This window comes from Polyodon spathula, chromosome 1 (genome assembly GCF_017654505.1).
Source record: "Polyodon spathula isolate WHYD16114869_AA chromosome 1, ASM1765450v1, whole genome shotgun sequence".
NCBI lineage: Eukaryota > Metazoa > Chordata > Actinopteri > Acipenseriformes > Polyodontidae > Polyodon > Polyodon spathula.
In genome coordinates, this window is record NC_054534.1 from 20,885,869 (window position 1) to 20,947,736 (window position 61,868).

General features: G+C 36.9%; 1 protein-coding gene across 3 annotated transcripts; it reads left to right on the top strand.

Annotated features, from left to right (window-relative positions):
• Nucleotides 1-9,317: 9,317 nt before the first annotated feature.
• Nucleotides 9,318-56,215, top strand: LOC121315476 (putative histone-lysine N-methyltransferase PRDM6). Of its 3 annotated transcripts, none has more exons than XM_041249592.1 (9): nt 9,318-9,473; nt 10,089-10,578; nt 14,959-15,266; nt 37,364-37,491; nt 40,803-40,927; nt 41,743-42,085; nt 45,607-45,690; nt 50,102-50,278; nt 54,986-56,215. In XM_041249592.1, the coding sequence occupies exons 2-9, from the start codon at nt 10,101-10,103 to the stop codon at nt 55,098-55,100; spliced, it is 1,758 nt and encodes a 585-aa protein (XP_041105526.1). In that variant the 5' UTR covers nt 9,318-9,473; nt 10,089-10,100; the 3' UTR covers nt 55,101-56,215. The 3 variants fall into 3 exon arrangements, with proteins under 3 accessions (XP_041105526.1, XP_041105544.1, XP_041105535.1); XM_041249610.1 differs by having other exon boundaries at nt 50,102-50,288; nt 54,986-55,069; XM_041249601.1 differs by lacking the exon at nt 45,607-45,690.
• Nucleotides 56,216-61,868: the final 5,653 nt, after the last annotated feature.

A 61,868-nucleotide genomic window follows, 5' to 3' on the forward strand; every position in this document is an offset into this window, starting at 1 on the left:
CTGGCCAAGGCCCATAAATAAGAAGCAGGTTTGGGCATTCCTGGGAATCGTAGGGTATTATCTGAGGTTTTTTCCATATTTTGCTACAATTGTGGCACCATTAACAGAAATGACAAAGGGTAAAACTCCAAATATGGTTAAGTGGACAGGAGAGGCTGAAAAAGCCTTGACGCTGTTGAGAAACATACTGCGTAGTGGCCCTGTATTAATAGTGTCAAATTTTAAAAAGTGTTTGTAGTGTTTTGGTTTAAATCTTTATTTTGTTCCTAAGGAGCTGGACTGTAATATTGTCTGTGGGGGTTTGTTGTTTCTGCCGCTGGCCAGCCTTGACCGTCTGTCATGTTACCACATAACTAATATGTTTGTATACTACCAAAATAGTGGGGGTGGCCTAGGATACTGACGTATTAATGTTAAATATTATATCTTCATAAATATGCACTACAATAGTAACCAGCTTCAAGAGTCTGATAAGTGTCTTTCCATGTACTGTTTAGCATGTTATGTGTTACTGTAGGATAGAACTGTGCAGCTAGAGAGCTTTTCTGAACCTGAATCTGTATCAGGGAAGCTGTACCTCTGTTAAAAACCTGAACTGATGATGTGTAGATCCAATCATTCGGCTAAGTCGAGGTGGTTCCTTCGACTGGAATCAAGTACCCATGGCCTGGAACCGCAAAAGAGGACGGGGCACAGACCAGGATCAGTCCAGTCCCGACCTGACTTCTGTTGTTGCAGACTGCTACAACTCCTGATTTAGTTACCCAGCCTTTTAACCACGTAATAATTACTAGATTCCAGATTCCTTTTCTATGTCACTGAAGATATAACTTGTAATCTTAACTTATTGCATCCTATTTCATATTGTATTTAGTGGCATTATTTGCATTTAAATATTATTTGCACTTAAATATTAACTACAGTACAGGATAAAGGTGTTTGCCAAATAATACAAAAATGTACATCAGTAGTACATGCAGGGCAGGAGTGCTTAAAGCCATTCATTTATTCCTTTGTCACATTCAAATGAAATATGTTTTAGTTCAACCATAAGAAATAACTTTTAAATTCAAATGTATTGAATATTTTCCAGACTACATAATGCTCTGTTCCATCAGTATGGTCAAAGCAGTTTTGAAAAATGATAGGTTTATAATATTCTATGTACTGTGAGAGTCAGTATAGTTTTTTTTTTTTTTTTTTTTTTTTAATTTTTTATGGGCAATCATGCTGAGACCCACAAGAAATGTAATTTCCCCACCACAGGAGTGGACAGGTTAAAAAATATTTTATATATCATAACCACAGACAGAGGACCAACATCCATCATCCCCTTCAAAGAAATTTGCTCAACATAAAATAGATCATACTGTTCTTAATTCAAAAAATGCTTTGAAGTACAATTACATATTACAAATTCAAGTAACATTTACATATGAAATATGACTCTGGACAGATGAGTCAAAGGTAGAACTTTTTGGCCTCAATGAGAAACGTTATGTTTGGCGAAAACCAAACACTGCGATCGAACAGAAGAACCTCATCCCAACCGTCAAGCATGGTGTGGGAGCGTGATGGTTTGGGGCTGCTTTGCTGCCTCAGGACCTGGATGGCTTGCCGTCATTTACACAACCATGAATTCTACATTGTATCAAAAGATTCTAGAGGAGAAAGTCAGGCCATCCGTCCGTGAGCTGAAGCTGAACCGAAAGTGTGTCATGCAGCAAGACAATGATCCTAAACATATAAATAGATCTACAATAATGGCTGCAGAAGAAGAAATTCTGCGTTTTAGAATGGCCTAGTCAAACTGGACCTAAACCCCATTGAAGTGTTGTAGCAGGACCTGAAGCGAACTTGAAGCAGTTCTGTAAGGAGGAATGGGCCAAAATTTCTCAAAACCGATGTGAGAGACTGACCAGCAGTTACAGGAAACATTTAGTTGAAGTCATTGCTGCTCAAGGTGCCACAAGTTACTGAATCTAAAAGTTCACTTACTTTTTCACACATGGATATTGAACATTGAATCATTTGTGGATAAATAAATGTTGAAAAAGCTAGTACAAAAAAATCATGTTTTTTGTAAACAAAAAAAAAAAAAAAAAAATATATATATATATATATATATATATATATATATATATATATATATATATATATATATATATATATATAAAGAAAACACAAAGAAAGTGAGTTCTATCATTTCTAATTGTTCTATTGAAAAATATAAGTTAAAGTAGAGATTCTGCTTTATAATAAAACAACAACTAAACATGTAGCATAAATAAAATGAAACACAAAATTTAAAAACAAATTTCATACTTTGACAAAATGATTTGTGCACCCTTACATTAGTATTTTGTGTGCCCACCTTTGCTTCTTTTACTTCTTTAACTTGCAGTTTTTTTGTATTTTGAAACCAGTTCCTGACATCTTTCCAGAGATATTTTTGCCCATCATTCAACACATACAGCTTTGAGTTCTGCAGTTGACTTTGGTTTAAGTTTTGCAACAGCAGCCTTCAGTCAATCCACAACATCTCGATAGGATTATCTGGACTGAGATGGCCAATTCATAACTGTAATCTTCCTTTTTTTCAGAAATTCCTTTGTAGACTTTGCAGAATGCTTAGGGTTATTATCCTGCTGGAATACAAACACCCGTCCAACAAGCTTTCTAACACTGGGTAACAAATGAGAGTGAAAGTGTCTTAATATTTTGCATCATTCATTGATCCTATAATGCAAAGTGTCAAAATGTTTGAGGATGAAAAACAAGCCCATGCCATCACACAACCTCCACTATGTGTAACACTGGGCATGATGAACTTTTCTTTAAATTCTTCTCTTCCTCCAAACATATTGTTGCTTTCTTGGTGAAAAAAGTTATATTTTGGATTTGTCTGACCGTAAAATTTGGTTGAAGATATCATCAGGCTTCTTCAAGTAATCAATGGAAAACTCAACTCGCTTTCTTTTGTGTATTATTTTTAACAAAGGTTTGCATCTTGGTTTTCGCCCATGGGCATTCATCTTGTTAAGGTTTCGTTGAATTGTTCACTCATGTATTTCTTTACTATCTTCTCTCAATTCTTGTGTCAAATCTTTTGCAGTAATCAAAGGATTTTGCCAGGCTGCTTGAACAATTCTTGTTCCAGATTTTGCATTAATCTTTCTTGGTCTTCCACACCTGGAGCTAGTTGCAGTAGTTCCTGTTCTCCCGTGTCTGTCAATAATAGCCCACACCGTGCTTTATTTTTAAGCATTTTGTTCCAATTTATTTTTCAGCACTAGATAATTATGTATGTATTTATTGTATAATTATTGTTTTTCATTCATGATATTGTCAATAATTAGCAACAAATGGGTTTTGTACAAAACATGTTGATTGCCCAAATACTTTTGTCAAAGTATGAAATTAGTTTTTGCATGTTATTTTTCATTGTATGCATGTTATGTAATACTTTATATGGTTTTAATATAAAGCTGAATCTCTAATTTACATATTTCAATAGAACCATTAGAAATTGTATAAATATTAAAATTATTGAATTACAAATAATGTATGCACAGTTTTTCAAATGAACTTTTTTTATTCAAAGCTGTAGTGGTTAAACTGAATACTGTTCTATGAGGAAGAGGTTAAATGTCAGCAAAACTTGCAAAGAAAATGTAAAAATGAAATTTTCTGGTTGCATAAGTATTCATTCAGTCAGTATTTGGTAGAAGCACCTTTTGCAGCAGTTTTGGATAGGTCTCTACTAGCTTTGCACGGTAGGATGGTGACATTTTTTACCATTTTTCCTAGGAAAATTGCTCCAGTTCTCATAAATTTGTTGGGGATCGTCGATAGACTGCAATCTTCAAGTCTCGCCAAAATTTTCCGATTGGATTCAAGCCCAGTGACTGGGCCACTCAAGAACATTAATTATCTTCTTGTTCAACTGATCCAGTGTTGTTTTGGCTTTGTGCTTTGGGTCATTGTACTGCTGAAATGTAAATTTCCTCCCCAGTCTCAGAGTCTTGGCTGACTCAAACAGGTTTTCCTCAAGGATTCGCCTGTACTTTTGCACCATCCATTCTCCCCTCTATCTTGACAAGCTTCCCAATCCCTGCTGAAGAGAAGCATCCCCATAACATGATGCTGCCACCACCATGCTTGACAGTTGGGATGGGTTGACTGGGTGATGTGCAGTGTTGGGTTTGTGCCAGATGTAACACTTGGAATTTAGACCGAAAAGTAAAATTTGTGTCTCGTCTGACCACAAAACTTTTTTCCACATGTCTGCAGAATCATCTACATGCTTTTTTGAGATGTGGTTTTTTGAGTAATGACTTCTTTCTTGTCACCCGTTCATACAGACCAGCTTTGTGCAGGGACCGGCTTATTGTTGATGTGTGAACACTGACTCCCATCTCAGACACAGGACTTTTCAGATCTCTGAAGGTCATTGTTGGCTTCAGAGTGACATCCCGAACCAGTTTCCTGCTTGCCTGGCTGCTCAGTTAGTGAGGGCGGCCTGATCTGGGTAGTGTCTGGGTGGTATGATGCATCTTCCATCTCTTAATGATGGACTTCACTGTACTGAGAAGGATAATCAGCACATTTGAAATGATCTTGTACCCTTCTCCTGCTTTGTGCCTCTCTACCACATTATCCCTGACTTGTTTCGAAAGCTCCTTAGTCTTCATGGTTGCTTTGTTGGATCACTATGTGAGCTGCAGCTTGAAAGTCTTTATATACCTGACGGAAATTATCTGCAAGTTAAACCACTTTGAGGACACACAGGCAGGAACCATTTCACTAAGCTGATTTAGGGCTGCAGTAGCAAAGGGGTTGAATACTTATGCAACTGAGATTAATCTGTTTTTCTTTGTAAATCTTACTTCTCTATATTCTATATGCATTTTTTAAAGTTATCAATGTAGAGTTGTTTGTGTAGATTCTACATGTAGAGTCTAATTTGAAAGTGTCGTGGAGTATGCTCAGATGCCAACAAAATGTGAAAACTTTGCAGGGGAGTGAATACTTCTGGAAACTTATGCTCTCTCTCTCTCTCCATATAAATATATACTTTTAAGATAGCTCGAAATCACAATTAGTACTGTTGATGTTGCTTTTGCTAATAATAATAATAATAATAATAATAATAATAATAATAATAATAATAATAATAATAATAATAATATGTTAATTGTCACATACATACAATTTTTCATGTAAGCCTGATAATTAAAGTTTAGGTCCCTGTTTCAATTTTATCTTGACTATATTATTTTATTTTTTTAAATTTAATTCACTTTATAATTTCATATTCATATTTTAGAATTGATGACATTGAGAAGAATGTTAATTACAGGCTAAATGGGAATACAATCAAGCTATCAATCAATCAATGTATTTTATTTAACGGCTCTCAAAATCAACGTGTGTGTTGCATGTAGAAGTGTGGAAAGGGTGTCAATGCTATTGGGTACCACTATACGAGAGAGAGAGAGAGAGAGAGAGAGAGAGAGAGAGCGAGAGAGAGAGAGAGAGAGCATTAATATACCATTGTTCTGCAATAAATCTGTATAATATTAATACAAAAATGTCAAACCCGAAAAGAAAATCAACATGTGTGTAAGTTAACAGACTATGCATTGCATTTTGCCATGTCAAGTGAGGATTAGTCATATCACTGTTCTTAAATTGCCATGCAGGGTTCCAAAGAAAATAACTTTTCATTTGGCAGCAGAACGTGAGTCTCTAAAATGAATCCCTTTTAAACAATTTTACATTACTTGTATTTTGATCTCGATTTATTTGAATAATTCTATAAATACAGTAAACCACATCTATAGAAACTATATAAACGTGGGAGAGCGCTGTAGTTTTTGAATTAATATTTATTATGCACCTCATCTAAGAATGCATAGGCCTACTTGAAAAATACGAGTTGATATTAAAAGTTAATGTTGCGTACATTCTGTTACCAATGAAGAACACAAGTTCTCTCTCCACATCATTTTGGGTAGTGTTGTATTTATTTTTATGAAACCTAGGACTGGTTAAATATAAATTAATAACCGCTTTATTAGAGCTAAAACCTCTATATTAAGCTAAATAAATATGGTACTCTGCAAGCAGAGATTAAATCATGATGCTAGAGAAAATGTGGATCACCGAGTCCCATCTGAATAAATGTCTATATTAATGAATTATAAACCCAGCAACCCGTGACCTTAAAACTATAATCAGGAGACACCCAGGACATGGAGAAAAGCTTTTGAATTCTTTATCGGACTCCTGTCAAAGAGAACCGTCCATTTGTCTTCCGTGGATCAGGCGAATTAATTAACAAGAAATGTAAACTTTTTAATTGGATGTCAAGCAGAATCAGATACATACAGAATGCAGATCGGGGCTAATCCTGTACTAGCATTTTGAGTTCTACGTCAACAACGTCTTGCCACTATAATAAGATTATTTTTGTCAAATAAATGATGAATTTCGGCAGTTAATTTATCGATCCAAGCTCCCATTCCGTTTTATTTTAGAAGTCATTAATCAATGAAGAAAAACACCACTGCGCTTCCCTTTTGCGTTTAATACACTCTCGCGCCTTATTTATTTCACTTCAGAAAATTCGTAGCAATATTCCAAATCGATTTGCAGGGTAAAGATTAAAAAACACGTCTGATCGCTTCCACATTAAATATTAAACGTGATCATTTTTATAACTGGAAGTCCCAAGTTGCTTAAATCACTACACAGAAAAAAGTGTAGTTTTCCTTTGATTGGATATTTTCTTGTCTTATAAACTAAATACACTAAATAAACATTTTAAAGTTTACCAATAGCAGAACCAAAACCTAAACTACATACACTGCCTGGAATCCAGGTCCATTTATTACACAATTGGATTTTTGTTTAACTATTTATACATAAAGTTTATATAGCAAGGTAAAAGTAAAGCGCCAGTATACATATATTAGTACAAAAGTACGGTTTTCACTTTTTTGTGAAATAATAAGACTTGCAACTGCTAATATTATATTTCCCTCTACTCATAAAATTACCTGTTATTTAGCTCCAGAAATTTAATTTTTTAAACATCATTGAACAGCTTGTTTTTAAAGGCATCTGGTCTATAGATGTCTTATATTTATTATTATTATTATTATTATTATTATTATTATTATTATTATTATTATTATTATTATTATAATAATAATAATAATAATAATAATAATAATAATAATAATAATAATAATAATAATAATAATAATAATAATAATACGTACACTTGCATATACACAATGTATCCGAAAAGATATGGAAGGCTTTTTTGGCTTTATTGAAGTAAATGAAAAACTATACCAAGGTTGTGGTTAATACATTACTTGTCTATAGATAGGCCTCAATAGGTCACGATTCAGAGAAAAAAAAAACCTGTTTAGTTTTAATTTCCAATTTTAAGCAGGACCCTGTTCATTTAGTAAAGTAGTGATCCTCTGTTAGGCGCTTGATGGACAAGCACCGCGTTAAGTGTGCTTGCAATCCCTCCCAGAGGACCCATGTTAATCAGACAGCTACAGAGATCTTTTATTGCTCTTTGGTTCCCAAGTTTGAAAAGTCCCTGGTGGTAGTTTTGTTTTAAATCCCTCACTTTTTACCGATTATACTCTGTAATTGAAATCGCATTTGTGAATGTGACTTAACACAATTCGTTACAAGCAGAAGTAGAAGTTATAGGACAACATTACCAAGCTGAAATGGAGCATGCTGTCCTCAGTAGGTGTTTATGTGGTGATGTGTGATGATTGAGGCCGCAGTCAGCATTATTTTACTGTTTATGTACATTGATGCAAAAAATAAAGAAAGAAACGATGCTGTATACCGGCACCTTAATCTGTAAGTATATGTTTGTCGTCAAAAAGTTCATTTCTGTTTCTTAATATGCACAGCTACGGTATAGGTGAATAAAAAGTGAATAAAAATACTCTTAGTGGTTATTTAAATGTACATTAAATATATGTTTAACTTAATGTAAAGCGCCATTAAATCGCCCTACCTGCGTGAAAGTCAGAAATAGCTGATGTCTGTATTGATGTTTAATTACAATTTGATATAGAGTATACAGGCATATTGTTTTTGAAATTCGACAATAAAAATAACAGAAACATACTGGCTACAACAATTAAGCTTTTAAAAAATCCTCCCGGCTACACACTCATAGAATTGTCGCAGAACAATCCGGGAGATCAATGTACTCTACGACCTACATTCTTTTCAAGTGAGCTAGACTTTCATAGTCAACTCAACCAAATTCTTTTTCTGGCGATTATGTGTGTCTTTTAGTTTGTGTTATCAATCTGTTGTGCAGATGACGGATGACCTTGTCAAAACGACGCCAGTCAAAACATTTTTTAGCTCTGCTCTGTTCAAAACTGTGTAAAAATGCCCTGCATTTAGATACAGACACAATCCAAACAGCAGTAACTTTCTCAGTCTGAAAGAATGGGTGGGAAACATTGGAGATTGGATAAGAAACTAAAATAACAATACCATGAAGTCAGTTACAGCCTAATATAAATTCATTTTTAAATAGTTTTAATGTTATACCTGTACTTACTTGTAAAAAAATAGATAAATGAAAGGACTGAATCAATAATAATAATAATAATAATAATAATAATAATAATAATAATAATAAAAAATAATAATAATAATAATAATAATAATAGAGTGCCGGTCTACGGAAATCTTGTTCGCCAAGTTATTACAAAAAAAAAAATTTTAAGACCGCGATTTATTGACTCCAGTAAAATTACTCGTTTCCCTTTATGATAAAATCCAACGTTCAGAGTAATAAAGTGTTTCAAGTTCATTTTGATTAAAAATTTTGATTAAAACAGTGGAAACAGAGACGTCTTGTTAATGTACGGTTATGTAACTCGCAGTCATTTTTGCATTTTTTATATATATATATATATATATATATATATATATATATATATATATATATATATATATATATATATATATATATATATATATATATATATATATATATATATATATATATATATATATATAAGACAAAAATAAATACTTCTGTATGTGTCATTAGGTCATGACAGTGATCTGAATCCTCGATCTCAAAGTGCCATGAGCTCTTTTTAATAACCCAAACACTATCGCAATGGCAGAGACAGATGTTAGGTTGTATTTTTGATCCAGTGTTAACTCCCCCATCCCTTGTGTTGTGTGCTGCCGTAAAGCCCACGTGCCCCCTCTCAAGCCTACTAGTGATCAGAGAGCAAGCGAGAAGGGGGGAAGCTCTGATATTGTACTCTCGCACTTGGAGCTGGGCTAGAGAACACCTCATATCCCATAAACAAAGGGATTATGATTTAAGGATCTGGAATATACACTCCGGAGCCATTGTGAGTGACGAGGAAAAGACAGATCTTTGAATAAACTGGGTAAGTCTATTTATATACAGAATGCTAGCATGTTACCTAAAATAGGAGAAACTATCGCACTCATCCTCACTGTAAGCAATAGCACAGCAAAACAGATGTAGCGTTTTTGCCATTCTAAAGCATAGGAAGTATTAAACTGAAATAAATCTTCTATCAGAATGATATGCTTGACTCACAAAGTAAAGTAACCAATGTTATTCCAAAAATATTTTTCTTAGATTGAGAGCATTTTGATACTATTGTATCATTTTAGGATCGCTTCAATAAAAGTAAGTTATACACTCTTACATTGTGGAAGCAATATTTTCATATACTTTCCACCCAAGCAAAGAATTACGGACATATGTTCACAAACTTTTTGCAGTGCTATTAATAAACTTTCATACACTTGTTTATTTAATACTATGCCAAGTATAGGTGAAGATGTGTCTCCCCAAACATACAACACCACAACTTCATGGTATTGCAATTATACAGGATATGTTTGGCATGCAGAACTATAGTCATAGTTAACCTAATAAGTGTGTATGCTTTCTTGTTATAATTTTTGTTTCTTCTTCAGCAACATTCCTGAAAATAAATGAATAAACGCGTACCTTGTTCTGTGCTCTTTAGACAAAGTTTGAAATGCTGAAGCCCGGTGACCCCAGCGGATCTGCTTTCTTGAAGGTAGATCCAGTCTACATTCAGCACTGGCAGCAGCTTTTCCCGCAAAGCCAACTAAAGACCGGAGCTCTGAGTCAGCTGCAGCCACACGAGAGAGCAGATCTCCCGGTAGAAAGTCTCCGCCAGCGCCAGACCTCCATCTCCTCCGCCTCCTCCTCTGCTTCAATCCCATCATCGGCGTCCTGCACATCCACCTCGTTAGCAGGGTTAACCCAGCTGTCTGTGCCCCAGATTGCACTTTTTGGACACTCGCAGTGCCCCGAAATCCCCACATCAGTACTCAGTGGTCAAAGCAAAGAGCTGTATTCATTTTCCCAGTGTAAAAACGACAGAGGACCAAGAATTAAATTCACCCCCGAGGAGTTAGACTACTACCTCTATGGACAGCAGAGAATGGAAATTATTCCTTTGAACAATCACACCAGCGACCCAAATAACCGTACGTACAGGCTATATATTTTGAAGTCACCAATGGGGGACAATATGTTTGTGTCTTTACAGCTGGGTACCGGTTTTAGATTTTTTAATACTCTTTCCTTATCGTTGATGTGTTTGATGGTGCACATCTGTTACGTGTAGAGGTAAAGTTGAAAATGTCTGTCATTACGCAATTTCATTAGCGCTTAACAATTACAGAAGTAGGCCCTGCTAAAGCGACATGGCACGATAGTACACTGTACACTTCGCCTTGTTGATGTTTAATCTATGTGTTATAAACATTTTATTAAACTTACTAACTAAGAAGATGTTAGACTACAATACAACACTTGGTGGTTTAACAAAAAGAAAACACAAAGTTTTTGTTTGTCATTTCTAGTAAAAACTATACATTTGCCTTTTTTAATCACACAGATCACCTTTCAGTGCTCAAACTTTAAACTGCCTAACGAGAAAAGATCTTGTTATGTCAAAGTTTACTGTGTCAAAATATGTCAGTCTTAAAGTTATTACTTTCACTTAAAATCTGATGCTTTGATATAGGCTGTGGGGTTTTAATGTTGAGTACATGAGATACCGAACTAATATATAAGCTATATATAGATCTGTAAATGACAATGCACAATGAATTGTCGTAGCTTATTAATCAATATAAACTCACTGTTAAATCCCATAACATAACATACATGGAGCAATACTCTTTTTACTGTATACGTCAGCAATAGAGATTTTGCATGGCAAATTTACTAACAATTACTGAAAAAGTAAAAAGTAAAAAAAAAAAAAAAAAAAAAAAAAAAAAAAACTTTATTAGCAAAACCAAGAAAAAGAACACAATTATGAGCAAAGCTGGATATAGATGAGATATGTAGCTATGTAAGGACATTTATCAAAAGGAGACACATTGGCTTGTAATGTAGTCCTTATTAAATGTATGATTATTAATCAAAAGAACGCTTTTTACTAGCATTTTAAATGTGGAAACTTAACTGTCCCAACAAGTTACGTAATTAACAAAAATGTGGTATCTCATATTACCTCGTCATATTACGTAACAATGCAGATTTGGATATGATGCAAATGTTACGAATTGGTAAAAATCTTCATACAAACATCCTTAAAATAAATTACATTCATCTGCATCCTGCACGGACATTTCGGTATACCCCGCCCTAAAAATGGAGGCTTTAAATTGAACCAGTTTGTGATATATTACTGTGGATACGGTCCAAGAACATGTAAAACAGTTTAGAATACTTTTAGATATGCTATTGACTATTAAAAAAATAGCTAACGAAACCAATACCTGTCACAATTAAGAATCCATCATGTTTTAATCATTTAGTATTTGAAAAGCTCATATGATTAAACGTTGAAATAATAATAATAATAATAATAATAATAATAATAATAATAATAATAATAATAATAATAATAATAATAATAGCATTTATTTGTATTTTGCCAAATTTACTGAGGAGGAAAGGGGCTTGTTTGTAGAATGGGAACTCCTTGGGCTACGTAGAATAATATTATATTACCTTAAGCAATATTTGTCCATGTCGAATAATCTATTCCTGCAGTCGGTTTGTAGCCTAAACATAAGGATATGATTTATTCCTGAACACTAAATTAAATTTCTCGAAGAATGTTAAAGATAAGATGAAGTTATTTTATATGGCTGTATATATATATATATCTATATCTATATATATATTATATATATATATATATATATATATATATATATAATAGGGTATATGGTGACATATAATTTGACTCAAATTTTTCCACCACTGACAAATAAATTCCAGAAGGTGATAAAATGGTCCATCAGCAGTAATCTCCATCGATATATGCCACAAGGAGATGAAGGATGAGGGGACAAGCCACAATTAATTGCCGTATAGTTTTGTAGAAGAGAGTGGAGTGAGTGTGGCTCAGGAATCGATCTTCTTCACCGGCCCCTATTCATCACCTCTACATGGTATACGAAGGTCTCTGGGGGACAAGGGACTGCTTTATCTACACACAGTATTCTCTTACTCATATTTCAAACAAATCTGAGTCATTTACAATACAACCACAGTGTCTGAAGAAGACATAATAATACTATCACCTATAAGACACGGAATCGCGTCGAGTTTATTGGAATGGCGTTTTGTAGTCTATGGTGATTAACATGCAGTGATCTACACTGATGTTGGCTGGCATACAGAGCAAAGTGGATAATGAAGCAAGTACATAGTGACCAACATTCTTACTGTATAACATGGAGATAGAAATGCTGTTCAAGTAACCACACCCCCTGTGTGATGACCATCACGGTTTAATGAGTTCATATACTTAAAATTATTATTTTAAAAAAGAAATTAGAATGCATGTAAAATTTTTCAGCTTCCCCCATACTAAACCAAAACTTTAATGACAGAAGTTGTATTGTGCTATTTTACTTACTCGAAGCAAAGCAGATGTTCCGCAATTAAATTGGAGTTGGACCTCATGCTTATTGTATGAAAAAAAAAAAGATACAAAAATGAAATACAAGAAACATTGAAAATGTGAAAAGGACATTTTATGATTTTGGCAGAACTGTTCACTTGGGTTGACAAATAGAGACAAAACAGCCTCGCAATTGTCACCCTTGTCTGTATTTGCTTCTGGCAGTGGCACTTCGTTAGCAACATGTATTATTATTATTATTATTATTATTATTATTATTATTATTATTATTATTATTATTATTATTATTTTAAATTCACAGTAGCTTTGTCCTACAATTGGAACGTTTTTTCTTTTTATTTTCAATTCTAAAGGCTGATGAGATGACAATGTACTGATTGGCTTAAGTTGCATTGTAAGTTAAGCTTTCTTTCTTGGTACATTTTGAAATTCTACTCTGAATTTTGTAAAACTAAGTCTCCTAACTAGTTTGGTTACCTAAAGAGATGCCCCTTTACATAAACGAACACCTAATTTTGTCTAGCGAATCTTTTAGGTTAGTGCAGAACACAATTTTAAAGCTAAGCAATTGCGCGTCGTCTATTAATTTGTAGATACATAAGCCTTTTCAAGTGTGCTATTATTATTATTATTATTATTATTATTATTATTATTATTATATTATTATTATTATTGTTTTTTTTTTTTTTTTTTAAGTGAAAAAATAAATTAATCGGTTCCAAATGTTTTTGCATATGCGCAATACTATATTTTTTCGGAATTTAGGTTAAACAAAACGTAAAATGTAGAAACAAAAGCTTAAAAACATTTACACCTTTAAGAGTGAGACGACGTTCTCCTTTCTCCACATTCATTAACTTTTTCAAGAAACGGTTTATGAATTCCTCGAGCAAATTTACATTAGGCACAGCCCACAGAGGTTGCAGCGCGTTTGTGCAACAACCCGTAGGCCTGTAAAGTTCTCATGAGTTCAATAATTTTGTGTTTTATTTTCAATAATGTCCTTCACAAATCCACAGTTTCACTGTAAATGAAACGTTGGTTTGCGGTGTTCATTGAAAATATGGTTTGCTTCTGTCTTATCTTAGTAATTTCACAACATTTAATTTGTACAGGCTGCAGATACAGTTCAGTCTCATTATACAAAACGAAGTGAGTACAATTATTATTGTATAAATTAAAGCCGTATTGAAGTTTAAAAACCAGTGCACATCTTTGCAAGAGGCTGTCTCTTATCAACCGTACATTTCGGGCAGTACAGTACATTTTCAAAACTTATTTATTATTACCTTGGCTCAAAAAGATGTATGTACCTCCCCTAATTTTTTGAAAAATATACATTATGTATTGTTTTAAAGTCTGTATTTCAGATGATAATTGTTTCTTTTTGGACCTACAAAAGTGGCTTCTTTGAATGATCGCATATCTAAATTAAAAACGTAATTATCTAAAGGTTAATGATTATTTAATATCATGAGTTAATACTGCCATTCAATTTATATAATAATAATAATATAATAATAATAATAATAATAATAATAATAATAATAATAATAATAATAATAATAATAATAATAATAATATAGTTTTGGAAGTTAGTAGTCTGGTTCAGATTTTTTTCTGTAGAAAGTATATCTAAGAACAAGCCACAGTATGTTAAATGAAAACTCCTGAATCAATTTTAAAAGTTTCTAATGGGTGTTGGGCTTTAACAAACAAGCCCAGCAAACAAGTTGTCCGCCAGACCTCTTCTGGGATTGTATACTTGGAATTAAAAAAAAAATCTTGAACACAACAAGGACTGTAGTGACATAAGGTTTAAATTATGGTTAATTGTTTCTATTGATTGACTGATTTATTTTTACAATCCCAGGATCAGTTTAGGGGGGCCTGATCTCTTCCTATGTTTCCACCGCAGGTTGTGACATGTGTGTTGATAACCGGAATGGTGAGTGCCCCATGCACGGCCCCCTGCACTCGCTGCGGAGACTGGTGGGAACAAGCAGCTCAGCTGCCTCCGTCCCCCCACCAGAGATCCCCGAGTGGCTGCGGGATCTTCCCAGGGAAGTGTGCCTTTGCACCAGCACCGTGCCAGGACTGGGATATGGAATCTGTGCGGCACAGAGGATCCCGCAGGGCACATGGATTGGTCCCTTTCAGGGAGTTCCACAGCTGCTGGACAAACCCCAACCTGGAGTTGGGAGGAACTCACGACACATGTGGGAGGTAGGTCTCTGAGATCTATAGCAAAGGATGAAGTATTCCAACTGTATCAGTGCATGACATCACTAATAACTCTGTGCCTTAGCAACACACTCTGCTGGCTAAAGGGATGCTGCTTGAAACCCCCCCTTGAAGCTGAGATTTGAGAGAATGTCAATTAAAATCACTTCAGATATACAACAATTTGTTCAAGGACTGTTTTAAAAATGTGAAGAGCATCCATCGCTCATATAAGGTCCCTAATTGAAATAGTTGTACCCCTCTTTTTTCATGCAGTTTCACTTTAGAGAATCTGTTTGTGAATTAATATTCAGAGTTGCTCACAACAGCCATTATTGTATATGCAAAAGTTTACTTTTTTTTGCCTAATATCCTTCCCCAGAATATATACAAATAGAAAAGAAAGAATGGTGTCAAATCTATGTACTTGTAAGAATAAATGGGCAGTTCATTCTTTTCTTTTAGCTTGAGTTGTTGACCACTTTGTTTTGCTGCTGTGGGGGAAAAAACACAACCAAAGAACAATGAAACTTGGCAAATGGAAGAATCAAATACTGAAAAAAAACAAGCTTCTATAGCTGACACCTTTAAGAGTTACTGCATTAGCTACTTAATCTGGGCAGCATTTGTCTCAAAGAATGGTTAATTTCTGAGAAAACAGCGGAATGCTACATTTTCACAGGGACACACAGTGATGACCTTCCAATTCTTTTTTCCACAACTGTGATGCAAAGCGACTGACTTGCATTATAACAATCCAGTAAATAACGTGGATATAACATGTTTGAAGAGGTGATTTTCATATTTTTATGGAGAGTTTTAGAACAGTTCTGTAACACATTCTATTATCTTAAACTAAGTACTGTACGAACACAAATCCATAAATAAAGTCTTTATAGGTTTAAATTTTTTTTCCAATGTTTATAACTCTTTTAATTAAAATTTGAACCCACAGTAAGATGGACAATCACATTTTGTTCTGCAGGAGAGCTTCTTGCTTGCTGTTTGCTTTGGATATAATCTGCGCACTTCACTTTACATCAGCTTCAAGTGTATCAGATGCTATTCCATAACCTCACATCATGTCTTGACACCTGTGGGCATTCATGGGAAATGATAAACTGTCCAAGCCAGAGGCCATGATAATTCTTTTTATTTGGCATGAGCGAGTGTGGAGGTGACATGTTTAACATTGGTTCACTGATTCAGAAAGCCACGCAATTAGTCATTTAAGTTATTTCATGTCCCATTTCATCTGGGTTTGTTGTGTAAGAAAGCATGTACAAGACAGCAACAATTTTACTTTTGAAAAGGAGCATACCAAGTATGATCAGCTAAACATATTCTTTTTGGCAGCATGAACATTTTTCTTCCAACAATAGCAAAAACTTTGAAAGATTTCTGGTATTTTTCAAATTGAAGTAATGGCCGCAATCATCCTGTAATGGCTCTTTAAAGAAAACAGAAACTTTCTCAGCAATTAAGTACTTTTGGTATCACAGAGATAGAGATCATTTATCCATTAATATGCCTGCTAATAAAGGTTCACAAAAAAAGCCTGCATGAGCATAACATAAATGAAAATATTATCTTTGTTATTAATTAACTCTTTCCCTCAGGGATAAATTAATATGGCTGCTCAAGGTTTTCCCCGTTTTCTGTTTAACATCAGATCATAATAAGACTAGACTGGAGGAATGTACACAGTGTACATGAAAATTCAGTGGGAATATTAGAGATCTGAGAAATTGCACAGGACTGGTTATAACAGTTTACCAGTTTAAAAACATACATATACTTATTTTATGTACAACAGATATCAGAAAATGTAACCATGTAGCTAATATTATCTAGCTTATAATGCTGAGCTAATTGTTGCCTTCTTATTAAACCCCTAAATGCTCAATTATCCATTTTAGAATTCTGCTCTACAGACAAGTGTACCATTTCAAAGAAGCTGTGAACAACTATACTTTGCCCTTTGAATTCTCTTCTGAAAATGCAACAAGCGTACATGTCCTTTGAGCTCTCTGAGAAACTGCCAACAAATGAAGCTGCCCTTAAAGTTCAGCTGTGAGGAACTGCTGACAGAGCCTTAGAATTCTCTTCTGAATGTTATTTTTCACCTTAAATTTCAGCACGGAGAAACTGTTAAAAAATATACCTGTCCTTTGAATTCTCCACTGATAAACCGTTGAGAGTATACCTACGCTAACATGAGCAATCACTGACAATTACACATGTACTTAAAATTCTGCCTTGAGAAATGACTTTTCTTTGGTCTCCTCTTGTGTTTCTTCCATTCACAGAATGTTAGTTCTTGGCATATGCACATGGATAAAACAATGTTACAGTAAAGGTAACAGGAAAACAAAATCAGGCATTTTTCATAGTTTGTTTTTGGAAATGACTGAAAAACAATACTTGCAGTCTGATCAATGTAATAAAACATGCAGGTGCCAGGTTTTAAGAGTGCTGTTCTACTTGTTAATTTATTACCTAAATGCCAAATACGTAAGCTGTTGTGATTTTATAGAGATAATAATGTGTTAAACTATTGATATGCTCCAAACTAACATCCAGTCCTGGCCCACTAAAACAGCTTTAGTCAGGTCTAAGAAACGCTATTAATGAGAGATTTATTTGTATTATACATGAAAATAATTGGCAATGAAGAAATGTGTTTTGTATTTAAATTTAAGTTATCCAATATAATGGTGACAAAAAAACCAGGGAATGCCTAAATATATAAGTAGGCTGCCATTACCAACAAACACTTATCAAACATTGAAAGGGTCACTGGAGTCGCGATCCCCATGATAACATGCAGCTCAAGGGGATACAATTATGCTCATGCCATGGTTCGATTAAAGTTAAATTAAAGTTTCTCAGACCATCCATCATCTACTTTTTCTAGACTATTTGGCAGCGATTTTAAAGCATGTCGTGCATTTGAAATGCATGCCATGCTTATTACCCTTGGAATAAACCCGGGCTCTGTGGCATGTGTAGTCAGCTGTAAAACAAAATAGTTGTGCTTATGTTTCCTGTTTCTTTAAGTTTGGGTTTTTTCCCCCCCGTCTGACCTGGAATGAATTATTGTGTTTCTTTGTTGAGAACGGTTGTTTTTACCCCGACCTGAACATTTTATTACGGAGCTGCCTTATAAACTGTAAAAACTTTAACCATTTCCACATTAAAACTGCTAGCAAAAATCTTTTAATCTGACTCAGGTGGACAGATGCCCCTCTCCCTCATTTGTACAGCCCCTGTACACAGTGTAATGTGCAAAGAAATTCACATCACTTACTTTCTCTGTCAGCTGGCAAAACAATGGGAATGTAAAGACGCATTTCATTGTCATAATAAACCAGATTGGTTTCTTTAACTATATATTATAACTTTAGATGGCTGGCTTTCTGTAATTCACTCTTTTGAGAGAAGACAATTTGCTCTTAAACTGTAATTCTCTGCAGATTATTATTTCTTTTAATTCTGAAGGAAAGTAGTTCTCAGAATCCCTTATTAACTAGTTCATTTTTTCATTTTGTTTTTGCTTTCTATGGAAATCATTCATCCACGAACCACTACAGCGATACATTTATATAGGAGGGCCCAACACCTTGTTTACAATGGAGTGTTTCTCACATAAAGTTGAGCTCCTGGTGAGAAATAATTAAGGGATGAAGTAACTTGGCTCAAAAGGATAACTGTGGCTTTAAGCTTAGCTCAGGCTATACCAACAAGTTTTATTTTATCAATATGTGTATTTTTTAGATAAGGCATAGTCTGGAATGTTTAGTAATAATATTACATTCAATAGTAATTTATCTTTTTGAATACCTTACTCGTAATTCTATCAGTGTTTTTTTTTTTCCCCCCTGCTTGAATCGCCTGTATAGGTGCAGTGGTTTATCCTGTATGAGCCATGGTGTAGCTGACACAGCAGTAGATATTTAGCATATCTTTGTTCTATAGCAGTCTATGCCAGCATAATTTGTACATCGCTTTTAAGTGTTTTGTTAGATAAGTTACAGAATTCCATTATCCAAATTTTTGCACATGTGTGACAGAGGTTAACCTTTAGTCATGTCAATCCTTTTGGCGTAGTCCTCAGGCTCCAGTCCAACGGCTCAAAGTCTGATTTACTCATTGTAATAAGGGCAGAGGGTCAAGCAATTGTCAGGCAGCCTGTACATACTCTCCTCAGAGGCTGGCTGTTAACACAAAGCTTTTCTAAGTGAATTTACAACCACCATCTCTGACAGGGGCCAATCAGTACACCATAAATGTCAGGTTAGTGAGATTGAGCAGTAAGTGAAGCACTGACAAGACACTATTGGCTGGAATCAATTGCTGAAGGTTTGACTAAGAGTTGCAATCTTGCGGTGCCAGTAATAGGAAAAGCAAACATGAAGGCAAGAAACTCCCTTGTTGTAATTTACATTTACTTGCACTGGTGTCAAAATGCGGGTTCACTTCAGCTTTACCTGTCATTGAAAAGCATTGTAAATCCAACTCCCACATACCACCAAATGGTTTACTTTCATTGTGTAACGAATGACTTCACAAAGGACAAACACACACACACACACACACACACACACACACACACACACACACACACACACACACACACACACACACACATACGAGTTTGCGTTATTTATCTGCTGTTTGCTAAAAGCTAATCCCCATGTATAACATATATTGAAAATTACAACACGAGAAACTGAGCAAATACTTTTTTTTTTTTTTTTTGTAAAACATGGTTGTCCACTTGGTCAAACTTTACATTTTCAAGTAACAAAGAAAATTCACTCTGAAGACTGTAGAATATTTTGTATGCTATTTTCCACCAACTTGTTTCATAAAAAAAAAAAAAAATAATGTTGCGAAGTACACAAGAGTCACCTGAACACATGCTTTACATTGAAATAAATAAAAAAAAAATACATTGATAGGGCTTGTCAGCTTCTGGTAGCAGAAAAATGTGCTATCAGAAATGAGATAGAAGGAGAATCTCAGGAATGAAAGATGGTTATTTGTACAGGCTTCTGATATACAGCATTTGGTTCTCCACCCCAGGGTGGTCATCTTGTCATGGCTGTTCAGGGTTTTCTAATCAGCTGGACTCACAGTCTGGCATTCTTTGGTTTTGTCTACAGAAGTAAGAAATACATGTGCATGTTTTCGTCCTTGATAAAGGATATGTAATCTGTCAGAGAAGTGCTTCCTCAACACAGTAAACTAGGTGTACTATTCGAAGTTGCTGCCAGACAGGCAGTATGATTTCTGCTTGGAATCCATCATTTTGCCTTTTGCACTGATTTTAAATGGCTGCTTTTGACCGTTAAACAGAGCGTTTCATTGACTGCTGGTGCAGTCTCATCAACAGGGGGAATTAGCTCCACTCTTTAAGGTTTACTCTTTTTTTGCCTCGATTAAAAACGATAGGTTGCGGATGCAACCCCAGTTCCCTGAAAGAGAAAATAACCATTACGTATGGGACATTGCCATCAGGTAGTAGGGATTGGCTGAGCTTTATAACAAAGCTGCCGATAGGCCTCTGCGTGAGCTGCCGTGTGAGCCCGCCCCCCTGGGAGCTTACTATACGCAGCGCGCAGAGACTCTCTTCCTCTTTTGCTCTTTGGGCCGAGAAGGCTTCCAGAGCGACCTCGCGGGTTAATGGTTATTTTCTCTTTCAGGGAACTGGGGTTGCATCCGCAACCTATCGTTCCCTTTCAATTCGAAAATAACCATTAACGTATGGGAACAGTGTACCCAAGCTGTCACGAGGGAGGATTCTCGACAGTAGGACAGACTTACGTCATAACGCAATTGCGTAGGCAATACATCTAGGCATATGCGGAGCTGCGCCTCAGTGTCTATGCTCGCAATGACACCTGTCCTAAGGTGGGGTATCAGACACTACATTGGCATCCTGAGGTGCCTAGAGTGTAGTACAGATGCTCCAAATAATGGAGCAGAGGAATCCAGAAAGTTTAATCTGTAAAACCTCATAAAGGTATGCGGTGTAGCCCAACTGGGGCACCTCTCTAAAGAGGGCCCAGGACGTTGCCATACCCCTAGTGGAATGCGCCTTCAACTGCCCTGGCTGTGGAAGGCCTGCAGACTCATAGGCTAATTTAATAGCATCCACTATCCAGTGGGAAAGGCGTTGTTTTGACAATGGCTGACCCAACGTCTTAGAACCATGGCATATGAACAGTTGTTCTGTTTGCCTCACGGTCTTTGTACGGTCAATATAACACCTCAATGCCCGCACAGGGCAGAGCATGTGTAACCGCTGTTCCTCTGGAGAGGAAAAGGGAGGAGGATGGAACGCCATCAACTCGACCGGCTGGTTCATATGGAACGGGGATATAACCTTTGGCAGAAAGGCTGGATTTGTATGCATGGAGACCTTAGAACCGTCTCCTGCGAAGCAGATACATGAAGGGTGCACTGACAGTGCATGTAATTCACTGACGCGTTTTGCTGACACTACCGACAGCAAAAACGCGGTTTTTATAGACATGAGCTTCATAACCACTGAGTGGAGAGGCTCGAACGGTGCCTTGGTAAGGGCTTCTAGCACCACGTCAAGGCTCTATGACGGTAAGTTGGTCACTCTCGGAGGTCGCAAGCGTCTTGCGCCTTTAAGGAACTGAGATGCCAAAAAATGGCAACCTGGTGATAATCCGTCAATGCGTACATGGCAGGCTGATATGGTGGCTAAATACACTTTAAGTGTAGAGGGAGACTTCCCTTCATCTAACAGTTTCTGTAAAAACTGTAATATCACTGCCATAGGACAAGATATTGGGTCATGGCCCCCCGCCAGACACCAATCTTGGAACAACTGCCATTTGTACGTGCACTGCGACCTGGTAGAGGGCTCTCTGGAGCTCTGAATGGTCGAGATCACCGCTGTCAAAAGCCCTACGGCTGACAGGCACTCCCGCTCAGGGACCAAGCCCATAGCTGCATGAGCTTGGGGTTCGGGTTCCAAAGCCGACCTTCGGCCTGGGACAATAGGTCTGTTTGCAGGGGAAGCTCCCGCGGTTAACCATACAGCAACTGCACCACGCTCGGGAACCATACTCTCCGAGGCCACTGAGGAGTGATCAGAATCACTGTCGCTCGCTCGACCCTAACCTTCTCTAAGAGGGCAGGGAGCATCGGAGTCGGTGGAAATGCATATAGGAGGACTGGCGGCCAATCGTGAGCCAGTGCGTCGACTCCTAGGGGGCTGTCGGGATCCCTTACCGAGAACCACAGGGGGCAGTGCGTGGTCTCTCGCGAAGCGAAGAGATCTACCTGCGCTCTGCCGAACCATTCCCAGATGCGCTCTACCACCTAAGGGTGGAGACGCCATTCTCCTGCAAGAGGGCCTCCTCTGGATAGGAGGTCCGCTGCGTAATTGACTCTGCCCGGTAGGTGAAACGCGCGCAGAGAGGTCAAGCGCGGCTGTGCCCATAGCAACAGCAGTTCTACCATTCGGTGAAGGCGGGGGGATCATAGGCCACCCTGGCGGTTGATATACGCCACAACCGTGGTGTTGTCCAACTGCACCAACACGTGCTTGTCCAGAAGCACTGGCAAGAAGTGCCAGAGGGCGAGGTCCACTGCTCTGAGTTCTAGAGCGTTGATGTGGGCTGACCTCCAGGGTCCTGACCAGACTCCGCGGGCCCCTGAGCCATTCCAGACTGCTCCCCAACCTTGGTTGGAAGCGTCGGTTGTAACCACTTCCCTCCGGAAGATGGGACCCAGGCGAACGCCCTGGCGGATGTTTGCCAGAACTTTCCACCAGCGCAGTGCTTCCCAGCAGGTCCGGGATACCGTCAACCTGCGATGTTTGTCTCTCTGCGGATGTAATGCTAAGGCATTGAACCAGGCCTTTAAAGGTCTCTGGTGTAATAAGCCCAAGGGAAGGGCTTGTGAGGCGGCAGCCATCAGCCCCAGCATGCGCTGACACAGCTCCATGCTGATTGTTTCTCTCAACCTGAACAGGGAGAGACACCGTTTCAGCGAGGCAACTCTTTCTGTCGACAGGGTTGCTTCCATGGACACTGAGTCCAGATGCAACTGCACGAACTCAATCTGTTGGCTTGGCACAAGACGGCTCTTCTCTGAATTGACCTTCAGACTCAGCCGCTGAAGATGGTTCATAACCATCATTTGTGCTGTACCAGCTGCTCCTTGGACTGCGCGCAGACGAGCCAGTCGTCCAGATAGTTCAGCAGGCGGACGTCTTGAGCCCGCAAGGGAGCTAGAATGGCGTCCACACACTTTGAAAAGGTTCGAGGAGCTAGTGACAGACCGAATGGAAGGACACAAAACTCGTACACCCTGCTCTGGAATGCGAAACGCAGATACTTCCTGGACCCAGACAGATGGGAACGTGAAAGTACGCATCTGTCAGGTCCACGGTGGTAAACCAGTCGCCGTGTCGGACTGACTGGATGATGTGCCTGTGCGTAAGCATCCTGAACGGTAACCGCCGTAGGTATCTGTTCAGTGCTCACAGATCTAAAATAGGGTGGAACCCGACGTCCTTTTTGGGCACTAGGAAGTACTTGGACTAGAACCCGTGGTCGATCAGAGCAGGGTCTACTTGTTGAATGGCACGCTTCCTGAGCAGTGCCTGTATCTCCGCATTCAGAGCTGAGGACTGAACCGAGTCCTTCACTGAAGGGGGGAGGCTTTAACCGGAACTGAAGGGTGTACCCGTTGGAGATGGTCTTGTGCACCCAGATGTCATTTGCGCACTGTTGCCAGAACTGGATCTGTGGAACGGTGTAGGGGTGAGCTAATAGCTGCCTGGATGTCTCAGGGCTGGTTGGGCTCGCTCACGGGGGGTCTGGCTAGCACCATGAGGATGCGACTTGCCACCACCTCTAGGGTGCCATTCCATGCGCCGTGGTCTTGGAAAACCAGGCTGGCTGCGTGCTGATGGGCCTGCGGGGGAAGTCCTGCTACCCCGAGGTTGCGCCTGTTGCTGTGGCGATGTCTTATGCCAAGGCTGTTCCTGAGGCTGCTTTAGCTGGAACTGCTTACTTGGCCACATTTTGGCCATTTGCTGTGATGCCTCCCATGCCTTGGTGGAGCATTGTAGCATCTCTTCCACTGCCGGACCAAACGTGTGTCCGGGAGTGATTGGAGCGTCCAGCAAGGGGGCCTTATCAGCTTTCTGCACTACTCAGAGCTGTCTTCTGGCCACCACCAGGGAAGCAATGCTCCTGCCTTGCGCCCGCGCGTTTAACTGGGCCAGCCTTACCAGCAGCTGGCTGACAGTACCCAGTTCGCCTCTTAGGGCCGCAGAAGGGCACTCAGGTAATTCCCTTATCAGTGCCGCCTGGTACACCGTCAGTAGACTGGCTGTATTAGACAGTCTGATCGCCGGGGAAGCTCTGTCTGGGGCCAATCGATGCCCAAGTGGCGGGTTGCTCAGACATCCTGGTCTGAGTGGTGGGAGGCTACCTCAGCCTCTACACTGTCCCATTCCAGGATGTCAGAAGCATCTCTGGAGACGGCGTCAATATCCCAGTCCTTCTGTGACTGCATTGGGAGGGAACTAGCCAATGGAGGTTGTGGGGGGGCCGCTGGTTGGCTGGAGACAGGCCCGGCAGGCTGCTCTGGGGCTCGAGGTCCTGATGTAGCCAGGGACATAAGCAGAGACTGCTGTCCCATCATGACCTCCATAAATTGGGACATTTTGGAGGTTAGCTTCGCCACCTCAGATCTATCCCTGTGTCGCCTGTCTCGCCGAGGGAAACAAGAGCGTCCCCTACGCTGAGGCGATCTAGAGCACAATCTAGACTCCCGACGAGGGCGTGCCCTAGAAGGGGAGGGGCTGTTAGCCCGAGCTCGTCTGGTGAGGGACCTCTGACCAGCTGTAATCTGGGAGGCTGGGCTCGTGGAGAGCTGCAGTCGCCCTGGCGGCGTCGCCGTGGATGATGGCGGGGCTGAGATGGTGTGGGAAGAGCCCGATGAAGGGGAGTGCCCACCCACTGACTTCTTGGCCCTTTGCCTAAGGGCGCAAGACTGTCAAAAAGCCCTATCCGCCAGCGCAGATGCGGCGTGCTCCAGCCGGAGGCATGCCACGCACTCGTCATGTGGGTCACTGGCAGGCAGCTTTGCCTGACCAAACGTGCAGTAGTGAAAAAGCGTTGAAGCGCCGAGCACTGAGCGTTGAAGCGCCGAGCACCGAGCGTCGGAACACCGAGCATTGAGGTGCGTGCGTCGACGTCGAGCACCGAGCCCCAAGCGCAAAGCGCTGCACAAAGCGCGGAAGCGCTACACCAAGCGCCGCAGAGCGAGTACCGAGCGTGGAGACGCTAGCACAAGACGCCTAAGCATCAGCTGACCCGCAGAGCGGAGACACTAGTGCTGGTACGGTGTCTATATGGTGTTTATATACCTACCTTGGTGCTGGGAAAAATGTGCTTGGTGGTCGTCTTCTTCTGGTGAAAGGGATTTTTTATTTATTTATTTTTTTTTATTATTCTGGAACGCTGCAGCAAGTGCTTGGTGTACTGTAGATGGGCTGTAGGGCAAACCGTACAGCTACCACGTGGTGGGGAACACACAGCAGTGGAAGATAAAAGCGGGCTGCAAAGCAGACTCCACACACACAGACATGGTCTAGCCACTCAAGACCGAGGCTGCAATATGCGCGTGGCCAAGGCCAACGACGCGCGTCCTAAACAATGTATATATATCTGAAAAATAATATATACAACCCAAAAACACACAGTATATAATTAATATTTAATAATTATAAATAATTATAATAACAGGAGAAGACGGAGACCACAAGGTTACACAAAAACGTGATGCCGAAGCAAAGTGTGAAGGATATATAAAGTAATATATAAAAAATATATATAACACAATTATATAATCCAGTAACCAATAATAAACGTAACTGAAATAAACTCGGAGAAGGGGCAAAAACCAGCTTCTCAAGCCTAAGCTTTGTGAGTACAAACAGTCACGGGCTCTAGTACCTACCGCTGCCAATGCTGAAGACAAAAGAGGAAGAGAGTCTCTGCGTGCTGCGTATAGTAAGCTCCCAGGGGGGCGGGCTTACACGGCAGCTCGCGCAGAGGCCTATCGGCAGTTTTGCTATAAAGGCCAGCCAATCCCATCTACCTGATGGCAATGTCCCATACGTTAATGCTTATTTTCGAATTGAAAGGGAACTGTTTACTATAACACAGGTCCTGTAAACTGTATCTGGCATCTCAGTTCATCTGGAGTTCACCATGCCAGCACTCTCAAACATCGACTAAGGCACCAGTGATGACTTTTTAATTGAACACATTGTTTTAATTCATTATGAAGGATCCTTTGTCTTTTAAACAAAATATAAACTAAGTAGATACAGTTTACCAATGTGCTTTAACAGTTTGCATCACTGCTGCAACCTCCAGGATTCTACTGGAATGTAAATATGTGCGTGATATATCCTGATTTGAATTGAATAAATAAATATCTTGGTCTTTATGTAAAAGACCAGTGTGCCAGTCAGGCTCGCCACCCTTAAATCCATAAACTTTTTACTAGGGCAGATATACACAACTTTAACTGGTGCTTCATTCAAAGGGTTTTAAGCTGCTGTTGATTATTCAATAAGGTTTGGTATTCATGAGCGCACAAACCCTCCTCAATATAAAACAAAAAGAACAAACTCAAAAAGCATTTCCGGTGTTCATTGTTTCATTATGTGTTGTTTTATCAGTGTTTAGTAGAAAATCAAAAAGTATGTTTTTACGCTATTTTCTATGTGTTCCTAATTTTAGGGAGTTTTTACAACTTTTTTTTTGTATCTGTTTGCAACCAGGCACTGTATATTAGAAGACTTCACAAGCTTTATGGTACCCTTTATATTTTAAATGTTGAAACAATACACTGTCATAGGAAAAAAAATACATTGGCATGACCCTGCAATTTTGAAAAGGAATTTCCTGGATGTTCAGATGCGCCGATATCCATGACCTTTAGTTTCATTTAAGGTTGACCACCCATATCATTCTGTACAGTGACAGCCAGGACAACAACTCATTTAGCTTTTAGAACATCAGCAGTAAGTAAAGGGATCCATTAAAATGCTGTATGCAAAGATTTACAAATTAGGCAATTTCCTTGATTATTGCAATCATTTACAAAATTGATCGTTTCAGTGTGGTATAGACAGATTTTAGCGATGGAAATTGCAGGGTTCACCTCCCATATACAACGTCCCTCCATGATAAAGCAGGACGCCGTTATACAAAAGGTTGCTTAGCTTTTGTAGACATCTCAAGGTCAGACATGCTTAGAAATTAATAATGAAAAGGCAGGTTATTGATATGACAGCTGGGACTCATGAGAGGCAAACCGCTCTGCATAGTCAGTTTGAAAAGATTTTTTCAGCCACGCTATAATTTGTTTCCTGATGACTGGAAGATTTGTTTTAGCCGGCACTTTATCTTCTCATTGTGATTAATATTGAAAGGTAAATAATTTCAGCAAATCACAGTGGTAAATATTTATTTGATTAGAGATGCAAAGTCAATAATATGCTTTTAAAGTCCTAACTTACAAACTGACAGCTGGTAACTTGCATTTGTTAATTATTTAGCAAAATAGATAAAAGGGGCATTGTATGCACATCATTTAATTAGGAGCAGCGAGTGTCGATTGTTTTAACCATAGCATAGCTTAGAACCAGTGGTATTGCGTTAACGGTATAAATCCTGTTTGAAGGTAAACTATCGTGCTGTACATAACTCCGCTCTGTGTTCCACTATTAAAAGACTGTAGCAAATGTGTATGTTGTGGTAATAAAGATGGCACTTTACCATTTAATTTTTGTATTATTCATGAAATAAGAGGCTTTACTTCAGTGACTCACCATGGGTACAGTGCTGCCATGTAGGGTTAGGGTTATGTTTTTTATTTATTTATTTATTTATTATTTATTTATTTATTTTTTAAATATGTGCTGTATATAGGATGTGTGTGTGTGTTTGTTGTGTGTGTGTGTGTGTGTGTGTTATATTGAGAGGAACAGTAGTTCCTCATACAAGGTAGAAAAACTTGTTTAAAACTAGTCTCTGTACAGCTCCACTCAAGGAACTACACCGCTCTGCTCATCCACACCACATACAATTGACTCGCTACGCTATGCTCACACTCTGGGTGTTCCTGCATGTGAGACTGACAGCTGAAACCTCAGTCAAAACTGTTGTGCGAGCAGGGGGGGCGTGGCCAAGACTCCAACACCCCAGCCCTGGATCTGCAATGCCTGCCCCATCAACTGTCACTTCCCATACACTTACCTTGCATTCTCATTATCCCTTGCACTCCTTGCCATTATTGGTCTTGTTCATCATCTTCATTGTTGGAAATATATTGCTTCATGCTCTTTCACATATTCTTGTATGTATGGGCTAAATGTCTGTCCATGTGTGCCCTGATCTACTTGTGCCTTACCTGCATGTTGTCCGTGTGTCTTCTCAAAGCATACTTGTCTGTGATGACGGTACTCCCATTCCCTGTCTGTCTTTCTCTCTGTAGTAGTGCTTGTAATGATAACCAGGAACACTCCAGTCTGTGTTGAGCACTTTCTTTGGCACATGTGTCTTAGCATCTTTATTCTGGTTAAACCCAGTTGATAAGGGAATGAGCATTTCAATGTAAAGTGGAGCGATCAAAAAAAGAAGCCAAGTTAGAAGCAACAATTGTGTGAATGTTGGGCCCCAGCACCTTTCCAGTTGTGCCTATTTGTTTGTTGCTTGACAAGGCTGCCCCAATTGCTTCTCCTAACTTGGGCTTTTGTGTCTGATATCACCACTTTAAACGGCTGTTGCGTTTTTCTAACTTGTTTTTTTACATTGACAGTGTTTATGTTATAGATAATATTATGCATAAAAGCATTTCATATTAAGACTTTCAAGCAATTACTTAAATAAATTGTGGCATACTATATTGTAAACTATTCATTATTAGGTAAATTCAGGTTTATAATAATATCTATATGAAAGTATATATGTGAAAACATCTAATGTGTGAATGTGTGTGTGTGTGTGTGCGTGTGTGTGCGTGTGTGTGCGTGTGTGTGTGTGTGTGTATAGATATGTTTGTGCATATAATTCTTACTTAATTTAGGTTTGAAAACATCATTATCATTTGATTTGTGTTTAGTCATAATGTGTTACTTACATTTGTACATTAACTCAACATTTTTACTGGAAAATCTGAATAAAAAGAAATAGAAACTTAAAGATAGGAGTTTAGCACGCTAACAGCCATTTTAGTTTTATTCAGTTTTTTTGCAGTCTTTTAAAATAAAGAAAAATACTGTCCACATCTCCTCCTGTCACTATGGTTAACTCGAGTGATAAATTACATCTGATATTTACAGAATCTGTAAAAATAATACAAGCCATTATGCGTTTGTTTACACATTGACAGGATGATGTACAGTTCTGGAGTCAAGGGTGGTATGATCTGTTATGGTTTTCCTGTCAGAGAAAGTAAAAAAAAAAAACTATTTAAATGTCTTTTATAGAGCATTAACACTGGGACTTGCTTAGACTGAAGCAGTCCTGTTGTCTAAATTGCCTTGATGGTGTTTCTTGGGTGTTTTGCAATATATTACATCTTCAAGGCCAGGGAAAGAGAGCCAATACGGTTACTGGAGACGATAGTCAAATTGGCTGCTTCAGTAGTTCACTGAATGCATGAGTAACCTTCTGACCTGCCACTCTGATAAGTGTACAGTTATAATTAAATTAGTGCTGTTTTCTTTCTGGGTAGTTTCTACTGCAATAATATGTGGAGAACCATGTCTTGTAAGAATGTTTAATTGAATGGATTTGTGTTTTCATAAGTCCTTTCTTTGACATTAAGTAGGATATGTGGTTACTTTTTCTACACTTGAGGGTAATTCGACCCCTCTAGGGTTTTACATTATCATTCAAATCTGAATCAAATGAAAAAAAAAAACATTATGTTTTTTGTGGTTACATAAAAATAAAAAATAGGCTCCACAAAGCATTATCATGCCAGTAAACATATGGTTTTTATGCTTGAGATTGTGTGTAGAATTCCCAGCTTGACTTGCTGTGTGAAATCCAGTGTATCCTGAAGACCTGATCCACACACTTTATGCTTCAAATGCTGGGGGGTGGGCCAGTGACTGCTTGCAAGACCTGAGTGCCACACAGAACCTGGAAGATACTGTAGAGGTGGCTCTTTATATCTGCTTTGTATCAAACTGCAGCATTGGACAAATGATCCTTGGCAAAGTTGTATTAAAGACTATCAGGGCCAGGGCTGGGTGACGCCCTTAGAGAACCTTGCAAGCATAGTACTGGCTAGCTGTGTCATAGCAATCATGATCTACTGGAACTGTAAAGGTGGGAAGGCCAGGGCAATACAATCGTGACTATAAAAACACAATACCAGCATTGTGTGTGTGTCAAATAGAGCCATGCAGAGTTATTTATCAAGTCTTGTATTTTATAGGATTTTTTTTTTTTAACTAGGTCAGTAAATCCCAACTTAGGAGAAACTCCAGCAAGGTTAATATTGAGTTAAAGAACTACGTTTTTTAGATTTGCAACTATTTGGATCATTAAAATAGACAAATACCACAAATAGACATTATCACAAATACCCCTTTCTTGTGTTGAATATATTTTGTTTATATGTTGAATTCGGGATTATTTATTTTCTGTTAATATTATTGTTTTAATAGGAAACGAAAGTATGATATGTGTTTTTTTTTTTTGATTGTATAAAATTCGAGTCCATGGACTTGATGCTTGCTTGAATGAATAGTTAATTAATAGCATTGATTAGGAATGTCATAGTCTTTGAAGAATGTTGTTGTATGAGTCTCTGTAATGGATATATTGACAATGGGTTCTCTATTTTATTAACCTGGACTTGCCTATATATATATTCTCAATTTTAAAATTCATTTTAAAATTCATTGAAAAGGGTCAGACAAAGTTCAGGTTTCTAAGATGAACTGTAGCTATTTTCTTTGGAAAACTGGCCTGGATAAAGCTATGGCTAGGACATAATATAATTTTTAAGCAATATGATACCTTCTTATATTAATACCATATTTTATTGCATTCACATTCATAAGTCTATTGCTTTGAGTATCAAAAGGACAACCACATGCTTTTCTGTCATCAGAAACATTAAAAAAAGGTTTATGTGTTTCTGGCCCCAAGAATTATTAAGAGATTTTAATATATCATATTTTGGTTTAATACACCTTTCTTATTCACTTAAATAATCTCTGTTTTCATTACAAATGCTTATCTGACAAATGCTTATCTGGCATTTGTTGTGTGGCAGAATTTAAATTTGATCTCAGATCATTTGCTATGGTGCTACTGCTGAAAACTTAGCTACAGTATTGATACTGTTTTACCAATTTAATTAAACAAGATGACTACAATACTAGCCAGTTTGAAGAATACAATCCTTAAGACTGCATCACACTTAGAAGAATTTTGTAATGAGTTGTGTACTAGGAGGGTGTGTTTAAATATTCCTAGACAGTAATGCTTTTGTCTGCTACAGTTGTAGTACTATAACCAAGTAACTTCTCCACATATGCAAGTGTTGTTTTACATTCTAAAATCTGCAAACTGACAAACATGTGGATCCTGTTTCAAAGTGTTATTTATTGGATGTAATTTACTCAATACATTTCTTTTTTTCCCATGGTAACTGTGTTTGGTCCTCATTTCCTGCAGTGCTTCGTAATGTTCTCTGTTACTGAGTTGCATACAGTTGTCACGATCATACGAACAATTCTATGAACTGTAGTGCACTTTGAGTTCGGTAATATTGGTGCAGTGAGCTCTTGATCTTATGGCTTAAAGAAACATCATTCACTTATACAAAAACATCTCCATCCCCAGAGGAACTGGATGGTTTCTGCTTGTTTGGTGTGCAAATTTGAGTACAGCAGTTTAATCATGAAAGCAGTTATGTTCCGTATTTACCAGTATTTAGGAGTTTCAGCTTTTAACCTTTTTTTATTAACAGCCCATCATTTGACACCTCCTTGGTTCAGCTCCTTTGAATACCTTTTTTTTCTATCAGGATATATAAAGGATTTTTATGATAGATGAAATGACATCTAAAATATGAATATAATATTATTGAAAATTTACGTTTTTACACCAGTGTTCACGCTGAGCAGTTTGATTTATGCAGTCCTCTTGTTATGTTTGAGCTAAATATTTGTTATTAGAAACACAACTATATACAGTATAACTATTAACAGTTAATGCACGGAAAATCGTATCTACTCAAGAGCATATGGTAAATTCTTAAATATCGGTAATTGCTATGGCTGCAGAATAGTGTTAATATCATTTGAATGCACTGTAACAAACAGCTCTATAGCATTTCTGCCTATATATCAATAAACTGCATTTATAAACAACACAGGTAAGCAATAATCTATTCCTATTAGCCCATTTACAGGAGCTATTTGTAATAAAGACATTTTAACACAGTACAGTATATACTTCAGTGCTGATACGGAAACGAGATCCAGGAGAACCGAAAGAACCTGTTCATGGTTTGAATATTGCTCTGAAAAAAGTCACAGTTCTTTGCTCTTCAGAGAATATATTGGATCAGGCCAGCATATAATGGATGCTGTTGCTATGAAGACAGTGAGAGACAGGGCAGAACCTAAAAAAAAAACATGCCACATTTAGCAGCTGGGTGCAGAAATATTTCTCTCTAATTCAGGAGGATAGGAGTTTTTCCCAGCAGGGTACTCTCGAAAGAGTACAACATCAAAGAGGGTGGGACCCACCAGTCAAACATCGTCTGGCTCTGCAGCAGAGTCAAATGAATGAACTGTCAGGACTTTTTCTTTCCAGTGGATACGTTTTTTCTAAGTGAAAAGTAAATGGTTCAGTGGCTTGTTCTGATCACAGACCAAGTCCTGATAATGAAAAGCTGATTCCCCCAACGTGTCCCTCTGATCAGCTGCCGTGACATGTCTGAAGAAGACCACAGATTGATTGATGGTCCACTTTCTAGTGATGGCCCCTGCCGCCCTTGGAGATCAGTAAGATATTGACGGGGAACAAGAGACACCTCCACCCACTAGGTGCTTGTGTGCTCATGTTGCTAATATCTTATCCAACGACACAGCCCTGCAAAAATTTTGATCTCTCAGGGAATATGTAGGGTAATCGGTATTTAGAGGGTTAATTTTAATGGACATTTTAATGGTCTTTTTAAGAACTATTTTCTCTTTTAGAGCCATTTAGGTCTTTAAATTGTTATTACTACAAATAGAGTGCAGATTTAATGTAATGTGTTTAAAATGCTACATTAAAATCAGGATCAATGTATCTTATACCACTGGGGTGCATGAGAACCAGGAAAGCGTACTATAATGAAAGAACAAATAAGTAGATCTTACTAGGGCTAAATGATTTGGCAACTATTTAAAAATATGTCTACAAATTCATATACATTCCAGTTTACTTACACACGAGTAATAATTGAGTACCTTATGATTTCCAATGAGATGGCCACAAATTAAAAATGAACGAAAGTACTGTGGACCACCATAGAAATAACAACTATTTTAAATGCATTTGTGGTCATTATCTGCAAGTGTGACAAATTATTTAATATTTATAACAGTTCAACATGACATCTTTATGTCATGAGTTGATTGAAATACATGTTAAAGTAAAAGTTTAATGTTGCTAGTAAATGTTGCCATGCTATCTAAGCAGCAGCTACTCATGAGAGTCTGTTTCAGGTGTGGCTTGATTAGCATGGGCTGGATTTGTATCCCGTACATATGACAGTGAACAATGTATGGAAATCATTAAGGGTTTCTCATCCCCTTCTAGGTTACTGAAAGTGTAAAAGGAAACAGCTGCTCATCAGCAGGTGGTTCACAAATATAACAAAAAATATCCAGGTTGGTAGAACAAAAAAAAAACAACTGTTTAAATATTTAAATAGCGTTCAAAATACAAACAAATAACTCAAATGAAAAGTAAACATTTTTTTCTTTTTTTTTTCTTTTTTTTTTTTTTTAGGTCCCTATGTCAACAGTATCATACTACTTACATCTCTGCTTGAGTTCTGGCTTGATTTGCCTTGCACTATTGAACAGACAATACATTGCTTACATTCTTATGACTGTAACTGTAAGCTGCCCAGAGCTGCAGTGTCCTCCGCCGCTGTAGCTCTGAGGTGGCTGTGTGGTGGGTCTGCAGTGTAAAAGAAACAGTCGGCTGATGGCACACGCTTTGGAGGACAGTGTGTGTTCGTGCGGTGAGCTGAGCCAAAAAATTATTGGCTATTCTAAATTAGGAGAAAATGATTAAAAAAAAAAAAAAAAAGGGCGATAAATAACTTAAAAAATCAATATGGATATTTAAACTATCTAAAATTGAATAGCATAATTGCTCAGGACCTCATTGAAGGTGAGAGGAGGGGCAGAAGTGATAAGGATACAACACTGTAACGGATTTAATAGATTCTGCTAAACATTGTACTGTAAAATGTGACACGTAATCCCTAGCATACAAGAAAACATTTTTAAATAGACACATGGACCTACATATATATTGTATTAGGTATAGATAGGGAAAGATAATATTTAATAGTAAAAGTGAGAAAAAGTCCTTAATGTGCAATAAGAAGGCTGAGGCAGTTTTAAAAAGACATTGGCAGAGTTTACATGTGTGTTCTAATTTAACTCTAGACAGTTTGCTCGAGCCAAAGAAGAAATGACCCTATCCCTCTTGCAGTTTACATGGGCGCCGTATATTTTACTCGACAAGAGCAGCTGTCAACCCGACATCATGCAAATGAAGGGGAAAGGACGGAACTCATGTGCAAATTAGCTATGTGCATAGTTCTCCTGCTGTTTTGCATGGAAATGCCAGAAAAGGTAATTTACAGGCACAGAGAACATTAACACAAGATAATCTCATCACGAAATCCATGGTTGTATGCCATGTCACATCTTGTTTTAATTAAACCGTTTAAGGGTGCAGTGTTAAATTTGGTGTAATAAAGCTGTGGTTTGCAAATGCCTTCTGTCTGATCGTTTAATACTTTGTTTTAATTATCTTACCCAAATGGTTTTTCACGTCATTGGTGGGGTTAACTCAGAGGTGTATAAAATGTAGCTGTCCAACCCAGGTATTGCAGATCACCATGGCTGAAAACCATAGGATTATAGAGAAGCATGGACGTTTTCACATTAAATGCGGGTTTGCATGTGGAAATGGGCGTGGATTTTTCGTGTTTCACGTCATGCTCACGGGTAAATGAGATTGACCCTATCCCTCTCTGGCCTATTTTTTTTCAACCACAGATCTGATTCTCCAGAGTTTTCCTCCCAAACGTGCACGCGCATCACTGCTTCACGTGTCAATAACAACACATGTAAATCAGCAAAATAATGCTATGTTAATTGAGAAACATAATTTGGTAAAGAGCAACTAATAAATAAACTGTTACAGAGATTCACAACCTGTATTCTGGGGGCCATGGGTAAATCCCAGGCTGCATCCTACAATAGGCAATTGCATCTGCCCATTTCCACAAACCAAATCTCAACTTGCTTCATTACACATTGTACAGTGTTTCAAGCTCAATAATGAAGCTATTACTGTTAAATGTAACCACATGCTGCCATACTGTGATTTTCTTCCCCACAACCTTTTAAAAAATAAATTGTTAGTGAAATGTTTCATTAATGAAATATGTTTCCTCATAACATATCTCTACCCACATCCTGTTAAGACTATGCTGAAGATATATACCCATAAGAGAAATGATGGGTCCATTACAAGTCATGCCACCACTAACAGTCTGGCTGTCTATTCAGTTTCTTTTAAAACAGTGTAAACCATTGGTCTCTCTATATTTTGCACTGTGAAATCACACAAATCAATGAAATATTTGTTAATCAATAAGAATTCATTTACAGCTAGTTTCACAAACCCCAAATGTTACCATACTATAGGGACATTGTTGTATAACAATAGGTAATATAGTCCAAGATTAGTGCTAATCAGGGTCTGTAAAAACCTGCTTGTAATGTATTTTCACAATTAATATCCACTGTTAAGAACCCCAAAATTCAAACTAAAAATACAGAAACCTATACTCTTCAGTTTTGTATAAAAGAAAAGCCTCTCCCCGAATGAGCTTTCTTCCTTTTCTGTTCTGCTCAAGATGTTTCAGGTGCTGTCACCCAGAGGTTTCCTAACTGTCTGAATTTGTGCATTTCCTCCTATCATTACAAGATCTTTTTATTTTATAAAGGTTTTTCACAGCATTGATGAAAAATTCTCAGCGTGTGTAATTGCCAGCTCTAAATCACAAGATGCCATGTTTATACTGTCTGTCTAATAACACAAAATGCTGATTCTGAATCTGTTTTATTTTATTGTTCCGTGGCTACCCTCTAATCAAGTTGAAAGTGTATTTCTCATTTTGGTGTGTCAGGCCTGTGAATGAAGCGATATTAACACATTTAAGCTGTTTCTGTAGATTCTGTTGTGGTTTAAACATTTAGAATTATTTGGCACTGACATTCTAGATGCAACATCTACACTTTCAGTGAAATTGTAAGTGTAGTTGCTGCTAATAGGCTCTGATAGGGATGTGACTTACAAAATTGAAAGTATATGATAGTATATGATCGTGAATAAACTTTTACCTTTGGATCTATCTTCTTATGTCCGTCAACGTACTACAGCTATACATATATAAATATCAAATTAAGGCAATTGAACAAAAGAAAAATAACACCTTACAAATAAAAACTAGACAGAAAAAACAAACATTGGGATAGTAAAGACAATTTTACAATTGGAAGGCATTGTCGAGTTGTGATTGTGATTATCTCTTTCTGTAGAAAAATGCTTAATTTACAATCTTTGTTCTTCCTGAAGGCAGTGCCAAATCACAAGGCCATAAATTTCACCACGGGCAGCTTAGAAACACAGATGCAGCAGTGAGAATGATTTCTGATGATTCCGTCTAACTACTTGACCATTTGACCTATTTTGCAGATATATGACCAGGAAGGGACATTACAGCACTTTATCGATGGCAGTGAGCCCAGCAAGTCTAGCTGGATGAGGTACATCCGCTGTGCAAGGCACTGTGGGGAACAGAACATGATGGTGGTTCAATACAGGTAGGGTATTGTTTTTGGATGGCCTACTTTTCCCATTAGGGGTTCACAGCATGTCAAAGGCTGAACAGCACTGCACAGAGAGTCCTTTGTGAAGAGGAAGTCCTATTAATATCATTTTGGTGAAAACTCAAACTTAGTCCAAGAACTCACTCAAGAAATATCTCAAGCCAAGCACAACGATCAGAGACAGCATGAGATCATTTAATCACACAGTCCTCCGCCATGGTCAGCCTACAATGTAATTGTTTCTGCCATTGGTAATTTATACAATAATAACACATTTGAAAACCTCAATGTGTATACAAATAGGTCATTCAAGCTCATAGACCAGCAAGGGGTTACTCGTCCTGTTAAGTAAATGATTTGCATCAATGAATCATTTTTTTGATGGAATACCTTTAAAATTTGTTTTAAAGTTATAATGTTATTTTGTCTGGGTTGTTCTCCAGAAGGAAAAAGGACATTTTTAACACCTTTACTTTCCCACTATTTGGGGCATACAAAGGTCTTCTTTTGCTTGCACACAACACCTCTTAATCACTTTTCTTTTTTTTTTTTTTTTTTTTTTACATATCTTCATCGTCAAATGGAGGAAGTTACTCCCCCATAATTTGGTCCACTTGTGGTGGAATCACCCAGTTGGAGTTATATGTACATAACAATACAATTTAGTTTTTTGTGAAATTGTGAAAGCACCTCAGAAATGTGACATTTTCTAAATAATTCAAAATAAGGGTAAGAGAAAACATAGCAAATCCACCCCAGGTGTTGCCCTGTCAGCAACTGCTGGTTTGCTGGTGACCAGTGAAGAGTTGAGAAAAGTATTTACTGGCCAGGTATATAACATTTCATTCAAGGTTTACAGCAATTACATGACTTAGGAGAGCAAACAGCTCTCTTTTTATACAGGAAAGGCATTTTAATGGACCTTTTTCTCGGACCAGTTTACAGTAAGTAGCTCCTCAACCTGCCACTAGTCTCTTGAACCTGCATAGACCCAGCTCTGACCAGCATAGAGTGGTGCTAGTCATTGCTGGTTACTCCATCAGATTTCCATTTTACTGCATCCTGTGTCTATAAATATTTTTTGATTTATTTTTCTGTGGTATAATATTGTTGACATGATTTTGCATAAATGGAAGTATATAACAGCAACCGTAATACATTATCATTATTCATAAGATCCCTTTAATAACAACCTTCTTTTTTGTCTAATGCGGCAGATATGTTTTCAATACTAAAAGAGCTTTATTAAAAAGCAACATAGATGTGATCTCCAAAAGGGAAATTTCAAAACCCCTGTCCAACTTTTTGAGCGCCCATATATAAGCAAACACAAAATGTGGACATTAAAGTGCCAGAGACATCTACACTGTGCATAGATGTCCTCCTCACTTGGAGTCAGCTGGTTTGAATTCAATATGTTATGATTTGCAGTATCTAAATGGAATTCTCTTCAAAGAACTTTATGATTGATTGACCCTTAGCTGAACGTTTTGTTTTTATTTTGGGGCTGACAATAATGTTCATTGGCATGTGTCCTGCTTCGACTGTGTTGGGACGCCATGCAGTTATCTTTATGAGTCATCCAACCACAATACTAAATACATGTCAGCAAGGGAAATATTATCTGAAATGCAAAAAAAAAAAAAAAAAAAAACTCTTTGATGTACTTCAGCACATAGAGATTTGTGCGAGTTTTGGAACCGACTGCCTGCTTGTAAGGAACGGTGTACTCTTACACTTATTTCACCCTTTTTCAAAGCCGCTGAGACCACCCATTGCTTAAAAACAGCTCTGCTCTTTCAGCGGCAAGCCGAGTCATTTAGTCTTAGTACATTTATTTGTGTGCAGCAGTGTTTATGTTAAGTGAAGCCAAACTGAGAGATGAAATGTTATAAGGATAGCGTACAAAGTATACTAGGTTTTTTTTTTTTTTTTTTTTCTCCCAGGTTGCAAGAAGTGTGTGATTTATAGGCCTGACATTGTTTGATTTTTATGTCGTGGTGGAAGGAATTAATAAAATTCCCAGGCTTCAGCAATTCTTGTGAGAGCAAAGCAGAATTTTTTGTCAGATATTCATAGAATCCTTTTTATTTTATTTTATTTTAAAGCAAATAGAAGCAAATTTAAAAAGCATTCTGCTTAGCTAGCAGTGTCTGGGTGAGACAACATGGCAGCCTGTGTAAAACACAAGAAAATGAATTTTTGCAGCTGCAAGTTAAATATTGAGATTCTGCAGTTTTGTATTGATCTTTATGATACTGTTGCCAAGGGCCGCTTGCGGTGACAAAATATGTTGACAAGTGCATATCTCACTGCCATGAAAAATGTTTCAAAGGATTCTCCCTATGTCTGCAGTGTTAAATAAAAAACAAATTACATTGGTGCTGGCAATTTTTCTTGATAAAACTTCAGTTTAGGCCTGCAGCTTGTCTTTTTGACCTGTAGTCTGAACTCCAGAGAAACTGTATGTGGTTCTTCACTGTGATTATGTCACATTTATTTTGTTTTCTGTAGACCAAGGAACATATTTATAGTTTCTTCCAGCTATATAATTTGTCCATTTGTGAGATTTGCAACAGTAAGTTTGCTCACTGTTTCCCAGTCTTACCTAATATCAAGTAGCAGGATTCTCAAACTCTCTAAAACTGCTGTGTTGGTCTTCTTAAAAAAAAAATAAAAAAAAAAAACACTGAGAAATAATACTGAATTAATCCTAGCGCTATCAAAATATATAACATCTACAATACATATACACAGTACGTAAATCTCACTGTGATAAGGGCCTCTGTGAACCTTTCACCAGAAAACAACTCTGCTCAGTGCATTGTACAGCTGAGGAAGGCGATGGGGTGCTGTTAGGCTGCAGCAGGGCTGGGTGCTCAGGCGTCAGGAAAACATTACAAATAATTCAAATGTTCACTATACAGTATTGCCATTTCCAATAGTAATCAAATTACTATTGCTTTACTTCACTGTAATATTACACAACCCCTCGCACAGCTTTAAAAGGACATTTTTTACTGTAACAATATTCATCCCATTACTTGCTCATGTTGAAAGGACTGAGGCTGCTAACAATCAGCTTTCTTAAACACAGTGGGGTTCTGGAACAGCAAAGCACACACACAAAAGATAGACACATCTGAGTACTACAATCCCAAATGCATGCTGCTGTTTTTTTATGCTATGTATTTATTGTACTTAAATAAGCTGCTACTTCAGGAACATAAAATGAAGTAAGGTATGACCATAAAGATAGCCTTATCAAAGCCATACCCGTTAACTATGTTTTTCTCTGTGTGCAGATCATGTATATTCTATAGAGCGTGCATGGACATCCCCCGTGGGACAGAGTTGCTGGTATGGTACAATGACAGCTACACATCCTTCTTTGGAATTCCACTGCAGTGTATCGCACAAGACGAAAATTGTAAGAACTCATCTACTGTACACTCTTTCTTTCTACCTATATGTGCTTCCAACCTCAGGTTCCTGTGTTAAGAATGGGTACCATTAACCTTGGATTTGGAACTTGTTGAATACAATTATTTCTAATGTATCTTAAAACTGTGTTGAAATAATATTATGAATGCCCTGATGCTCTGAAAGAATTCTATTTTATACAAACACATTATGTCAAGATAATTGTTAAATTGATTTGAAGAGTTGATACTGTTTCTTAGATTTTACTATTACATACACAACTATTAAAAAGTTAATTATATAATTTCACAGCTAAATAAGACACTTTTGATATCTTGATATAACAGTATTAATAAACAATATTCTTCAAGTCAATTTTACCCAGTGAACAAAACCCATTAATGTATAAGGGCATAAAGTAGAATTTGCTGTTCTAAAATGTTACTTTGTTTGCAGATTCTTTCTCTATTTTTAAGCATATGATAATTGTATGAATATGTAATGTGGTATGTCATCACATAAGCTATTAGGGCATTTTTCTCTCGGACAAGCCCGATTCAGACTTTAATATAGAGTAGTTTTGAGGAATCTTCAGATGTTTTTAAACAACTATCATAAAGAGAAAAAATAAACCAGCAGCTGTTTAAACTTTGTATTATATTTCAAAATTGTCCATTAAATGATCCAAAATAATTTAATATGCACATATATTTGTACTTTGAATTAAGAAATTAACAGCTCATGAGAATGAACAGTGTATTGTATTTCCTTAATGATTTTTGGTTTTGTTTATGTGTGTGTGTGTGTGTCTTGTTCCCAAAGTGAACGTCCCTACATCTGTAATGGAAGCAATGTCCCATCAGGAGACACTACAACCCTTTACCAAGACTAGCAAAGGTCCTTCCTCAGTGCTGCTTCGCTCCATGGTCTTCCCACACACCTCGTGCACTAGAAGCTTCTCACTTTTGGACAAGCCAGGCCAAGTAGAATCTGGGTTTAACCAAATGAATGGCAAAAACCAGCGGGTCCTTGCAAGTCCTACTTCAACAAGCCAACTGAGCTCTGAGTTCAGTGACTGGCATCTCTGGAAATGTGGTCAGTGCTTTAAGACTTTCACCCAGCGTATCCTCCTCCAGATGCATGTGTGCACACAGAACCCAGACAGGTAAAACAATGCAAGAGATATTACTCTCATTTGATACAACTACTCAGTAACTACTGTATTTCTATTGCTTTAGATTTTTAGTGGACTACAGTCCAATAAGACCTGATGAAGTACAATAGCTTGAAATAACGTCATCATGCACTGACACATATTTTAGTTTTTTAAATAAATAAGCTAAGGGGAAATAGAGCCTAGACAAAGAGAAGTACATAATTCTTTTAAACGTATTGAATGGTTAAGTGTTTTCTAATGGTCTAATTGATTGAAACTCATTCAGATGAATATTTAGTGTTTCATCTCCAGAAAATGTTTAAGAGTTGTATGGTAAGACATAAATGGTTGCTGATATTTTTAACACAGTGGTAAAATTGTTAACAAAGTATAATAAAGATTTTAAGGTTGCATGTTTCTCACCAGCAGTGATAAATTAGGCCTGGTCGATTACTGTTCCTGCTCAAGAACAGTATTGGAAACATAGTGAAATAGATGTTTGCCATTGATGTAACATTTGCATGTGTAATTTGAGTGATTGCATTGTATTGGCAATGTTTGTGGCCATTTTGCTTCTAACAGTGATATGTTCAATGGGTGTTGCGGTCAATGGTGTTATGTCTTTGTCAATGCTGATTGCTAGAGTAATAGAATAGCAACTGGTGATTAATGGCAGCAATAGTCTTAATTATTCATTACCATCATATACCCTTACTGTAGATGATGTTTGTAGTAGAATATGAGAGGAAGAGTGCTGTGCCTGCAATGCAGTGGGGAAAGGTGTTAAAACGATATTGACCAAAAGGTGAATTAAAAAATCAGTAATAAGTTCAAATTAATTGATCCTCATGAAGATTTTTATATCAATTTGCTATGTTTTTATAGTTTTAAAGCACCCTCATGATCTTACTTAATTTTTGCTTTAAAATACATGCTGATTATATTTACCATCAAATTACATTTTAATTTTGTCGCTGCTGTCCTTAAATGGCTTTTCAAAAGTATCAGATAACAAAAAACAATTGCAGTTATTTAATGATAAAGCTGAAATACCCAGATTGTTTGTTTTATTATTTGATACTGTTTAAAATGTAATCGTAGGGTAAGTTCAAACACGTACATGCAGCCATGTTTATCACAATAAATGAAATTATGGAAATGGAACAATAGATACATTCTTTCTAAACAGCTGAAGAGGGGCTTTTGTCCAAAACATCCTGAAATAATTGATTTTTTCAAATAATTTAAACCTTTTATGTACATGAAAAAAGAAAAGTTTTCATATATATATATATATATATATATATATATATATATATATATATATATATATATATATATATATATATATAGACATGCTCAAATTTGTTGGTACCCCTCCACAAAAAACGAAGAATGCACAATTTTCTCTGAAATAACTTGAAACTGACTAAAGTAATTGTCATCCACCATTGTTTATTCCATATTTAATAGAAATCAGACTTTGCTTTTGATTTTTTATTCAACATAATATTATAAATAATAAAACAAATGAAAATGGCCTGGACAAAAATGATGGGGCCGCTAACCTAATATTTTGAGAATGTGTGATACTAATTAAAGAAACTAATTAGTTTGAAATATCACTATAATACAATTATTTATTATCTTTTCTAAGGGGTACCAACAAATGTGTCCAGGCCATTTTAGAATATCTTTGTAGAATAAGCAATAATGCATCTCTTTTCACAGCTTCTTTGCTTTATTCTATGACATACCGAAGGCATGCAAGTATACATGATAAAATAGCTTTTAATTTCATCTCTTTTCAGGAGGACTGAAGCATTATTTCAATGAGCTGTAAGGGTACCAAAAAATTTGAGCATGTCTGTGTGTGTGTGTGTGTGTGTGTGTGTGTGTGTGTGTGTGTGTGTGTGTATGTATATATATATATATATATATATATATATATATATATATATATATATATATGAAGTGAAGTCTCCCCTTAAACATCTATATTATCAAGATATTTGCTCCTGTCATACTCATTTCAGGGTTCACATGCAGTGTGCAGCGTCTCTGAACTTAATTAAGCACTGAGAGGTAATGAATTGGGATTTTTTGCTTAGCACTATTTTTCTTCAGAGCATACAAACCTATAAATCCACTGTCGCTGTCAAAAGGAAATACCTACCCGAACTGTGATGTGGAGGAAAACAGATGCCACTTATTCAATAAACTAATATCCATATAGAAGAAAAATGTTGCTTGGATACCTCAGAGTCGAAGTCGGTTTGAACGTTTGTCAATATCAAACTTTATAGTCCTGAAGTGAGGATAACATTTAGCTGAACAAGGGAATCAAGTTCTGTGAATATTTGGAAGCACAGGCTGTATACACAGTGAATATAACTGTATCTCATTCCGTATCACTACAGTTCACATACATGTATACATGTATACCAACATAACTACATACATACTTTACATACATGCATACAGTACATCCATACAGACATACGTACCTGATCTTAGAAGTAAAAAGGAAAATGTCAATTATCTTGGGTATCTTGTTTACCATTTTTGACTTAATCACACTAGCTTGGACGATTTTATTTTTATTTGATGCTTATTAATTACTAGCATCCACATGGAATTATTTAAACACAGGGTCAGCTACAGTAGGTAGAAGAAGAACAGTAATAGCTGAACCATGCTTGCAAGTATGTAGCGTACTAATTCAACTGAGTACAGTCAGAACAGAAATGATCACTTTCTTGAAGGACACAAATATCACAAGAGGGGTGAAAATAGTAACAATAATAAAGGCTAGGTGAATGTTAATACCAAACATATCTTTAGGACTTTAGGACATAGCATGTGCAGACAGTTAGTTAACCCTCAGTTTTGGCTGTTGGTGGCTTAATGTTGGTTTAATGGCAACTGCTGTCACTTGTAAGGAGACTGACTGTCCTTCGTAGGTTTTTCAGGGAGAAACAGTTACATTAACACCCACTACCTACTGTAGCAGCTCAGCATTCAGTTGTATAACACTGCACAGCTGTTGAGACCAGTTATCCCATCCCATGTCACAAACTAACACACATTGCTCATCTCCCAGATCAATGGCAGCTCCAGTGCTCAAGTAGTTTTCCTATTGGGGATCTGCAGCTGGGGCCAAAAGTTTTGCATCACCCTATAGAATTAACCAGTTTTGCTTCATAAAGTCGAATAATGTTACAATGTTAACATATTTAGTTACATACCGCTTCGTAGTTTTACATTTATTTAAAAAATTGACAAAAATGGAAAATGTGATATTTTGAAATCTAACATGGAATACTGTACTACTATAATGGCTTTTGCGATATCATTTTGTAGTTTCTTTGATTACAAGGTATTAAATAAAACTAGGTGATGCAAAAGTTTTGGCCATAGCTGTACTGTACCCCACTTGTTTTCAGTTTCCCCAGATATGTTTTGATGAATATCTGCTTGAGTTGCAGGTCAGGAGGTCACCTTCAGGCTTTGTTTCTTTTTGTTCTTAGGGAGAGCAAGCCTGGAATCACCTGTCTGAGGAGTTCAAATTGGAAACAAATGTTGGTGTATACTCCAGATGGAAATCTATTTCAGTAATGACATATTTCAACACTATAGTCACTGACTGGCATGTACAGTATATGGGTCCTTCTGCAATAAAAAAGATTCTGCTGCCCTCATTGTGGTGGTAACATATTAGTTTAAAGGGTACCTGTAGTGGTGGTGAATATAGAATAATTTCAATAGAAAATATGTGGCTGAAAACTATTGACACAATTTATAGCCTATGCTCGGCCAATTTATATAGTGCACAGCATATGACGTTGGCTCCAAATACTTGGTGCAGTTGTAAGGAAATGTGTTGCAATAACTTTTGTCTATGTGTCAATTATTTTTAAACAAAACCTTCGTACCATGCACATTTAATGTAATAAACTTCAGCTTTGTACTTCAAGGTACAAAGCCTACACAGAACAAAGCACTCTGTACTCTAACTAGTCAAGGCACATTTATTCATTATCATCAGTAGTACTAGCTGATTACAGCCCTATACATTCTATTACAACTCTTCTAGGCTTCTGGTGACATCGACCTTTGGTCTCTTCATTTATCTTGCCCACTTGATGGAGTTTATTCCTTATTGTTAAATTTTGATGATTTCATTGGGTCCTGGGGACCCCCTGTGTCTGCTGGTTTTTATTCCGACCCTTTGATGTTTTCTTCTTGTTGTGGGCAAATATTGTTGGCATTTCATTGGGTTTTAGCCTCGTCTGGCACTCATACCCCAGAAGCTCGGTTTTTCGTAGCATTCAGGTTCAAAGTGGTCCTCATACACAAAATAATTTCAAACAAATGGAAAGGTTTTCAGTGTATGCCCTGTTCTCAAATTATATAGTCATTTGTGATGTTATGCTCACCCATTTTGAATTAATAGGCTTTGGCACACAAAATAACTTTTTTTGTCATATTCTTATGCTTATTATTCAAGCACCCGAAAGCTCTCCACTCCACTATGGGTTTTCACCGCTGTATCCCATAAACCTATGTGCACAACTTTTGGCCTATCAGAGAAATCAACGAATGGACGTCATTTCGCTGCCTGAAAGGCTCCAATATGTCAGCTCCCTCAAGTGTTACTTGACCCAGAAAGTGGACAAATAAATTGATAACATCGCTGAACGTGTGACTTGGAGGCCAAATCGATGCAGCAAGAAGCATTTATTGGATAAGAAAGCTTTGTTATTTTTGGCTACAGGTACCCTTTAAGGATCAGTTATAAAAAAAAACAATAGTACATCTATAACTGTGTTATAAAAGATGCTATAAACAATAGTATAGATTTGGTATATTACTACTATTACTACTACCACTACTACTACTATGACTAATAATAATAATAATAATAATAATAATAATAATAATAATAATAATAATAATATAATAATAATAATAATAATAATAATAATAATAATAATAATCATCATCATCATCCTCATCCTCCTCCTCTTCAAAACCTTTTATAACTACTTAACAGATGTTGTATAAATGAATAATTTAACTAAAGTGTGACCATTGTATCCAGGACACAATGTAGTGTAAAACTGCACTGTCACTTGTTGTATAAAGTCTCACAAGGACTAAATGGTTGATTTTGTATCATACATGGCTATTTTATCATACATGGCCGTCCTCTTTAAGATATTGCTGCGTGCATAGAAACAACCACATTTGCTTACATTGGAGTATAGACTGGTCCATAAGAAGTATATTTATTTTCTGTTCAATCTTTATAAATGTGGGAGGTTAAGTAGATGAGTTTAGGATGACCTGCTTACAGTATTTCACTTTGTATAAAAGCTTTGTGAATGGCCAATAGTGTATTGATATACAGCTATGGCCAACAGTTTAGCATCACTCTGTAGAATGAACTAATTTTGCTTCATAAAGTTGAATGAAACCTGCTGAATAATGTTATGTTAACATATTGAATTACATACTGCTTTGTAGTTTTCCATATACTTAGCAAAAAATTGACAAAAAAATTGACATTTTGAAATCTAACATGAAATACTATATTACTATTATGGCTTCCTGCAGACTTTTGCTATATCATTTTGTAGTTTCGTTGATTATGTGATGTTAAATAAAAATTCTAAATTATGTTCTCTAACAGGGCGATGTTACAAAAGTGGTTCGTCACTGAATTAGAAACAGATCGGTGGGTGCTGACATACTGCAGAGGCATGCAGATTTAATCACAACACAGGCCCTGATGCCTGGGTACCAGCAATGGTAATCCTATCACCGGATTTAATAAAGAAAAGAAAAGAAAGCTAAATATAAAAGTTTGCCACACACACGGCGGCCGCTAGTCAGACTAAGAGAGACCGGTCCCCGGTCACCCCCCCCAGCCAATCATGACCTTCCAATCAACTCAGTACCAGGTGAGCCTACCTGCTCAATTAGTTGCATGGCAACAACGTCTCCTGTTGTGCGTCCCAGCTGCGTGTCCCAGTCGCTTTCATAAAGGCACACAAGCACTCAAGAACCAGCGACAAGTAGTATCCTAAGAAAGATATTTCAAGGTCTTCAGTGGTAACTTCAGCACTTTTTTCATGGCGAATGCAGATTGTTATGATCAATGTATTGTCAGTGAAATTGTTTATGAAAGGGTACTGGACAATATAAGTGACAATGCCCATCATTCCATGTGCATAAAGCAAGTTAATCATTATACTGCCCTATCAAAGGCTAAAGTTGAAAAGGCTTTATTGAGTGGCCTACTAAGATGATATCTATAAAAAAGTGAACAAGTGAAATAATAGCCATTAAAACTTAATGGTCCCTTTGATCATTATGGGAAAGGATTTACCACTGTACACTATATACTGTAGCTAAATGTATATGTATTTGGGCCAAATTGTTCATTCCTCACTGTTTACTTGACTCTACCATGAGATCACAACTTGATCACATTAAGATAACATCATGCTCCCCATAGACTCTTCTGGTTTCGTTATGCTTTAACTGAGTTACAGGGTTTAGTTTTTATTGATCACGTAATAAAATTATGCTTTCAACCACAGCTGGTTAGCCGTTTTCAATAATGACCTAAAGCAGTTTCTAAGCCACTCTAATTTAAATCAGTGGTAACTTTTTTTTGTCCCCATTGAATAGAACAGGAATTATTTAAAGCGAGGAAAAGGATACTTTAATTCTCAAGAATGAATGATTATAAATCCATTGTAAATGTTAATATTATGAACTGTAGAGTTAAAATTAAAATTTTGTTTTGATTTAAAACATAGGGTGTTATAAAGGATATTTCGGGGCCAGCAGTGTCTAAATGGAAACAATTCTGATATTTGGGTATCATAAGAATATATCATTAATTATTTGGCCATAAATGCATATACAGAGTTTTTTATTTAGCTTTAAAATAAAATAACCCTAATGTTGGATTAACAATACAAATCAGTAAGAGTCAGGCATGTTTTATTCTTCGCCCTGTAGATTTTATAATATGAGGATGCATTTTAGCTGCTTATGGGATTTTTTGGATAAAGATCTAAAGTGCCTCCTTTACATCATGTTGGTAGTATTTGAAGATATTATCCTTGCAATTTACAAAGGTGCATTGATGAAAATGGTGTTGTATTAAACAATACCCACCCATTAATCATGTAAACAAAATCTGCGATCAATGCCCTGGGCTCTCAAGCATTATACAATAATAGCGTTTGTAATCGCTGAAGCAAAACGCCACAATTAAAAATGTATTTGACAAATGAGGAGCCATAGTCTGAATATTACACAATTGTGTTGTTAAACATACTTTATCGCTTTCATCTTGTTTTATTTCCCTTTGGGTCATTTTTCTTCACTTGCACTGTTTTAACCATGGCTAGTCTTGGAGTACTGAAGTGAAATCATCCAAAAGTCACTAGCAGCTACACTGAGTCCTACAAATGTTGATTTCAGCCTAGTATTTATTTTGTGTTTTATTTTATTTTTATTAAAGGTATTATTTGTGAGATGGCATGTTCTGTAGTTCTATATTATCCAAACTGTAGACTGTACACAAACAATCAGGGATGTTTTATTACACAATATCAAGGACTGGGTTGTACTCACAGTTCTGTTGGATGAAGAATCAAATGTAATATTTAAGCATTTCACATACGTTTGGTAGTTTAATCTCTTTTCCCAGTGCCTGCTCTAATTTGAGAGATTGTATGTTTAAATTCAGCTATGTTGCACACAACTGAGTTTGGTTGAAATGGTTGAACTATGGGAATCTTGAATGTAAAGGCTGGCATTGCTATGACGGGGTTCCAAAAGCAAGGCGATCTTGATATTTACACTGTATTTGAGCGCAGAGTGTGCATGTGTCATGGATACTGAAGTGTCTACTTTTTCATAGTTTCACCTTTAAAAGCATGCAGTATGAAAGCAGACTTGTTGTCATTAGTGTAACTCATGCTTTCCTGTATTGCTGTCTAGGCCTTACCAGTGCGGCCACTGCTCCCAGTCCTTTTCCCAGCCTTCGGAACTCCGAAATCATGTTGTCACCCATTCGAGCGACAGACCTTTCAAATGTGGCTACTGCGGTCGCGCCTTTGCCGGAGCGACAACCCTCAACAACCACATCCGTACACACACTGGGGAGAAGCCATTCAAGTAAGTAACAGTGAGTACCACAGCTTATTAGCACACATACTTTTCACCCCCTTTCTTTCTCACAGCATCTGTTTTAGCACCAGCTTTGCAATGATTTTGACTACTAGTACGGTGTTTATTATTATAGACAACTGATCCATTTAATGAGCGGCTGTATTTTATATTTCTTCATATTTCTTTCAAGGGAGCCCTTAACTCATATCACAACTTTCATGACTTTAAAGGGCTTAAAGCTAAACATGTATTCAGTAAATCTTAACTTGAATGCTGTGCTTTTCATATTGCTTGTCTCTAATACTTGGACATCTTTAGGTTGCCCAATTATGATTTTCTGATTGAACAGTCATGTGACTCATAGGTGACATAGAAAATTGAAGGGGGTAATGAATAACACTACATTTGCTGTAAGATTTTCTTAGCTAAATGTCTTTTAATGTTCTTTAATGTCGGCAGATCGGGTGAGCGCGACTGGCAGTGGGTTAAAATACAAATCTTTTAGGAGCTTTCATAATTACAGTAGATTAGAACTCCTTTATTCTACACTTGAGGACAGGAGATACTGTATGAAAATGTGTAAGAGGGGGTATCTCATTCTCTGCAGTGTTTGTCTGCTTTAGTGATAGGAATGACTGTTTCCCTGCCCCCACCCTAATTGGAACTGAATCTGTCCCAAGCTGTAGCAGACTGCTGAAAACAAGCAGATACTGAATTCTGCAGCTGTGGGTAAACCCCAGAGCTGAATCAATTCTATATCTCTCCCACTAAGCGTGTCTAGCAGCCAGTGGTGTGTGAGAACTCCCGGAGAAGTCCAATCAGACAACTTTAGATAAAATGATCTTAAAATACTTCATATTCATTTTTGGTGTTTGTGAGTAAAGTGCTCATAATTGTGAGGGATTTTGTACTAGTTCTAGTTAAGCATGGTGCTTAGACTCTGAGATCCTCCAGCAACAGCTCTATAAGTGCAGTGACCACCCATGATATTCACTAATGTTCAGTTGGAGCTAAATTGAGACCGGTAATCTCAGTTAACTTGTTACACAAGCCAGATTCTAACCTAGAGGTGAAACAACCTGAAATTCTTCAGTAACGAGCTCCACACTGGACAGTCCGGATAGGTTCTTGCTGAAGGGATTTTCCAGTGTTTGATCTTTTATAGATTATATTAAATGAGACTATGTAGGCTGGTGAAAGAAAACACATTTCCAAATCGAGAAATGATACCTGGCAGAGAAATCCCCACACTTTCATTTGACCTGAGCCATAAAGTCACAGTAAAAAGGCCTTTTAGCAAGTAGACTGAAACATGGCAAGCAATTTTGAAAGATTTCCAACAATCTGATTGATTTTATCTCGGTTACGCTATAAATAGATTTTTGTAATTAATTGAAGAGGTTTAAGGGTCAAAATGGAAAACAGATATATTTTAATCCAAAGGTGTTACTTATGTGAAACTTTTTTGACTCCACCTTATGTTTGCCATGTTTTCGATAAAGCTGCCATAGAACTCCATTAAGTTGCCTAATGCAATTATATCTATTGCATCTAGAAACAAAGTTTTGGGGTTTGTTTGTGTTTGCAGTGTTATAATTACGTTAGCACAAGCCTAATTAGGTATCTCAAATCATATCAAATTAGTTCTTTACAGGTGTTTGTTTTGTTTGTTTAAGTCAAACAATGTGTAACACAAGTAAAGAACATGACTAAGCGCCTAAGAGTCTGCACAAAAAAGAAAGCACAAAAAATCAATATCTTAATGACTGACCCATTTTTTTTATTAGGGACATCTTAAGTGGGTCAGCAAGTTTAAAAATGAGCTGTAGGCATAATGCACATTTTTACTCGATATGTACAGTACTTGAAAGTACACTGATGACAGAAAGCAAAGCATCTGACTGATGAAGAAAAGTTCAGAATTTAAAGTTGTGTACCTCTGTTAAATTCCCAATAAATTTCAATTTGAAATCTTTATTATTGGTGCACATTTTATGTTTTAAACAAAAAAGGGAATGAAGTTAACGCTGAGTGGTAACCATAAAAGCCTGGAGAACATCCAGTCCATTTAAAAAGCATGCAAGGCAAGACACTTTTAGGAAATTCAAATCTTGTCAATGCATTGTTATACCAAACTTTAAAACCAGTGGCGGCTGGCTGCTGAAGAAAATGGGAGGCAGAAAAAAGGCAGACGGCTAGAGGTCCCTTTCAGCCCCCAGTAGCAGTAGAATCTTATATTCTGACTGACATCACTTTTCATATCTTCGTGTCACCCAAATTCGGCTCTTAAACACATTTTCTACAGTAGCCAGCAGAGAAAACAGTAGCTCATCATAGTCTATTTAAATTAATGTAACTGTTACACACTATGTCAGCGTATGTTTAAAAATGCACTGTATGCAACATTAATATGCAACATCTCTTTAACATACTTTGCATAAAATATTTTCTAATCAAAGTTATTAAAGCAGGAGAAAGGCAGACAGAAATCAAGCACATTCTATCGACTTAATAATTAACCAATACAATAATTATGTACCGTTCTGTACATATGAAACGTCCTTCTAAACCGTGCTTCATTCCTTTTACGCTCAGTATTAGCATCCAAGGTCATCAGGTGATTGGCTAAAACAGGCAAAAGGGGAAGGGAGGCATGCCACCCTTATCTATTTTGTAGATGGCTTTACTCAGCATTCCATTTAAGCCAGCTGAAGAAAAGGAAGAATATGATTGGCTAATAGTGCTAATCATAACTAGGAGATAAGCACATATTAAAAACATTTGTCAATTTTTTTTAACAAAAATATGCCTTTTTAGTATTTTTATTTTAGCTAAACTAAGTTCTGTTTCACATAACAATTAATAGATTATTCACTAAATTCATGACTGGCTTTTCAGAAAAAAAAAAAAAAGATTTGAAGCATTGTTTTAGGTTAAGTATTATTTGTATTATTTGTAGTTATGCAAAATAACCCATAATATAAAATATTAAATAGAGATTTTTCTCACTGTTTAATTTCTTTCTAATGCCTCACTATTGTGTAAAAGGATAAACTTTTTCTCATAATGTTTTTAATGATTGTTACAAAATACTGTATCATATCCTAGTAGTGTACTAATGCTCCAGAATCAAACTGACCTGTAACCTAGAACTGGGGTGTTCTCAGCCATTAGAAACATTAATAATCATTAATAAACATTAAAAACAGTATTGATTCCAATGCTTTAATGTTTAGAAGAAAAACCCTGTCACTGGCAAGTTTGGCTGGTGATAGAAGGTAGTTTATTTGGAGCACACTAATCCAGTAACTAATCAGTTTTCTAATAAGCAATCAGCGATACACAAATGTGTCATCAGCATTTCAGAAGCTCCAGAGAGACGGTGATCCACACAAAGACATTAATGAATACACCAAAAATCTTTAGGTGATCAATACCCCTGAGTTATTTTCATTGAACTGATAGGTTTGATACATTAAAGCTGACATGTTGCATTTGTCAAGATCATAGACCAGTTTACAACAGTGAAGCAGTCCACTTAAATGGCGTTTTTAAAGACAAATGATACTTACATTTATCACACTGGATGATAGCTGCGTGTTGGAATGTATAATTTAAGCAACAAATAATGTGCATACAAAACTGATATTTTAAGAGGGAGAATGTAAAATGAGAATCCTTCCTTATCTCCCTGGAGCTGTATTGGATTATGAGACACTACTTTGTAAATACATACTTTTACTCTAAACTATTTTGTAAGGTTTTTTTTTTTTTTTTTTAAATAATATATCTCTACAGCTATGGCCAAAGGTTTTGCATCACCTAGAATTTTATGATATATATATATATATATATATATATATATATATATATATATATATATATATATATATATATATTAACATAATTTAGATATTTTATTTAACATCATGCAATAAAAAAGCCTTAATAGTAATATTTTATGTTAGATTTTTAAATGTCACATTTTTCATTTTTTGTCAGTTATTCAGTAAGTATATGGAAAATGACAAAGCGGCATGTAATTCAATATGTTAATGTAACATTATTCAGCAGGTTTCATTCGACTTTATGAAGCAAAATGTGTTAATCCTGGGGGGTGACGCAAAACTTTTGGACATAACTGTACATACCTGTACCAAGGATATCTTGGTGAATTCAAATAGTTTGGAAAATATCCACATCTTGCAAAACAATAATACATACCAATAGATCAGTGATGTAAAATAGGTGGGATAATCACTGTACTGATTTAGTTTTGACTTATACAACCCTGACACAAGCCCTCACAATTCAGCTGGTCTGAGGGTGAATTAGCAACAACTAAAATTCATTTTGTCATCCATTCTCCTCTGGGCTGTAGAGCAGAAAACAGTAGAACAGATTGTCTGTTTGATAGTTCACTACTGAAAATCTCTTTTTGTTCTTTATCTATTTGAAGTGACAGTGATCTGGGCAGTAACTGGACAGGCCTCTCTGGAGAAATCGCCTTCCCCTCAGGTTATTGGCAGAGCCCTTTGTTCTGAATCAGGCAGGCATTGTACCATCGCAGGCATCAAGGTCGGAGGAGTAGCCACCAATTAGACCTCTTCAGCCTTGTAAAATTTCCTAGCACTTTTAAGTGTCGGTTATGATTAGGCTGGAAGATGACGCCCGTCAGATCCCTGGTCTCAATTTTCTCGCTTGCCTCTGCAGGTGCGAGAGGTGTGACCGGAGCTTCACGCAAGCCACCCAGCTGAGTCGACACCAGAGGATGCCCAACGAGTGCAAGCCATTAATGGAGAGCACAGAATCAATTGAAGTGGATTAACTGATTGACTGGCTGGAATTAAACTGCAAGGAAAGTCATGATTAAATGTCACGGACAGTTAAGCAAAACCAAAGATTTCCTCTGAGCAACTTTCAATCCGTCCCAGAAAACCAAAAGCAGTAATAAAATGAGTAAGATGTTAAGAGACATTGATCCCGGCATGAATGAGAGACCTGGGGGAAAAAAGAAGAGATTATTTATTTATGACTAGGGATCACAGTACTTTCAGTGGATATGAAATCTGGAACTGCACAGATTCCCAAGTCGCTCGATCTCCATTTATTTCCGAAAGCCTTTCCTACCATTGTAATACCAAAGCTAGAAGAATATTTGGGTAAGACTAGTGTCTACATTATTGACTGAGAATGCACAAAGACCTTCTTCTTTTGGTTGCACCTTTTTTTAAGCATGATTTAAAAAGGGTTCACAAGATGGCCCTTTTTTGTTTTGTCTTGATGTGGATATCATTAAAACACATGTGATGTTTGGACACTGATATGAAAGAGACATTGAACCGAACACTCAACTGTAAAATACAAAACCAAAGGATATTTAACTAACTTCCATTGCTCTTGTATAACGTTTAGTGCACTTTTTAATAATGTTGACTTTTTTTTTTTTTTGGTAAAAGTAAACAGAGTAGCTGGCCACATGAATGTATATCATTGGTGCAAAGTTCTGATTTAAATAATTGTGTCAAAACATACTGACATGTATTTCCTCATGTGCAAATGAAAGTATTTCTACTAAGAATGGAAAATGTTGACTATCAAGATGCCAAAGTACAGATTCCAAGGAACTGTTTTGCTTATATCAAAAATATACTAATTCAATCCAAAACATATTGATCCACACTCTGTCCATTTTTCCAAGAACCCATTCCAGGTAACTAAGTTGGGCCCAGCAATGACACGTTGATAGAATTGAATAGGAAAAAACTTGGCTAGAAGTCAAAATGTGCTAACTCCATATTCTTAATAAAGGAGTTGTATTATATTTTGTTGTGTTTGTAAAGTTTCCACCCAACTATTTCAAGAATAATGAAACTGTTTGTACTGTAACTTGCAACTAAGTTGTTTCTGGTCATTTTTACAATAAATTAAAATTGAAACAAACTTTGCTTGTACTTCAAAATATGATCCTTTGTCTCCTAGCCACATAGCTTCCCTTTGCCAGACCATATTCCTTATATTTAAAAACATATCAGAACTGTACTTATTAAAGATTTATGAAATGTATTCCAGCACAATGCCAAAGTTTGTAAAACTTTGTATATACATTTTAACTGAACATAAACTTTTTTTAAATAGTAATTTGTTTCAATAGATGTACCTACATACAACAATGTTGTCAAATTTTGTTGGATATAATTTCTGTACAAAATCAAACATGTTCTTTAAAATTACTTACAGCCTGTGTTGCCACATTGAGAAGAAGACGTTGAAGACTCTGAGCTGCTTTGTCCTCTTTGAAACTCTTGTGAAAGAGGGTCCTCGTTTGAAGTAACAGCCATTAAAATTAACAAACACCAACGAACCTTCAAAGGCTTTTTGCAATTCTGAGTTTTTTCAGGGCATGTGTCATCAAAAATGTAATATGTAATAATCTAACAATACCAAAATAAATGGATAAGGGAGAAATTGTAAAAACCGTACTGTATTTAGTTTGTTTTAGAAAAGAACACATGGGCAGTATTTGGGGTTGCTTTTAATTCCCTTTTACAGTTTATTAAGCCAACTGGTATTCATTAAACTGCTAAAAACAACATATTCAGAAAGGAAGACATCCACTTAGTAGTAGAAAATAACAATTTATAGGTTGCGAAGACATGCCTGATGGGCACATGAACAATTGGCAAACAGTTATTGCCGACATGAACATGATAGCCGACAGATACATAATACATTCACATTATAATTTGGCCCATGACCTTATCCATTGGAGCTCGATAGCCACCCCTGTGCTGGCCGAGCTACAATGATTAAGAATGTCTCGGCCAGCGGGCAGGACAAGTGGCACTTGGGGCCACCTTCCCCCTAGACAAGGCACACCGCAGGGTGGAGGCAGGGAGGATGAGGAGGACCAAACAAAGAAACGACAGGGTTTTGTGGGCAGAGAGACCTATTTAACTGGTTAAACTGGTAATGTATGAGATTGATGGGTGGAGTCTCCTTTCGGAAAGACAACAAGTTTCCAAATCTGCATCTCACCTTCCATTAAAAATACTTATGAATGTTATTAAAAGGTGAGTGATAATGAATAAATACTTTTAAACGTATACATATCGGTACACTAAACATAGGTACAAAAAGCCATAAATATTTGCAACCAAAATAATTGGCCAATCACACCCATAAAACCTATTTTGCTCCAGAAATATTGGAGACCTGTTGCAATATACGAAGTATGCATTGTTAGTGGAATTTGATATTCATGCCATAAAACACATCATAAAAGGCTTGCAAATATATATGGCTTTACAGTAAGCCTTAAAAAAATAACCAATTCACCATAAACAAAGAAGTTGAAAATACTGAACGCTTTGTACCCTCTACATGTATCACTCAGTCACATACTGTAATAAAAAAAAGTTAAACCTTAAATGACAAGCATTAAGAAATACTACACCATGCAGAAACTGCTGTAGAGGGAACATGATACAAAAAAGATTTAAGTCAAACAATGCACAATAGGCGCTAAAATACCCCTCTAATTTTGAATGTACTAGGTACTACTTGATGTACTTCACTTGGCCATTTTAATCCCCATAGTATTCTCTGAAATCATCCCCATACTTTACAGACCATAATTCCATAATTCTAGGACACTAAGACAGGTCAAATTTTTAACTCACCTCTAAACCACAAATGAATAGATTGTAAATCAACAAGTGAGTGTGAATTCGGTGAGCGGCTTCAATAATGTGTCGAATTGTTTAATTGCAGTGGCAGTTATCCGGAGAGCATCATAACAACATGCATTAAAATGTTATTACTTCAAGTTTTATGTGGTAAATAATGTCTATCCAAGCAGTGCAATTCTATAGTTATAGAGAATTTTGCATTCACCAGAATTCTTTCTTGTTTAATCTGGTTAATGTTCTATTTATTTAATATTTCTTCCTGCTTCGCACAGTCCTGCCCCAATCAGACTAACACAGCAAATCAGCAAGCTGTAGAGATCTGATTCATGGAAACTAATCTCACCTGAAGTAACTCCGGACAGGTGTGTGCTTTTGGTAACTAGTAAGCAAAACAATGAAATTCCTTTAGCCACAGCTCACGCTATTCACACACACACACACACACACACACACACTTTACATCTTCAATAAGATCACTTCATCTGCATTAAAACAAATACTGGCAGAATTTCATCCCTGCTGTTATATGATTTAAACCCAAAACACTCACTTAGAAGACGCGGTCTCTTTATGGTAGTAAGAATTAGTAGCTGGAAATATAGCAACATTTTGTTGGAAAGCCAACAAATCATGTTTAGCAATTAAGAGGTTTCATTTCAGATAAGAATACCAACAAACTTTCAGGGGAAGTAGTTTAGACAGTATCAGTAGTTAATGTCAATCACAGAGAAATGTACTTCTAGAGTAGATTTCTCAGTTACAGGCTACAGCAAAAGCCTATGAGTAATATACATTAATGTCTCAACTGTGGTAGTAATTTTCAAAGACAATCTGGCAGTATCATAAACAGCAGGGTGAATAGAGTTATGGATCAACTATACAGTATGCTGACTTCTATTTAAATCCATGCTCTGTTTAAGCTGTTCATTTGAGGGTCAGTTTACAAGTGTAAATAAACACTTTGCCAATGAAGATCTAATTTTAAAAAAAGTCTTAAAGAATTAAACTGTCATGTTTTTTTGGAAAACACTAATCTGCACATTTCAAGCCCATTCAAAGGAAATGGTTCAGTTAGTTTTGGAAAAAGTTGACACTGAGCTAACATCAAAAAAATCTATTCTAGAATCACAGATGTAATAAAGATGACATAATTTCACTGAGACATAAAATAAACATGGCACACCTGTTATTTAACATAAACCATGCTTCATCAGCTCTATTTTGTAATTTGTTATTATTATTATTTCTAAATTCAGTGTAATTACCAAATTAATTCATTAGCACAATGTCCTTCTGTCCTTCAGTATTTATGGAAGTTTAGCTGACAGTTTGTTCACTTATTTACACTACAGCTAACATTTGGCTAACAGAAAACTACAAAGTGTAAAGTGTTAAGCAAACAAAGAGAATGTATCCTTCCTGATTTTTTAAAATTTTTATTAGGTCTTTCAAGATTATATAATTTTCTTATTTTCTTTAAATGAATGCTACATTCCATAATGTATTTATTTATGTTTTACTTGGCAATAATCAACATATTTCAGAAAGCGGGTGATTACAGTTGTAGGCTTTAAGTATAAAGATGAACAGTATGAATGACTCAAGACTACTATGAATACTGCACATGATGTCCACAAAGTCTTTACCGCCATGTTTTTTTTTTTTTCTACAGTACGCGGACCAACAACTGAAACATGCTGAAGAATGATGAATATTCCATTTAGAAGTGCTTCATTGTATTCAGTGCAAGTATTTACCTGAATTTGATTGGTGTGAGCAAAATCATTTCCATGGCAGATAATGATCCGTCGCCATGTTTGCTGCAACATCTTCTGTAACATGGATGGAATGACGAAGTGAAATGCATCTCTGACAGCTTGTTTCAGCTCCTCCATAGTCTCATATCACTGTTTTGCAACGTGATCCTTCACAAATCCCCAAAACATGGCGGGTAACAGGACTTTGTGGACACCCTGTACATTAAATATTGTTAGGTTTGAAAATGGTTTTAAAAAAAAATAAATAGCCATCTGTCTTTCCATACATCTTAAGTTCAGTGGGGGTGATTGATATTTGGCCTGTCTCATAGAGGACTGTTGTTTCAAACAGATTTGATGGTATGAAAGCAATGCTGCATGCACAGTCTTAAATCTTCACATTTTTATTTCTAGTCTAGGTGGTCCAGATATTAAAAGCCATGTTCCCCAAGACCTGGCTTCTCTCTCTATACAAAGAGTCCTGGCAAAGAGGTTGTGTTTTGTTTTGTTTTTTACCCAGAGAACCTGAAGTCGGTTAGACTCACTCACCCAGACTATGATTTATTAATTAATAAACACTTGCCTTTCAAACACTGCTTCTTCTTGTCATTCTGGCCCATTTTTCGCAGACCTAAAAAAAAAAGAGAATACTAAACCTTTCTGCAGCTCTACTAGCTAATGTGTTCAAAGTAAGCAGGGCAGAAAATCAATTTTAAACAGTTTAATTTAAACATCAAATATTTATTTCTGTGTATATAGAGAGTTGGTGCCATTTACTTTTTTTATATTTGATGCAATATTTTATATATTTTAATGTACAATAAAATTTATCTGAAACTGTGGTGTGACATTTGTTGTTAGTGTTTAGCTTGCTAGAGTATACAGTAGCCAGTGTTATAGGTTGCAATTCCCCTGACATTCGTGACATTGTGCTATTCTGAGCTGACCACCCACATTTTATTGTCAATGGAAATCTATCCTGTGCCCATGCCTCTGCTCTTTATATGATTAACTAACTGTACTGCAAAGAGTCTTACTGCTTTTGAAATGAATAATTAATAATGTATGCATTTATACATGTTCAGGGGATAATAATTTTTGTTTTTATATAGTGCCTTTCATAGTGGACCACCATCACCAAGCGCTTTACAAGATACAAGACTAGGGTGTGTGAACTGTGCATCAGCTGCAGAGTCACTTACAACGTCTCACCCAAAAGAAGGAGCACAAGGAGGTTAAGTGACTTGCTTTGGGTCACACAGTGAGTCAATGGCTGAGCTGGGATTTGAACCGGGTACTTCCTGCTAATGGATGGTTTTGTACAAAGCTGTGCCCACATGAATGATTATTTGGCTAAATATATAGGTTGCATTTTTTAGGTCAGTTTGGGCAAAACCACATATCTAATAGATTTTCCTGAATACAAATTCTCAAAAGTTTATTAACAACTTGAAGATAATATGAATGCAGTGTAAAAAAGAATAATGTTGTAGCGTGCTCATAGTGCAAGACACATACTATAAGATGTGCTCACAGAGGCATTCCTGTATGCCAATGAATGCCAATGAACTGGCCAAATAGTGATGACTAAAAACAATACCCCCCCCCCCCCCCCCCCCCTCACCCAATCCCACCCCAATGGCTGACCTACAGCTCACCAATTCCATCCCCCTCTAAACCCCCATAACACCCAAAACGTCCATTCACAATTAGCCCTAACTTGCATACTAACCCTTTGGCAGCCAATCAGAATGCTCTCCAGTTTTCCCATTGATATATGTGGTGTTCCAATGAAGCCTTTGCAATAGACAAACAAACACTGTAATGAGGAATGCCTTCCGTAAACAATATACATTACAAGACACACAAACAATTGAAAAGAAACACTACAGTACACATCAGGTGCTCTTGTGTATCTAATGTATTAGATGTATCCAAAATGTAAAAACATTATTGTGACCTCTATCCTGTCTTACATACTGTACAAATAAAAAGACATATTAAAAAAGTTCCACTATTTTTCAGTCCTGGTGAGGAAACGGGCACCATTAATTCCACTGGATGTGTGCCACAGTAATTCTGTTGCTGTTCTTTGGCAGACCTGGTAATTCCACAGAGACTGCAGTGTTTCAATGAAAGTGCACTCAC

Bases quoted from the DNA above. Each gene is read 5' to 3' on its own strand.
- LOC121315476 (XM_041249592.1), top strand. From the start codon at position 10,101: ATGCTGAAGCCCGGTGACCCCAGCGGATCTGCTTTCTTGAAGGTAGAT. The intron at 40,928-41,742 runs GTAAGAACTCAT...TTGTTCCCAAAG, and splicing joins TATCGCACAAGACGAAAATT to TGAACGTCCCTACATCTGTA. The intron at 50,279-54,985 runs GTAAGTAACAGT...TTGCCTCTGCAG, and splicing joins ACTGGGGAGAAGCCATTCAA to GTGCGAGAGGTGTGACCGGA.